Consider the following 72,089-nt stretch of genomic DNA (forward strand, 5'->3'; position numbering starts at 1 on the left):
AATGTTCACTACAAGGTGGGGTAACAGTAGGTTTGCATTTGTGAGTATACAAAACACAGAAGCTATCCTTATATTATTATTGATTATTGTATTATTTTCCACATGAACAACTTTATACCTACTTTGGCCCCACCCTATATATGTTAATTGGTAGACACTATAAAAAGATAGAGTTTGTGACATTACTGACATAAAGTAAGGGAACAGAGCTGCAATAAATTAGTTTTTCTGTGCAGTTGAAATTAGCAGCATAAAGAGATTATTACAAGAGCATATCTGTGTGTGTGTGTGTGTGTGTGTGTGTGTGTTTATATGTTATAACTATAGTATGTCATATAATCTCCACAAAGAAAATATCCATAGTATATAAATAAAAGGAAATTAGAAGGGGTTTAAAATCTGTCACTACAAAAATTTAACTAAGTCCACAGGAAGCCAGTTCTGGGCGAAATAAGAAACAAAATCATTGTAAGACATAGAGAAATCAAGTTTAAAAGGCAATAATTATTTCTTTACTATTAGGAATTACTTTAAACGTTAACAGATTAAACACCCCAATCAAAAATAAAGATTGGCGGAATTCAATAACAGAAAAAGGATACAACCATATTCCATCTTTAAGGGACTAACTGTAAATCCAAGAAGAGAGAAGTGATTGATTTGGATTATTTGGATATGGTTTCTTGGCTATTACACCAAAAGCACAACATAAAAAAGTAAAAAATAATTTTTTGTATCAAAGGATCAACATTAAAAAATTAAAAATTATAGCAACAACATAAAAAAATAAAAAAATAAATTTTTGTATCAAAGGATCAACTAAAACACTGAAAAGGAAACCAATAGAATGAAAGAAAATAATAGAATATAATATCTGATAAGGGATTAACATCTAGAATTTACAAAGGACTATAACTCATCTGAAAACTTGAATAAAAATGGGCAAAATGTTCTAATAGATGTTTCTCCAAAGGAGATACACACATTACCAACAAGCTTATGAAAAGATGTTCAACATCACTAAGTATTGGGAAAAAGCAAAAACACAAATTTGTAAATACATGTATATACATACACATATATTTCATGCTCATTAAGATTACTGCTATTAAAAATAATAATAAGTGTAAGGAAGAAAGTGGAGAAATTGTGGATTGTTAGTAGGGTGAAAACTGGTATGACCAGTACTGAATACAATCATCAAAAATTTAAAATTGAATTATTGGCAATTTCATTTCTAGGAATATTTCCAAAAGTTTAAGTGGGGATGTTGAGGAGATATTATACACCTATAAATGCAGGAGTCCCAGAGTAACCAAAATAATCTTTTTTAAAAAATTTTGTTTTATTGCTTATGGTATTACAAAGAGTATTATATATGTCTCCTTTTTTTTTCTTTTTCCCCTTGACCTTCCCCCGGCCTCTCATACCCCACAGTGTCTTGTGTCCATTAGTTATGCTTATATGCATGCATACAAGTCATTTGGTTGATCTCTTAACACCCCCCCCACCCCCACGCCCCAACCCTCCCCGGCCTTCCCGCTGTAACTTGACAGTCTGTTCGATGCTTCTCTGCCTCTGTAGCTATTTTTGTTCATCAGTTTATAATGGTCTTTATTATCCATAAATGAGTGAGATCATGTAATTTTCTTTCATTGACTGGCTTATTTCACTTAGCATAATGCTCTCCATTTCCATCCATGCTGTTGCAAATGGTAAGAATTCCTTCTTTTTTACAGCAGCATAGTATTCCGTTGTGTAGATGTATCACAGTTTTTTAATCCATTCATCTGCTGATGGGCACTTAGGCTGTTTCCAAATCTTAGCTATGGTGAATTGTGCTGCTATGAACATAGGGGTGCATATATCCTTTGTAATTGGTGTTTCTAGTTTCTTGGGATATATTCCTAGAAGTGGAATTACTGGGTCAAATGGGAGTTCCATTTTTAGTTTTTTGAGAAAACTCCATACTGTTCTCCACAGTGGGTATACCAGTCTGCATTCCCACCAGCAGTCAATTGATTTTTAAGGCTTAATTTGTAGAGAAGTTTTAGGATTACCACAAAATTGAGAAAGAAAGAAGTACAGAGATTTTCCTGCCCCATGCATGTACAGGTTTCTTCATTATCAACATCACTCACAGAATACTACTTCATTTTTTTACCAAGGATAAACCTACATTGACACATCATAGGCAGCCAAGCTTATGGTTTACCTTAAAGTTCACTCTTGGTATTGTACATACTGTGAGTGATGTTGGTGGTTATGGGCAAAAGTTTAATGAACTCTATCAATCATTATAAATATACTAGTGTCCCGGTGCACAAAATTCATGCATGGGGTTGGGGTTGGGCGTCCCTCAGCCCAGCCTGCACCCTCTCCAATCTCATACCCTTCGGAGGATGTCTGATTGCCAGTATAGGCTGATCCCACAGGGGACATCCCTCTCACAATCCAGGACCGCTGGCTCCTAACCACTCGCCTACCTGCCTGCCTGATTGCTCCTAACTGCTTCTGCCTGCCAGCTTGATTGACCCATAACTGCTCCGCTGCTGGCCTGATTGATGCCTAACTGCTCCCCTGCCGGCCCAGTTTGCACCAGGAGCTTCGCCAAACTGCCACAGTGGGGTACCCAGCAGTGCAGTGCCCCTCAACCACCGCCTCAGGGTGTCCTTTCACTCTGGCACTCATTGCCTCTTGTTTCCCGCCAGGCCGACCCACGTCTTGGGGCCACTGCAAAACCTCGCTCTCTGTGAGTGAGGCAGATCCCCACCCTCCGGCCCCCTGCCCCAGGCTGAGCCCCCTCCAGTGCACCCCGCCTCGGCGCCACTCTGCACCCCTTGGGCCGCCTGCCTTCTGGCCAGCCACTTTGCCGAAGCTTCCTCTTCCTTCAGGCACTCTCCTCAGACCCCCGGGAGCTTGGCTTCTGCAGCCCTGCCCCTCCATGGCTCCCTGAAGCCCCCACATTACTTGGCTCTCCCTGGCTGCCCGCCTGTCAGGATGATGCCGGGGCACCCTGCTGTGGGCAGCGTGGTCCTGGGGCAGGGGGTGGGGGTGTGGGGAGCAGCTCCAGTAAAGTTTAGTGAACCCCAGGATGGTGTTGGGATTTGGCTGTGGGCTGTGGGGGAGTTTGCCTGGGTGGGACAGATCACACTTAGACCCGAAGTGCTGCCCCACAGCCCCATCCACCCTGTGAATGGTCGTGGTGTGATGGTGTCCCGGACAAATTTGCATATTCCTCCATTTCATATATATGTATATATAGATAGAGCATTTTCACTGCCCTAAAAGTATTTCCACTGTGCCTATTCATGTCTCTCCACCCTCATCCTGGAAACCACTGATATTTTTATCATCTTTATAGTTTTATCTTTAATAGAATGTCATATAGTTAGAATGATGCAGTGTATAATCTTTTCAAATTGGCTTTTTTTTCACTTAGTAATATGCATTTAAGTTTTCTCCATATCATTTCCTGGCTTCATAACTCAATACTTTTTTTTATAACTGAACTAGAGGCTCAGTGCATGAAATTTGTGCATGGGGGGGTGAGTCCCTTCCCTGCCAGCCTGGTCACCCCTAACTGCCCTCCCTTACCAGCCTGGTCGACCCTAACTGCTCCCCTGCTGGCCTGGTTGCCCCCAACTGACCTCCCCTGTAGGCCTGATTACCCACAACTGCCCTCCTCTGCAGGCCATCTTGTGTCCACATGGGGGAAGCCATCTTTGACCACATAGGGGCAGCCATCTTGTGTGTTTGATTGATGGTCAATTTGCATATTACCTCGTTATTATATAGGATAATATTCCAATGTCCAAATGGACCAAAGTTTATTTATGCATTCATGTATTGAAGGATATCTTTGTTTCCAAGTTTTGGCAATTATCATAAAGCTATTACATTAATAATAGCTTTATGTTTACATAACTTTTCAACACTTTTGGATAAAGTACTGAGGAGCATCATTGCTCAATTGTATGTTAAGAGTATGCTCAAGAGAAACCAAGATGGCGGCATAAGTAAACACTGGAAATTGCTGCCTCCCATAACAACTTCAAGAATAAAATGAAAAGACAAAATAGACCTCATTCAGAACTACAGGAAGGCTGGCTGAGTGGAAATTCTACAACTAGAAGGAAAGAGAAAAGCACACTGAGACTCAGAGGAGCTGCAGAAGTAAAGTGCAGAGGTATAGAGGCTCGAGAGCATGTGGAAAGGGGCTGGCACCTGAGGACGTGGCTGTCTTTTTTAATCAGGAGGGAGTCACAAGCTCCTGACTGCTCTGAACTCCAGTTCTGGGAAGTCTCTGGGGACCCAGGACTCATACGGGGAGAAACTGGACTATCTGGCAGCAGGCGGAACTTGGAACTTGAGGGCGGCTTTCCTTCAGAGGTGCTTGGACACTGAGACGCGGGGCCCCTTAGAGCAGGGCTGAGGATCAGCCATAGCTGCTTGCTCCGCCCTTTGATTCCCTGAGACCCCCGGCCCACCCAGGCTGTGGCAGAGGCTTTTGCATATGAATTCCCTGACCCTTTGCAATCTGAAAATTACCTAACAAATTGCAGCTGGGCCAGACAGACCCAGAACTTCCAAGAGAAGGCCCAAGGCCCCACAGCAGCTTGCATTGCTTCACAGCTGGGCCTCATCTAGGCACCTCCAAACCCCAAAAAAGGAAGGGGATTCTGCATATCTCTTCATAGCTCCTGCTGGGTAGCCTCAGGCAGAGGCTAAATTAGCACCTCCTTAGATCCAAGAGCCAGTGTACCCAGTGGTCAGAGTGGGACCATCCAGATTATAACTCCTCAGATCCATAAGGGACACACTCAGGGGGCAGACTCAGTGAGCACCAAAGTCCCACTGAAGCAAGTCTTTTCCCATAAGGGTGTCTTCAGCACAGAAGTTCTCCCATTGCAGACACAGCTGATTCTCACAGCCAATGGGCCTGGAGGTTAATTCCTCCCAGTGATAACTATAACAATCAAGGCTTAACTACAACAAAACTGTTCACAAAGGCCACAAAGGGGTGCACCAAGATTGTCCACCTCAGGTAATTGGGGAGGCTGAGCCACTGGGCCCTATAGGACACCTAGCACACAAAGCCACTCTACCAACACAGGGAAGCAGCCAAAATGCGGAGACAAAGAAACAGGTCACAAATGACGGAAATGGAGGAAAGCAAACGACTGGATATAGAGTTCAAAACCACAGTTATAAGGTTTTTCAAGAGTTCTCTGGAAACACCGTTAAATTTAGTGAGACCCTGGAGGATATGAAAAAAGACCAACTAGAAATTAAGCATACACTGACTGAAATAAAGAATATTATACAGAGATACAACAGCAGACAAGAGGATCCCAAGAATCAAGTCAAAGATTTGAAATACGAAGAAACAAAAAATACCCAACTGGAAAAGAAAAAAGAATCCAAAAATATGAAGATAGTGTAAGGAGCCTCTGGGACAACTTCAAGTGTACCAACATCCGAATTATAGGGGTGCCAGAAGAAGAGAGAGGGCAAGATATTGAAAACCTATTTGAAGAAATAATGACAGAAAACTTCCCCTACCTGGTGAAAGAAATAGACTTACAAGTCCAGGAAGCACAGAGAACCCCAAACAAAAGGAATCCAAAGAGGACCACACCAAGACTGATCATAATTAAAATGCCAAGAGCAAAAGACAAAGAGAAAACCTTAAAAGCAGCAAGAGAAAAGAAGTCAGTTACCTACAAGGGAATACCCATATGACTGTCAGCTGATTTCTCAACAGAAACTATGCAGGCCAAAAGAGAGTGGCAAGAAATATTCAAAGTGATGAATACCAAGAACCTACAACCAATATTACTTTATCCAGCAAAGCTATCATTCAGAATTGAAGGTCAGATAAAGAGCTTCACAGATAAGAAAAAGCTAAAGGAGTTCATCACCACCAAACCAGCATTATATGAAATGCTGAAAGGTATTCTTTAAGAAGAGGAAGAAGAAAAAGGTAAAGATAAAAATTATGAACAGCAACTACATATCTATCAACAAGTGAATCTAAAAATCAAGTGAGTAAAAAATCTGATGAACAGAGTAAACTGGTGAATAAAATAGAACCAGGGGCATGGAAAGGGAGTAGACTGACAATTCTTGGGGGGAAAGGGGTGTGGGGGTGCAGGAATAGACTGGACAAAAATCGTACACCAATGGATGAGGACAGTGGGAGGGGTAAGGGCAGAGGGTGGGATGGGAACTGCATGGAGGAGAGTCTTGGGGGGAAAAAAAAAGAAATTAAAAAAAAAGAGTATGCTCAATTGGGGAGTGGGTGTAGGAACTGGGTGGAGAAGGATAAAGGAGGAGGGAAGGGGGACATCTATAATACTGTCATTCATATATATATATATATATATATATGTATATGTATATATATATATTTGAAAAATGAAACTATAAAAGAGAAATTGTCAAATTGTCTTCCAAAGTGGTTGTACCATTTCAGATTCCCATCAGTAGTGTATGAGTTCTCGAGCATCTTTGCCATTATTTGGTATTGTTAGTGTTCCAGATCTTACCCAGTGCATTAGTTATGTAGTGGCATCTCTTGTTTTTATTTAAATTTTCTGATGACAAATAATGTAGAGCATATTTGATAAGCTTATTGGCTATCTGAGTATATTCTATGAGGTATCTGTTAAAGTCTTTGGCCCATATTTTTAAAAAATCAGGTTACTTTTTTCTTAGTTTTGAATTTTAAAAGTTCCTTATGCATATTGTGTAACAGTACTTAATCAGATGTGTTTTTTGAATAGTCCACACCTTGTTTTCTCATTCTCTTGATATTATCTTCCACAGAAAAGAAGTTTTAAAAAATGAATTAAAGTTATCAATTATTTCTTTTGTGGTCCACGCCTTTAGTGTTGTGTTTAAAAACCCATCACCATACCCAACATCAGCCAGGTTTTCTCCTATATTCTCTTGTAGGAGTTTTATAGTTTTGCATTTTATATTTTGCTGTATTTATATGGTCCTATTTTTAGACTCTTCATTTTGTTCCACTCACCCATTTGTCTATTCTCTCACCAATATTACACTGTCTTGATTAATCAATTGATGTTTTTGACAAGAGTTCTAAGGAAATTAAATGGCCAAAGAACAGTCTTTTCAACAAATGATGCTATGACAACTGGATAGCCACATGCAAAAAGTATAAATTACCACATGCAAAAATTAACTCAAAATGTCTCAAAGATCTAAATGCAAGTTTACTAGTGCCATGAAACTCTTAAGAGGAAACCAAGGTGCAATTTCTTTTACTACACAACAAAGGTGCAAGCAACAAAGGAAAAAATAGATAAGTTGGAATTCATTAGATATGTCAAAATTGCAGTAAAGGGCACATCAATAAATTAAAAAAGACAACCTGAGAATCAGGGGGAATATTTGCAAGTCATATATCTAGTAACTGCTAGTATTTAGATGATATCAAGTACACTAACAACCTTTACCTTGACTGATTTGTGAGCGACTAAAAAATAATTTAATTTTTCCCCAAGCCTAAAATAAAATCACATAATAGCTTTGAATAGACCTTAGAGTTCATTCAATTACAGACATAACCTATGTTTTATAATACAAATCCATATTGCCTACTCTTTATGATTGTAAGATTGACCCTGGTTACTGGTTAGAACTCAGCTCCTGGATCCCTCTTCTAGAGGTTTTGATTATTTCAGGTAAAAAGTGCCCAAGTGTCTGTACTTTTAAAGAACACTCAAGTAATGTATTATTTTTTCACCTTTGAAAGTATTTACTTGTAGTTACCAAAAGTGGTCAATTAAAAATGGGTTATCTACACTAATAAAAGAAAAAGATGCAAATTGACCATACCTTCATGACACCCACCAGCCCATCAGGAGTGAGTATGCAAATTAACTTAACAAAGATGGCAGGTTAATTTGCATACTCAGGCACTGAGTGGGTCTCTGGGCAGCATGGGAAGGTGGAAAGCTCTGGCCGGAGAAAAGGAAGGCCCATTCTTGCACAAATCTTCATGCATCAGGCCTTCAGTTTTTTAATAAAGGTAATATTATTTAACATTGTGTTGATTGAAATATTTATGATTGTAAATTGCATTGGGTTTCATATTATCAAACACACAATTAAGATAGTTTTTCAACTGCTATTTAATGATTGAACAGAGAGGGAAAATCGATCAAAAGTCTTAGAGTTGGGAAACAATTTTCAACACCCTATAATCCATCTTGTATACCATAGAAGGCTCTGTCTGGTCACCTAGAAGATTAAAACCCTGATTGAAAAGACTCTGTAGAATTGGCTGTAGAATCCACTGCAAAATAGGATTGCCATAAAAGCCTTAAGAGTGTGTAGCTCAGGCAGAATCAGCATTTACCATAGTGCTTAAATGTAAATGCTCTATTAGTGTCTCTGTAAAGAAAAAGAGAAAGAAAAATTATTATAGACAGTATTTAAAATGGCCTGGGTATTGCACTAAGTGCTTCTAAATGAGCAGCACAGTGTGGAGAAGCTGTGCTCCCTCCACAACCCGCTGGGACCCATGTGCTCCCCAGCCCTTCACACATCCCTCCCTCAACTGGGGCTTCTTGGCTCTTCCTAAATGGTCAGTCCTGGCTCATTCATGGAACCCACTCAGACTGGAGGAGGAGAATTAGAGATTGTTTTGTTGGTTCTCTATAAGTAGAAACCAAATTGGGAAATAAATAGAAGGAACAAATTTGAGAGGAAATGAGGATGGAGCTAGAAAGGCTCACTGAACCTTTAGACTGCAAACTCTTTTGGAATGAAGCATATAGGAAAGGAGGTTGGGTGGAAGTGTCCTGGAATTCCTTGCTCTCTAAGAAAGGTTTGCAGTCTATCATGGGTCAATCATGGAGACCACATTGACCCTCAGAGGAGTCCTTTCCTAGGCCCATTGTGATGGATTTCAATTTTCTGTAGTCAAGTAGGGTTTCTTGCCCAATTATGCTCCCTGCAACTTAAAGCTATATCATAGAGATTATCAGTTATCAGTTATATTGAAATAGAATTCAATATATTGGTCATAGACTGCCATTAGTAAGTCATAATGGTTAAATTAAATGATCTGTACATTTGCAAAATATCCAGAGTTATATTGAGAGGTCAAATACAAAACTGCTTTTGCAAATGAGAACTCCTGGGAAAGCTATCAGTGTGATTTTGTGACTTTTACTAATATATTAAAATTTTTTTCCAGATATACTGTGCTTGGCCTATAAGAAACTTTGGTTTATCTATCATTTTGTGATGGTTTCTTTATTATTTTGTGAGAGCCAATATTTAGTCTTGTGTTCTTACAGCATTACACTGCAGTAAGAGCATCTATTGTAGTAAGTAAAACCATTGGATGCGCAGATTGGTTCCATTTGGTTGTTGCAATCATGTAATCGCTGCTTATATATCGTACAGTCTGGCTGTTAAACATAAAGAAGAACATAAAATTTGTCAGATGATGATCATTTTAATAAAATATGCTTTAACTTTAGTACAAGATTCCATGCATCAGAATGAAATGAAAATATTCTATATTGAGGTTTGGACATAAATAATCCACATAGTCATAAAATATTATTGATATCTTTTTACAAATTCAATACCATTTTTAAAAAAACAGACAAATTGCTGAATGTATTTTTATAATGTAGCCATTCTGAACTCACTTCTCCTACTTGCGTTAGGTTTCCCCCATTATTTAATAACACAAGGAACCATAAAATGGAATTTTAATAATTTCCCTATCTTTTTCAATGGTTCCACTACTAGAGAATCAGATACATTCAGATTATCACTATATATGTGTAAATTCATATATATTAATATTTGCATATCCTATATAATAAAGTCCAGCGATCATAACAGTGTAATAACCAGAACAGCCACTCGACCAATCACTATGAGGTGCATTGACCACCTTTCGATCCCTCCCCCTCTCCAGCCCACAGGCTCTGATCGCAGGATGGTGAACGGGGAACCACGGGGAACCGGGGTGGGTGGCAGCAGGATGGGACTGGGGACTGGCGAGCGGGCAGAAGATGGCCCTAATTACAGGCTAGGCCTAGGGACCCTACCCATGTACAATTTCATGCATTGGACCTCTAGTATATATATAAATTGTTAAGAATGGCATGTTGTTAATTTACACAAATAAACAATATGGTGGCCAAAACCGGTTTGGCTCAGTGGATAGAGCGTCGGCCTGGGGAATGAAGGGTCCCAGGTTCGATTCCGGTCAAGGGCATGTACCTGGGTTGCGGGCACATCCCCAGTAGGAGATGTGCAGGAGGCAGCTGATCAATGTTTCTCTCTCATCGATGTTTCTGACTCTCTATCTCTCTCCCTTCCTCTCTGTAAAAAAATCAATAAAATATATTTTAAAAAAACCAACAACAAACAAAAAAAAACCAATATGGTGTGTATTCTCACATGACCAGATTTTAAAAAATATATATTTTAATTTATTTCAGAGAGAGAGAGGGAGATAGAAAAAAAAAATCAGTGAAGAGAAAGGATCATTGATTGGATGTCTGCCTCCTGCATGCACCATACTGAGGATCCAGCCCGCAACGCGGGCTTGTGCCTTGAGCATGAATTGAACCGTTACCTCCTGGTTCATAGGTCAAAGCTCAGCCATTGAGCCACGCCAGCAACAGCATGACTAACTTTTAAAATGTCTTTTTAACCTTTAATCATTTAGATATTTCTTCACCTCTATATAATATTCTGCTCTCTGAAGATATAATTATTATTTTATCCTTTAAGTGGATAATTTTGTAATCTTGTCTTCATAGGATAAACAATTCTACTTTAAATACACTGTACCCTTGCTCAACAAGCATGGCTCACCATATGAGCATCGACCTATGAACCAGGAGGTAACAGTTCAATTCCTGCTCAGGGCACAAGCCCAGGTTGCAGGCTCGATCCCTAGTGTGGGACATGAAGGAGGCAGCTTATCAATGGTTCTCTCTCATCATTGATGTTTCTATCTCTCTTTGTCTCTCCCTTCCTCTCTAAAATGAATAAAAATATATTTAAAAATAAAATAAATAAATTCTATATAATAAAAGCCTAAAATGCAAATTGACCAAATGGCAGAACCAGCAGAATGACAGGTCACTATGATGCGCACTGACCACCAAGGGGCAGACGCTCAACGCAGGAGCTGCCCCCAGCCCACAGGCCCTGACCGGTGGTGGCAGGGGTCAGAGATGGTGAGAAGGCGGCGCTAGGCCAGCCAAGGTGGGTGCCAGTGGGGGCCCCCCGATTGCCCCAATGGTCACCCACAGATCGGCCCTGATCACTGGCCAGGCCTGAGGACCCTACCCATGTATGAATTTCATGCACCAGGCCTCTAGTAAATAAATAAATAAAAATAAATACACTGTAACTTTTATCAGATGCTTACAGATAACAAGGATAACCAATAAAGGAATCTTTGAAATAATGGGATATTTTTATCTTGTCCAAAATACTAAATGGTTTTATAGGGATGCTATATTTTATTTATTGAATTTAGCATAATAATAGCACGGTATAAAAAATATTTTGAAGGATCATTCTGTCGCACATTTTGTTGGGTGAATTTCATTTTTTAAATAGAAGTAGAGAGAAGGACTAGAAAGATAGAAACTTCAATGAGAGAGAGACATCAGTGGGCTGCCTCCTATACACCCCTACTGGAGATTTAGCACATACCCAGGCATTTTCCTTGACTGGTATTTGAAAAAGGAACCTCTGGGTTTATAGGTCAGTGCTTAACCACTGAGTATCACCTGTGGTACTGTTTGATGAAATTTGCTGTTAAAACTTATAATATAAAAGAATTGAAAATTTACCTTTTCAGTTTCAAAATTAATAAGTAATAACTTACCTCTTTGCCACTGCGAGCTGGAGATGCAAGAGAATTTTCTGCAATGAGCACACAAAAGGAAAATATAAAAATAATAAGAGGGGAAATCAATCAGATTCCCTGGTTGATCAAAATACTACACAAACTGCCTACTCAGGACCCGAAAGTTCAGAGATGAGCCTTTTGTGGTAGTATCAAAACACAGAGTTCACAAAACAGTTCCAAATTTGAAATTTAATATCAAATTATTCTCACTGTAAAAAATAATTTTCTGTTGTGCAGTTATCACCAAACTCTCCTATGAAGATACCATAGTTCTTTTTATTTATTTTTAAATAAATAGGACATGCTAGTCAGAGAAGAATATGCCTAGTTTAATGCCACTTAATATGCCTGTATAAAGTCGCCTAACATGAAGAAATTAATTACTACTTAATGAAATACTACTCATTCTAATATCAGGGGTCTATTCAATATCTCAAAGCTACTTTACTCAAATTCATCAGTCTCCTTGCACTAATGGAAGATAAATTTCCAGGAGAAGGTCTCACCTCACACAAAGCTTTTACTTTAGTGGACTCAGAACTGGAAAACAACAAATCAAATTGTCAAAGAATGTCAGATATATGAGACATCATTACTCCCTACACTATGTGTTTGCAAACATTAAATCTGACCTCCCAAGAAAATATTAATTAGGGTAATATCTTTAGTCAGAAGTAAACAAAAAGCTAAGTTCCACTGCTCATTCTAACCCATATCTCTGCCTCTATCTCTGTAAGGTGGGAAATGAGAAAAAGCAAACCACTGATGTCATTTTTAAAAAGGGGTTTGTAACATGCCTCTTTTCATTTTGCCAGTTTAAGTATTAGAAACCTAACGAAAGAAGCTGCTCCATTTCTATATAATTGAAGTTGTCTCCTGCATTTTCTAAGATGTATGAATTGCTTCATCCAGAATTGAAAAAGTACTCACCAAAATAAAGAGGAAATGCCAAGGCAGTGATGAAAATAACTTTGATCCATGATGAGAAGAAAGACATTTTTATCAAGTCTGAAGAAGAAACCCAAAAGGAATGTTTACAACACATGGCACAGAGACAGATTTCCTCTTTTTTTATGAAAGTTTCTAACAGGCACAGGACCTGCTATACCCCTAGAAACCTTATTATAAATGGAATGCACCACACACCTATTAGAATGCACAAATTCCAGACCATTGACAATACCACATACTTGCAAGGATGTGGAGCAACAAAAACTCTCTTTCACTGTTGGTGGAAATGCATAATAGAACAACCACATTATGAAAGAGTTTGGTAGGTTATTACAAAACTAAAGTTATTTACCATGCAATCCAGCAATAATGCTCTTTGATATTTACCTAAAGGACTTGAAATCTTATGCCCACCAAAAAAACAAAACTACAAACAAAAAACAAAAAAAAAAGCCCTGCACACTGATGGTTACAGCAGCTTTATTCATAATTGGCCAAAATAGAAGCAATAAAAATGTCCATCAGTAGGTGAATGGATAAATAAACCGAGGTACATCCAGCCAGTGGACTGTTATTCAGACCTAAAAGGAAACAAGCTATCCAGCCATGAAATAGCTGGAGAAACTTGAATGTTTGTTACTGAATGAAGGCAGTCTGAAAAGGCTTCATACTGTATAATTCCAACTTATATGATAAGTTGGAATAATATATGATATTTTGGAAAAGGGAAAACTATGGAGACAGTAAAAAGGTCCGTGGTTGCCAAAACCAGTTTGGCTCAGTGGATAGAGCGTCGGCCTGTGGACTGAGAGGTCCCAGGTTGATTCCGGTCAAGGGCATGTACCTGGGTTGCGGGCATATCCCCAGTGGGAGATGTGCAGGAGGCAGCTGATTGATGATTCTCTCTCATCGATGTTTCTAACTCTCTATCTCTCTCCCTTCCTCTCTGTAAAAAAATCAGTAAAATATATATTAAAAAAAAAAAAAAAAAAAGGTCCGTGGTTGTCAGGCGTAGGGAGGTGGAGTGATGAATAGGTGGAGCAAAGAGGAATTTTAGGGCAGTAAAAATACGCAATACCATAATTATTAATGTATCTCATTACATATTTGTTCAAACTCATAGAGTATACAACACCAAGAATAAACTGTAATATAAACTACACACTTTGTGTGAATATTAAGTGTTAATGTGTTTGCATCATTCTGAACAAGTGTACCACTCTGTTGTCCATGGTGATAATGGTCGAAGCTATGCGTGTGTAGGGACAGGAGAGATAGGGATATAGGATATCTCTGTACTTTCTCTCAATTTTGCTGTGAACCAAAAATTCCTCATCAAAAAATTCTTAATAAGATACATATGCACAAGGTTATTTATTTTGTGATGCATAATCTATAATTACAAAAGTTGGAAACATGTATGTGCTTTTTTATATGTAATATAAAAGATTGAATTATGTTCTGTACTTACACACAGTAGAATACTATACAGATCATTAAAAGGAGTAATATAGGCATAAATATGTATGCTACTGGTTTGCTGGAATTTCTGTATTTTCTCTGGAGAGGGTAACAACTTAGGTTTTTACTTTGTAACATACCAATTTTACTATAAGAATTTTACCATATAACAATTCATTATATAATAATGTACAAAACTGAAATGTTTTCCATTTCCTAATAAGTGAGAGGTGATTTGCCTGCATCATAAAATCAGAGATTTTGGCCAATTTAGCTCCTGCACAAATAAAATACATTCAATTACTTGGTATCTCCAGTGATATTTCCACATCTGTTGTGAGAAGACATGGATGCAGTTCTTATAATGAGGACACAACATGGCATGAGTGAACCTTCTCTGGCATTGACTGTTGATAGGAAAGTCAAATTGCCAAATCTCTAAACAGTGCTACTTTCTACAGTAGATCTGACTCTATCTGACGCACATCTATGCAAGAGAGACACATTTATTGGTTGCCTCCTGTAGCTGCCCAGACCAGGGCCCCCATAGAACCTGCAACCAAGGTACTTGCCCTTGTCCAGGAATGAAAGCCTAGAGATTCAGGGTGAGGGCTGGGGACTAACACTCTAACCACTGAGTCATGCTAAACCCCCTTTATTTTCATTAGGGAAGACTGTTCCCTTTTTTCCTCCTGCACCCAAATCAATTAAAAGTAAACATGTTAAACAATACATATGGAATAAAGCTCAAGAGATCTGTAGCATTTAAGAATACATGCCGATTTGAATGCTCATTTTATTCTTCAGAGAACCAAGAACAATTAATCTTAGAAGGAGCAGAGCTGGAACAGTTATGACAGCCATACTGTACAAAAGAAAACAGAACAATGTATGCCCAATGTTACCCACCTCAAGAAGACACAATACAAAGGCAGACTGTGGATGTCTTGTTTACTTGCGCAGCCTCAGCCAGCTCCTCTATGTTGAGGAGTGTATTTTATATACTGCCATGTAGGAAAGCAAATGTCAGGAGAGATAAGACACAGAGGGATCATAAGCCCTGGCAGTGACTGGGAAATGGCCACACACAGAGGTCCTCAAAGCTATCCCACAGCAGAAAGTTTAGAGGACAATTTTATCTGATGGGCACAATGAATGGGGAGGGGAGAAAATGATAAATATGTCTGTAGATCCTAACATAGACAGAACATGAAGTCTTTCTAAGCAAGGGAGCTGTGTCGGATCAGGAGATAAGGCAGGATAAGAATATCAGAAAGTACAATTTGCAAATATGTCTGGAAACTCCCTAGTTTTAAAACATAGATAGCTATGAGAAGCACAGGGAGAACTTTGAAAAATACCAGTGCCCATGTTCCTTCCCCAAGGTTGCAATTCAATTTTTTAGATGAGATCCTAGTAACCAGTATTTTTAAAAAGTTTCTAAGATGGTAATAACATGCAGCTATATTGGAGAGTGACGGCTAGAACCACAGAACAATCTTAGGAGTCACTATTATATCATTCGTCCTATTTCCCTACACCAGAGCTTTCATAGTTAGTTGAAGTATATACAAACCAGTCTGTGGCTAGTTTTATTCACACACTTAAATTGCACTTATGTTGGAAATTCAGCTTGTTTCAGATTTCTGTGATCCAGTCTCAAAAGAAGGAAAGTGAACTCTAAAATGATAATGACAGCTTAGTCTTACTAGTAAGATTCCAGAGCCAAGCTTGTCCGGTTTCTCTCAGTGGTTAATGCATCAGGCCATGCACTCAAGTGTTTAGGTTTGATCCTGCATCCAGCTCACACATCTGGCTTTCAAATTTGACCCCAGCCCCTAGCAGGGCATCTTATAAAGGCAACTAATACATGTGTCTCTCTCACATCTATGTTTCTCTCTTTTTCTCCAAACCCCTCCTACTCTCTCAAAAAATCTCTGGAAGAAATATTATCCAGTGATGATTAATAATAACAACAAAAGCATCTACTAATAGAGGTCTTAGCTCTGTGGCTTAGTATGTGAGAGACCTTAAAAAATTGCATATATTATCTGATTATAAGTTAGCTAATTTGTAAAAAAAAAAAAAAAAAAGATATCGTTCCAATTTTAGTATATGTGCTGAAAAAAGAAAAAGAAAGACCAAAAAAGTGAATTAAAATAAAATTGCTGGTTGCAATTGTTAAAAAATTTGTTATATACAAATGCCTATAAGTGCCCTTACCAGATTAGGATAGAATAAAGACAGAAGCATTTTCAAATAGTTAATGAAAATCTGTTATATAAAAGGGCTGTGTCATTCATTGACCAAATATCAGAGAAATGAATACAGCAATATTTTTTTAAGGATTTGTGTTAAGTAGGATTTTCCAGAACTCAAGGCTGATTCAGCATTTGAGAGCTAAGAAATGTAATTCACTACATTAACAGATCAAAGAAAAAATCATATGACCAGCTCAATAGACAGGTATTCATGATAAAACAACAACAACAAAAACTTTGATGACTAAAATGTAAGTAGACAGTGTGAGGAAGGGCATCACAGTAGCCTGCATAATTTATGCTGTGGTTTTGATTGCTTTCCCATAATAAGAGGAGGTCTGAGACAGTGCGGTAAAGAACAGAGCAAGAAAAAGCAGAAGGGTAGGGGAGTGTAAGATGTAAAAAGAGAAGTAAAAGAGAAATAACGTTGTTTCTATTAGCAAATGTTTTCTGCAGAATAGCCTAAGAAGTGTATATTTTAAAAGGCAATTACTAATATAAATAAGGAATCACCATAATCACAGAATATAAGGTTAATATATACTATCAAAAATAACAAAAATTAAATTTACAATTTTTTCCCAACAGCTTTGCTGAGATATAATTCATATACAATAAATATCACATACTAAACTGTGCAGTCTGATAGATTTAACATTTGTATGCACCCCTGGAATGATCTTCACAATCAAGATAGTGAACATATTCATCACCCACCAAAGTTTCCACCTGTTCCTTCCTTCCCCTCACCCCAGGCATCTGATGATCTGTTATAACTTTAGATGAGTTTGCTTTTTCTATAATTTTTCATAGATGGACTGGTTTCTCTGTAATTCAGCAAAATTATTTTGATAAGCATTCGTGTTATTGGGTGTATCAGTATTTCCTTACTTTTTATTGCTGACTAATATCCATTGTATGGATAGGCCATAATTTGTTATTCATTTACCTGTCCTTGAACATTTACATTATTTCCAGTTTGCAGATATACAAAATAAAGCTGCCACAAATATTCATATACATGTCATTCTTAAGTATAGTCCTACATTTCACTTGGGTGAATGCCTAGCAGTGGAAGGTTTGGAACACAGGGTAGTTCATAAGGGTACAAAGTTTTTGATTTTTAAAGAGACTGCCAAATTTTTTGCCAAAATATTGTCCTGCTTTACATTCCCACCAGTGGTGCCTGGGAGTTCCAGTTGCTCCACACCCTCACCAACATTTGGTGTGTGTGATTAGTCTTGATGATGTTAGCCACTTGGTTAGGTATAGAGTAGTATCTCATTGTGGTTTTAATTTACATTTCCTTAACAACTTTGGCCTTTGGAGGGGGTTATTTTTAGTGAAATACAATTAATATAAACATTGTGTGGTTTTAAGTTGTACAACATGTCAATTGTATACATTTACATACTACAATAAGATTAACACCATAGCACTAGATAAACCCCTACCACATCACATAATGAATACTTTTTTGTGGTGAGAACATTTAAGATCTTGTCTCTTAGCAACTTTGAAGAATTGTTGACTGTAATCACAGTGCTCTACAGATCTGCAGAACTTATTCATCTTTTAATTCTAAGTTTGTACCCTGTGATCAACATATCCTTTTTTCCCCAAATCCCAAGGCTCTCATAATCACCATTCTACTCTCTGTGTCTACGAATTAAGGTTTTTAAGATTCCATGTATGTTATATTATTATACAGTATTTATTGTTGTCCGTCTGATGCCTCTCACTTGACATGATGCTTTCAAGAACCATGTATGTTTTCACAAATGGAAGAATTTTCTCCTTCTCATGGTTGATTAACATGTGATTGTTTATATATAAAATTATCTTTATCCACTCATGTGTTGAAGGACATAAGTTATTTTTTTGTCGTGGCTATTATGAAAAATGCTGTAATGGTCATGGAGTATAGATATCTTTTCCATATTCTATTTTCACTTCCTTTGAATATATACTAAGAAGTGGTATTTTTCTGTATTAGATGGCAGCTCTATTTTTAAAGAATTTCCATTCTGTTCTCCGTCATGGCTATACCAACTTATAATCCCACCCATGTTGTACAAGGATTTCCTTTGCGTCACACTTGGTACTCTTCTTGATGATAGCCTTTCTAACAGGTGTGTGGTGATATCTCACTGTGGCTCTGTATGACTTTCCCCTGAACATTTTCCACTACATTTTCATGTAATTGTTGGCTGTTTGTATGTCTTCTTCAGCAAAAATGTTTGTAGAAATCCCCTGCCAATTTTTTCTATTAATTTCAGGGAAAGGGAGAGAGACAGAAACATCAATGATGAGAGTCATCTATTTCCCTGCCTCCTGCTTGCCCCCTATTGGGGATCAAACCCACAAACTGGTCATTAGTCCTGACTTGGAATCAAACCTGCCAATTTTTTAAAAATATATTTCTATTGAATTCAGAGAAGAGGGGAGAGAAAGCAAGAGATAGAAACATCAATGATGTGAAACAAAAATTGATTGGCTGCCTCCTGCACACCCCACACTGGTGCTCAATCCTGTAACCCAGACATTTGTCCTGACTGGAATTGAACCATGACCTCCTGGTTCATAGGTCGATACTCAATCACTGAGCCAAACGGTGGGGTCAATTTTTAATTTCCTTTATTATGATTATTGAGTTGTGTTTGTTATGTATATATTTCACATATTAACCTCTTAGGAGATATTTAGTTTACAAAATTTGCTCCCATGTTGTAGGTTTTTTTTTTCATTTCATTTTGTTAGTTGTTTCTTTTGCTGTGCAGACTTTTAACTTGATGCAGCCTCTCATAAGCATAAGAACAATTCAGTAAATTTAAGCCAGTGATGATATTTTAAAGCTGTTTATAGCTAATTGGTACTGAGTTATAAAAGTGAGTGCATAAAAACGCTTTGTGGGGGTTTTATCCACCACATTAAACTTTTACAAGTAGTGTAATGCCAAACTTAAACAAATAAAATGTTGTGTTCTATTAAAGAGTGTTCTTAAAGTAATGGAAAATACCTTACTGTGAGTCAGACAGCAAGGCAGTGTATGAGAATAGCAGTGAGTTTATTAGAATACTCCCTTTTACTTGATTTCTGTATCAATATCTAGAAATACTGGGAATTCATGAAAGAATTTGTGCAATGACAGAATTGAGGTGGGATGAGACTGTCCTAGTTGATTTAGACCAATGCCACCTATCCAGATGTTGGCTTACTGTAACCAGAAAAAACGATTAGTAATCAGACCTAACTGACTGCTAAATACCTCTTGCATCCAGAAAAATAAGAGAGGCAGAGGAGGGAGCAGATATTTGATAAAATTCCCTTGTTCTCTTGTTAGCCATACTGGATCAGAAGCTAAACTGGACAATCCAGGGTTCAGAATTCTTAGTGAGACCTCTTGTGATTCTTAAGTAAATTAAGAAAATGCTGTTTTCCAAGGTCTTCTAAATGAAAGGCAATATCAAAGGTTTGTGCCTTCAGAGTTAGAGTATTCTACTTATAGGTGAAATAAGGCTATGCTAAAGTGGTTGCATTTTTCAATAACCCAAGTATTTTATGAAGAATTGTAGATTCCTTGCTTTGGGAAAGATTAATAATTCTAGGAATAAATTGAATAGCACAAAGTAATGTTATATCTGGGCCTTAAGACATATGTGCCACAGTTTTAGATTTACAGAATCGGTTCCATAACTATACAGCTACATTACTCCTTGTCTCTGGGTGGCTCTGCAAATATTCACGGAGTCCAGCATTCACAGCTATGGTCATTAGTCTTGCAGGACATTTGGTCCTATCTAAACAGACCATTAAAACATTTGATCCATGCTAAAAGGTCTTTGATATTTTGTTCTGACCTAAACATCCAAGGAGACATTTGCTACATAGTAAATATAATTCATACTCTTCTGCAAGATCTGAGCCCTGACCAATCCACCTACCCCATGTGTCATTGCTAACCAGGCTACCAAGGTAAGAAATTATTATTGGCAATACAGCCACAACACAAACATTGGACGAATACAACATGATAGCATTTTTATGTTTTAATCTTGTAATGCAGAAGTATAAACAAACATTATGGGCCATTTGAATGCAAGGATAATTTCTTAGATCCTTAGGTTTAATATATATATATATATATTTAAATAGAAAGGAACTTGAAGGAGGGAGACAGATACAGGGAAGGAAAGAGAGAGGGAAAGAAACAGTAACCGGTAACCTGGGTATGTGTCCTGAATAGGAATCAAACCAGTGATCTTTCAGTGCATGGAATTGTGCTCACAATCAACTGAGCTACACTGGCTACGGGAAGTGTGTATATTTTGACAGGATCAAATTTAAAATATATTTTTATGTGACCAAATGTCTCCATGGACATTTTCGACAGGACCAAATGACTGGGAACCATAATTAGGGATAAGAATTATTAAGTGTTATGTTTATAGCTGCTTAACGACTTGGCTCCAACACACAAAATATTCTAGTCATCACTAACAGGTTCCATGTCATTTACTTTAAAAAAAAATCACTTTGTAGTTTGACTAAATATCATAAGCCATTTGCAAAAAGCTGGGCTCAGTTTGTCACTCCCATGCATGCTACAAAGGGCATCTCCTGTGAGGGAGTGAGGGCCTTTTGTGATGCTCACGGTCTCAGTTTCCTTCATCTAAAATAATGAATCCACTTTCTAAGGAAGTTCGGAAATGGAGAGGTATGTACTAATTTACCCTTCCTCAACCCTGCCAGTTAGGATCTGAGAGAATAAAAAAATTGTTCCTTACATGTTAATTTTGAGATATATCAATATTATCTCAATATCCTGAAATATCTATCTTTGTCTGAGTTCCCCCATAAGTAGACTTTGTGGTAAAGATTAGAAAACGAATGTGTTGATTCAGGAGACAAAACAGGACACATCAGTAGGATATTGGGAATAGGAGACAGGAAAATGAATGGAGTAAATGAAGAGTATGTTTTCTAGCAGGTTAGTTACCACTGTGGTTAAGTGGAGTTCACTCCTTAGACTCTGAAGGTAGTGTGCAACATAAATGTCAGATTTATCCTACTCTAAATGCAGGGAACTGGCATAATTTTATACCAACCCTCATAAGTCAATGAGTGAGAGGTGACCACAAGATGTGTTGACTTTCTGGTGCTCTGACACTCTGTATATGTGGGCACAGTATTCAGAGAAAGTCCTTTAGCAAACAGTTACAGATACTGGCATTTGGAAGTTGATCCCAATGAACTCAGAGGTAGAGCCAAAAAGGATTTGAGCAGCACATGAAAGTCCCGTGTGGGAGTGGGGATATATCAAGAATCTGGAATTCAGAAACAAGGAATAGAGATACAAATTTGTAGTCATTGATCTAGAATGGAATTAAAATTCATGAGAATGGATAAGATCACTGAGAGAAATAGAAAAGGGAAGAGGACTGTACATTTAGTACCAGCACCAAAGTAACAAATAAAATTAATAAAGCAGACCCATAAGGAACAAGAAATGATAAAGGAGAAAGGACAAAAGAGCGTGATATCATTGGAGCCAAGTTTTTAAAAGCGCATCAAGAAAGAAAGGAGTACTTATGAAGCATTCAGTGAGTATTAGCTGCTACTATTACTCCTTCCTTCATTCCTTAATTCATTGCATTGATTATATTCTGATTCTGAAAAAAAAAAAGATATAAAAGAAAGGAGTAATAAACCATACTAAATGCTGCTGACATGGGAATAAAAAACGAGATGTGAGTTTCCACTCATATTTTGAAAAGAAAACCCAATTGGCAGTCCTTAGAGGCAGGTATTGCAATAACTACCTCTGGTGTATATTCTGAAACCAGCTACCTAGTAATGAATTCTAGGAGTCTGAAAAAAAAAGCAATTGATAGTCCAAGAGGGCTGTAACTCTTGTAGGGAATTAAAAGAAAAGCCTATGGAGATAACATTGGAAAATACGTTCTCCCATGCAGTGGCCTTCTTATTGTTTTGTTGATGGTTTCTTTTGCAGTGCAGAAGCTTTTTATTTTGACGTAGTCCCTTTGGTTTATTTTCTCAGGGCTGACCCACCTGCTGGCTTAGGCGCGTTTACCAGGGGATTGGGCCTAAGCTGGCAATCAGACATCCCTCTGGCAGCCCGAGAGCCCTCGGGGGATGTCCACCTGCCAGTGGGGAGCAGGCCTTAGCTGCAGTTGGACATCCTTAGTGCTGCTGAGAATGCGGGAGAGGCTCCCACCACCACTGCTGTACTGGCAGCCATCAGCCTGGCTTGTGGCTGAGCAGAGCTCCCCCTGTGGGAGCATACTGAACACTAGGGGGCAGCGTCTGCATTGAGCATCTGCCTCCTGGTGGTCAGTGTGTGTCATAGTGACCAGTCATTCCCAGTCTTCCTGCTGTTAGAGTCTGTTTGCTTATTACCCTTTTATTATATAGGATAGAAGCCTGGTGCATGGGTGGGAGCTGGCTGGTTTGCCCTCAAGGGTGGGGGTCCCCACTGGGGTGCCACTGGGGTGGCTGGCCAGCCTGGGTGAGGGGCTGAGGGCCTTTTTCAGGCTGACCAAGCCTCCCCAGTGACAGAAGCTCCCAGCCTCTCCTTTTGTTCTTTTTTTTCTGGGATTTATTTACCTTCTATAATTGAAACTTTGTAGCCTGGAGTGGAACTCAGAGCTGGCCAGGGCTTGGTTTCCTCCATCGCCAGGGGCAACTCAAGGCTCCAGCTCTGTGGCCATGGCCGGCTGAAAGCAGGTATCTGGGGTTTATTTATCTTCTATAATTGAAACTTTGTTACTTTGAGTGGAGCTTAGAGCCAGCTGCTGCAGGCAGGAAGTTGGCTTCCTTCATCATTGTGGCAACCAGGCCTCCTGTTTGCTCCAGCTCCGTGGTTGCCTGCCGCTATCTTGGTTGGGTTAATTTGCATATAGTCACTCTGATTGGCTGGTGGGCGTGGCTTAAGGCATAGCAAAAGTATGGTCAATTTGCATGTTTGTCTTTTATTAGTGTAGATAGGTAGGCAATATAAAAAGATAGAGTTTCTGACATTATTAACATAAACTAAGGGAGGAGAGCTGCAATCAATTTGTTTTTATATGCAGTTGAAATTAGCAGCTTGTAAGAGATTATAACAAGAGTGAGTATGTTAGTATGTGTATCCTATATAATAAAACCCTAATATGCAAATTGACCAAAGCATGGAAGAAACAATCACGATGATGTGCACTGACCACCAGGGGGCAGATAGATGGGCTCAAGGCTGGCAAGCATGGAGATCATAAGCAGGCAGGCAGACATCCCCTGAAGGGTCCTATACTGTGAGAGGGCCCAGGCTGGGCTGAGAGACACCACCCCCAGTGCACAATTGTCATGCACCCGGCCTCTAGAGTGTGTGTGTGTGTCTGTGTGTGTAATGAGGATTAATATTACTACTATTTTAAAAAAACACACAAAATAATAAGTGTAAGGAAGTGGAGCAATTGGAACCCTTGAGGACTGTTTGTAGGAGTGCTAACTAGTACAGAATGCAGTAATAAAAAATTTAAAATGGAATTATCAGCATTTCATTTCTAGGTATATTTCCAAAAGTTGAAATGGAGATATTACACATCTGTAAATGCAAGGAACCCAGTGGAGGCAAAATAATCTAAAAAAAAAAAAAGAGAGAGAGAGCAAATTTGAAATATACCATATTCAGATTTTAACACAGACGACAAAGCTATACTGATAAAAAATAGTATGTTATTGGCATAAAGATAGACATATATAACAATGGAATAAAATATAGACAAAATAAATTCATACAAATATGCTCAATTGACTTTTAAGACTTAATTTTTAGAGCAGTTTTAGATTTACCACAAAAGTAAGAAAGAAATGCAGAGATTTTCCTGCTCAGTGCATTTACTGTTTTTCTCATTATAAACATCACTCACCAGAATGGTACATTATTTTCTTACCAAGGAAACAGCAAAGTCAGCCATAGTTTATGGTTTACCTTACGACTCACTCTTGGTGTTGTACATTCCATGGGTATGGACAAACGTTTAATGAACTCCATCAATCATTATAAATATCTGATAGAATGTATTCATTTACTCTCCTAAAATTAGTATTGTACTGTGCCTATTCATGTCTCTCCCCATTCCTCTTAGAAACCACTGATATTTTTATCTCCATAGTTTTACCTGTCATAGAATGTCATACAGTTGGAACCATACAGTGTATAATGTTTTCAAATTGGCTTTTTTTTTCACTTAGTAATATGCATTTAGGATCTCTCCATATCTTTTCATTGGTTCATAGCTTATTACTTTTTACCACTAAATAATATCCTATTATCCAAATTTATTCAGATTTGTTTATGCATTCATGTACTAAAGGTTATCTTTGTTTCCAATTTTTGGCAATTGGGAATAAAACTACTACATTAATAAAGATTTTTTGTGTGTACATAAATTCTCAACTCTTTGGGTAAAATATCAAGGAACATGATCGCTCAATTGTATGTTAAGAGTATACTGAGTTGTGGGGTAGAGACTAGGTAGAGGGGGTAAAGGAGGGTAAAGGGGGGTCTCAGTAATACTATCCACAATATATCCTATCTAATAAAAGACAAACATGGTAATTGCCGTACGACCGCTACCCTTGCCATTGGCTAATCTGCGAGATATTCAAATTAACTGCCAGCCAAGATGGCGGCCGGCAGCCAGGCAGCTTGAAACTAACATGAGGCTTGCTTGCTTCAGTGATGGAGGACTCCAACGTTCCCCGCCTGCCTTGCCGGCCTCTGAGCCTGCAGTTTAAGAAACATTGTAACAAATATAGATGCTAAACAAAACCCCAGAAACCTGCTTTCAGCGAGCCGGAGATCTCAGAGCTGGAGTTGATACAGAGTTTCGATCATAGAACCGAAACAAACCAGATACCTGCTTTCAGGAGTGGAGGCCTAAGAGCTGGAGCCTCAGAGCTAAAGCTGGCCCAGAATTGAAAAGAAAAAGAAAAAAAGGAGTGGTTGGGAGCTTCCGTCACCCGCCAGACTGAAAACAGCCCTCAGCCCCTCACCCAGACTGGCCAGGCACCCCAGTGGGGACCCCCACCCCGAAGGATGTGTGACCAGCTGCAAACAGCCATCATCCCCTCACCCAGGCTGGCCAGGCACCCCAGTGGGGACCCCCCACCCTGAAGGGTGTGTGAACAGCTGCAAACCAGCTAGCCCCACCCATGCACCAGGCCTCTATCCTATATAGTAAAAGGGTAATATGCCTCCCAGCACCGGGATCAGCGTGACAGGGGGCAGCGCCCAAACTCCCTGATCACCCTGCAGCTCTGTGTGTGACAGGGGGTGGGGCCACAACCTCCCTATCGGCCCTGCTCTGTTCATGACAGGGGAAGGCGCCCCAACCTCTTGATCAGCCCTGCTCTGTGCCTGATAAGGGGGAGCTCCCCAACCCGCTGATCGCCCTGCAGCTCTGTGTGTGACAGAGTGCAGCGCCCTAATCCCCCCCCTCACACACACACACAGGCCCTGCTCTGTGTGTGACGGGGTAGAGCCATAACCTCCCCATCGGCCCTGCCTTGAGTGTGACAGTGGCGGCACCCCAACCCCCTGATCGGCCCTGCTCTGTGGGTGACAGGGGGCGGTGCCCCAACTCCCCTCTCACCCCTACTCTGTGAGTGACGGGGGAGCTCCTCAAACCCCTGATGGGCCCTGCTCTGTGCGTGACAGGGGGGAGCTCCCCAACCCCCTGATCTACCCTGCTCTGTGCTTGACTGGGGGTAGCTCCCCAACCCCCTGATGGGCCCTGCTCTGTGCCTGACAGGCAGGGGCCCCCAACCCCATGATCTACCCTGCTCTGTGCGTGACAGGATACAGAGCCCCAAACCCCCTGATGGGCCCTGTTCTGTGCGTGACAGGGGGTGGCGCCACAACCTCCCTATTGACCCTGCCTTTAGTGTGACAGGGGGTGGTGCCCCAACCCCCCAATCGGCCCTACCCTGAGCATGACTGAGGGTGGCATAGCATCCTCCCATTTCGCCCTGCTCTGTGCATGACAGGGGGCGGCGCCCCAACTCCCCAATGGCCCTGCTCTGAGCCCGACTAGGGGCTGCACCTAGGGATTGGGCCAGCCCTCTGCCACCCGTGAGCAGGCCTAAGCCAGCAGGTCATTATCTCCCAAGGGGTCCCAGACTGCGAGAGGGCACAGGCCGGGCTGAGGGACCCCCCTTGCTCCCCCGAGTGCACAAATTTTTGTGCACCGGGCCTCTAGTATATATATATATATATATATATATTTGAAAAATAAAACTACCAAAAAAGAGAAACTGCCAAATTGCCTTCCAAAGTGGCTGAACCATTTCAGATTCCCAACAGCAATGTATGAGTTCTTGTTTCTCTACATCCTCGTCAGCATTTGGTGTTGTCAGTGTTCCGGGATTTACCCAGTGCATTGTTGTAGTAGCATCTTATTTTTTAAAATTTAATTTCTCTAATGACATATATGTGGAGCATCTTTGCATATGCTCATTTGCCATCTATGCATATTTGATGAGTTGTCTGTTAAGGTCTTCGACCCATTTTTTTAAATCAGGTTACGTGTTTTCTTATTTTTGAGTTTTAAGAGTTCTTTGTACATAATGGATAACAGTCCTTAATCAGATGTGGGGTTTTTTGAAACATTTCTCCTAGTTCATGCTTTCTTTTTTCATTCTCTTGATTTTGTCTTTCACAGAAAAGAAGTTTAAATGTTAATGAATTCCAGTTTATCAATTATTTCTTTTGTGGACCAAGCCTTTAGTTTTGTATCGAAAAAGCCATTACCACCCAAGGTCAGCCAGGTTTTCTCCTATATTCTCTTGTAGGAGTTTTATAGTTTTGCACTTTACATTTTGGTCTACAATCTTTTTTGAGTTCTTTTGTGAAGGGTGTAGGGTCTGTGTCCAGGTGTTCTGCATGCAGATGTCCAGTAATTCCAACTCCATTTGTTGAGAAAACTATCCTTGCTCCATTATATTGCCCTTCCTCTTTCCTCAAAGATCAGTTTGCTGTATTTATATGAATCTATTTCTAGATTCTTCCTTCTGTTCCACACATCATGTGTCTATTCTCTCACCAATATACACTGTCGTAATGTATCAATTGATTTTTGACAAGAGTTCTAAGAAAATTAAATGGTAAATTAATGGGTAAAAAATAGTCTTCTCAACAAATGATGGTATGACAACTGGATAGCCACCTGCAAAATATATAACTTTGTAGCCATAATTCTCACCACATGCAAAAATTAACTCAAAGTCTATCAAAGATCTAAAGGCCAGTACTAATGTTATGAAACTCTTAGAGGAAAACCTTGGTGCAGATCTTTATCAGTTTGAATTACACAGCAATTTCTTTTACTGAACAAAAGTACATGCAACAAAGGAAAAATATAGATATGTTAGAATTCATTAAATTTGTAAAAATTTCAGCAAAGGGCACATCAATAAAGTAAAAAAAAAAAAAAATCTGAAAATCAGGGAAAACTTTTACAAGTCATATCTGTATTTCTAAAAGCCTAAGCAACCAAATGACCAAACAGCTGAACAACCAGTTGACTATTCCCAATGATGCGCACTGACCAGCAGGGTGCAGACGCTCAATGCAGGAGCTGCCCCCTGGTGGTCAGTGTGCTCCCACAGTGGGAGTGCCACTCAGCTGACTGACAGGTGCCAGACACCTGTCCCATGGGTGGCAAGTGCAGCTGTGGTAGCTGGAGCCTCTCCTGCCTCTGCAGTAGCACTACTGAGAGTGAGGGAGGTAGGTGCAGCAGAACTAGAATGAGCAGGAGCAGCATGGTGCCTGGCCTGGGCTCAGGTTCCTTACTGGCCGCCTGCCGCTTTGCACACTACGACATTCCTCAAGAGATGTCGGACTGTCGACATCCCCGGAGGGGTCCTCGATTGCAGGAGGGCAAAGGCCAGGTCGAGGGACCCCAATGGTGAATGAATCCGTGCACTGTGCCTTTAGTATCTAATAAGGTCCTTAGATCTAGATTATATCAAGTAAACTAACAACCTTAGTCTTGATTGATTTGTGAGTGACAAAGAAAATTATGTAATTTTCCCCCAGACCTCAGAAATCATACAATATCTTCGAATAGATTTTGCAGTTCATTCAATTTTAGATAAGGCCTATGTTTTAGAATACAAATCCATGTGGCCTAATATTCGTGATTGTAAGATTGACCCTGGGTACTTGTTAGAATTCAAGTCCTAGATCCCTCTCCTAGAGGCTTTGACTCTTTCTGATAAAGAGGATCCTAAGTGTAATTTTAATGAACACCCAGGTAATGATTTATTTTTTTACCTTTGAAAGTAGTTACCAAAATTAATCATGTGCTTTAATCCATTAATCAACAAAAGATTGTATTTTTAATAAAGATAATATTATTTAACATTGTATTGATTGAAATATTATTGTAAATTTCATTAGGTTTTATATTATCAAACACACGATTAATGTACTTTTTCATCTGCTATTTAATAATTGAACAGAGAATGAAAATCAATTAAAAGTTCTTAGAATTGAGAGACAATTTTCAACACTCTATATTCCTTCTTGTATGGAATACAAGGCTTTGTCCAGTCACCTAGTAACTTAACGCCCTGATGGAAAAGACTCTGATTGGCTGTAGAATTCACTGGAAAATAGGATTGCCATAAAACCATAGGCATGTGTAGCTCAGTCAGTTGCATTCCCCATAATGCTTAAATCGAAATGATCTATCACTTAATCTGTAAAGAAAAAGAGAAAGAAGTAGACATTATTATAAACAGCATTTAAAATTACCTGGATATTGCAGTAAGTGCTTCTAAATGAGCAGCATGATGTGGAGAAGCTGTGCTCCACCTGCACACCCAGCTGGGACCCACATGCTCCCCAGAACCTTCACACATCCTTCCCTCATCTGGGGCTACTTGGCTCTTCCTACAATGGTCAGTCCTGATTCAGTCGTGGAAACCACCCAGACTGGAGAGATGAGAGGAATGGAGATTGTTTTGATGGTTCTCTGGAAGTAGAAGCCGCTTTGGGGATTAAATAAGAGGAAATAATTATGAGAGACAATGAAGAGGAAAGTAGGAAGGCTGGCTGAACCTTTAGACTGCAGACTCCTTTGGAGTGAAGCACATAGGAAAGGAGGCTGGATGGAAGTGTGCTGGAATGCCCTGCTCTCTAAGGAATGTTCACAGTCTGTCATGGAGTTCAGAGACAAGGTTGACCCTCAGAGGAGTCCCTTCCTAGTATGAATAGGCCCATTGTGATGGATTTCAAATTTCTGTAGTCAAGTAGTGTTTGTTGCTCAGTTATGGTCCCTGTAGCTTGGTTGCTACATCCCAAAGATGATCAGTTATCATATGGACTTCAGAAGTCAATATATTGGGCATAGACTCATTCGTAAGTCCTAGTGGTTAAATTAATTGATTTGTACATTTCCAGAATATCCAGCAGATATATTTAGAGATCAAATACAAATCTGCTTTTGGAAATGAGAACTCCCGGGAAAGGTACCAGTGTGATTCTGTGGCATTTCCTGCGATAGTACAATTTTTCCCTATATATACTAGTACTGCGTATACGCTTTCAAAAGAAAATTGGTTTTCCTATCATTTTCTGATGATTTCCTCATTATTTTGGAAGAGCCAATATTTAGCCTTATATTCTTACAACATATCATTGCAGAAAACGCATTCATTGGAGTAAGTTTTCTTATTCGTTGCGCAGACTGGATCTATTTTTCTGGTGCATATATATACTCGATCATTATACAGATTACAGCCTGGCTGTCAAACATAAAGAACAACATAAAATTTGTCAGATAATGAACTTTTTAAAAAGAAATGTCTTTAACCTTAGTGCAAGATACCATGCATCCAAAGGGAATGAAAATATTCTATATTGTTGTTTAGAAATACACAATCTACTTAGCCATAAAATTTTATTGATACATTTTTACAAACCCAATATCATTTTTAAAAAGCAGACTAATGGTTGAATGTATTTTTAGAATGTAACCACTCTCATCTCACTTCTCCTCATACCTGTATCGGATTTTCCCCATTGTTGTATATCAAAAAAATAGTAAAAAGGAATCTTAATAATTTCCCTTTCTTTTTCATTGATTTAACTACTAGAGAATCAGATACAGTCAGATTATCACCACATATGTGTATATTCATGTATGTTAGTATTTTCAAATATATGTAAAATTTGTTTAGTAATGTCACTATTGGTAATTTACATAAATGAACAATGCTGTGTGTATTGTTACATGACTGCCCTTTGAAATGTCTATGTAATCTTACATAGGTGCTTATCTATGTATAATATTCTTTATGAATATATGAACATTATTATTTTATTCACCTTTTAGTGGATAGGTTTTGCAATCCTCTTTTTTTGGTAGAGAAATAATTCTACTTTAAATAGACTGTAACCGTTATCAGGTTTTTATAGATAACAAAGATACCCAATAATGTAATCTTTGAAATAATGGGATATTTTATCTTGTCCAAAATACCAAATATTTTTATATGGCTGGGTAGATTTTATTTATTGAACTTGGCATAATAATGGCACAGTTTAAATAAAATTTTTTGAAGGATCATCCTGTTGCACATTTTGTTTGGTGAATTTTTTTTATAAAAGAGCAAGTGAGTGGGACTAGAGAGATAGAAACACCAATGAAAAGAGAGATATCAAAAAGTTGTCTCCTGCAGACCCTCTACTGGGAATAAAGCCCACAACCTGGGAATATGCCCTGACCAGGAACTGAATCAGAGGCCTCTTGTTTTATGGGTCAACGTTTAACCACAGCACAACACTGGCAGGACTGGCAGGTGAAATTTGCTGTTAAAACTTAAAATATAAAATACGTATAAGTTGCCCAACCAGTGTAGCTCAGTGATTGAGCATCAATCAGGGAACCAAGAGATCAAGGCTCCAATCCTAATCAGGGCACATGCCTAGGTTCTAGGGTGCATCCCTATTATGGGGCATGCACGGCAGACTATTAATGATTCTCTCTCATCATTAATGTTTCTGTATCATTCTCCCTATCCCTTCCTCTCTGAGATAAATTTTTAAAAATCTTAAAAGTATTAAAAGCTTTTTTAATTTCCAAATTAATCAGTATTAACTTACCTCCCTGCGACTGCGTTTTAGTGGTACAAAAATAGTTTCTGCAACAACCACACAAAAGAAAAGGTAAAAATAAGAAGGGCAAGAAATAAGAGTCTCTGGTGGAAGAAACTATACTTCTTAGCAGCAAAATTCTATACAAATTGTATATTCAGGACCCCCAAGTTCTGAAGTGAGCCTTTTGTTGTAATATCAAAATATTAATTCACAAAACACATCCAAATCTGGAAATATAATTCCAAATTATTATCATCTGTGAAAAATAATTTGAAGTGTTGTGGTGCCATAATCATCAAACTCTCCTATGAAGATACCATAGTTCTTTTTATTCATTTTTTAATAAATAAGACATCCTATTAAGAGAAGACAATGCCTTGTTTAATTCCACTTAATATGCCTTGCATAATGTCACCTAACATGAAGAAATTATTACTTTATGAAATAGTATTCAGTTCTAATATCAGGGGCCAATTCAATACCTCACAGCTCCTTTACTCAAATTCATCATCATTCTTGCAGAAAAGGAAGATAATACATTTTGAATGAATTCTCACCTTATACAAAATTTTGACTTTAGTGGCCTCAGAACTGACAAACAACAAATCAGATTGCTAAGGATTATCTGATCTAGGAGACATCATTCACTCCCTACAATCTGCATTTAGCAAACATGGACTCTTACCTCCAAAATAATAATTAAATAAATATCTTTAATGATAAATGAACAAAAACCTAAGTTCTGCTGCCCATTCTAAACCAGCTCTCTGCCTCCATCTCTCTAAGGTGGAAATGAGAAAAAATAACCCACAGATATTTTAAAAGAGGGTTTGTTATATGCCTGCTTTCATTTTGCCAGTTTAAGTATTACAAACTCAATGAAAGAATCTGCTCCATTTTTAGAGAATAGATATTGTCTCCAGCATTTTCTAAGATGTGTGAATTGCTTCATCAAGAATAGAAAATGTACTCACCAGAATAAAGAGGAAATACTGAGGCAGTGATGAAAATAATTTTGAGCAATGATGAGAAAAAGGACATTTTATCAAATCTGTAGAAGAAACCCAAAAGGAATGTTTACAACACATGATGCAGAGACAAATTTTCTATTTGCAATTGAAAGTTTCTTACAGGCGAAGGACCTGCTACTCCCCTATATACCTTAATATGTTGGATTTTTTCTTTTTTTCTTGCCCAAACCCACAGGATCAAGGGACATACATGGGAACAGAAGGTCTTGTAGAGACTTGAGAGACACATCCTTGAGCAGGACACATCCTCAGCACACTTAAGAAGGAGCTGTTCATTCCCAAACCTTGGCTCAGCCCACAGAAGCCTGACACCACTTAAGGAAATATGGGCATTGGAATCTCCCTTTTTCCTCAGAATATAGAAACATTTCAGGAAGGACTGACCTGGAGCAGGCCTCACAGCAATGCTGCACACCATGGCCAGCCCATAGATTCCCCCCCACCCAACCTCCCTGAAACAAGATATAGTGGAGCCTGAGGCCTACAGCTCTGGAGACAGTGCCTATTTTGTTCCCCTTTCTTTGTCAACCACCTTCACCCAGCTGTGGAGTCTCTTTTATTGGCTTTCTGCTGTTGAGGAGCTTGATGAGGTTAAAATAGATGGCTCATAATACCATAAGGCAGAGGTATTCTGTGTTCTGCCTAGAGGCTGTAAAACAGATTGTGAGAGATGCCACTCAAATAATTCTCAATAGTTCTTCCCTCAGAAGGAAGTTTGGGATGATTTTATGATATTCTCAGAACTGAAGGATGGAGGTAAAGTAATAAACAGGGCTTCAAAATCCTAAAATAGACAAGAGATGTGAAAGCTTTTCCAGCTAATGAGTTGTAGAGAAGGGAGAATCAAAGCAAGAAATACAACAATAAATCGGGGAAACTGTAATTAGATCCATACGTAGACATTTAGTATTTTGAAATACTAGGGGAACATTAGACTCAATTGAAGCTTTGGTATATTAAACTTTTCATTTTGAGATGAATGAATTGTCTCATAATGCTGTAAGTAATAGTATTGAGAGACATCATGTTCCTTTTAACCAGTTTACCCAAATGGGGACATCTCATAAAGCTATAGTATAATTTTACCACCAGGAATATTTAAAAAGCTCCAGACGAATATTAGGCAGCCAGCTTTGAACCTGGGCTTGAATACAACATGCAAATATTAAGACCAGGAGAGAGAGAAGGCTCAGGAGTGAAATTGAGACTATGAGCCACAATGCCCTAAATTTTATATTGAATCATTTGATCTGAGGATTAAGTGAAGAAAATGAGATCAAGTCAGTATAGCCCAGCTGACTTAAAATAAACTCTGTGTAGTCAGGCTGACAAAATTAGTTCAAACCAAATGTGCTGAAGCATGAGGAATGGATTTTACTTTAACTAGCCTGAGGACTCATAAATGGAGGGATATTTCATGTTTATGAATGGGGAGGGTCCTTACTGTCAAGATGTCAGTTACTTCCAAGTTGACCTATAGATTCAATACAGTCCCAATCAAAATCCCAGCAAGTTATTGTGTGGCTGCTATTAAACCAATTCTAAAGTTAAAGGCAAAAGACCAGAATAGCCAATAGAATATTGAAGGAGAAGAGCAAAGTTGGAGGATTGATGCTACTCAACTTCAATAAAAAAGACAGTTTATAACTAACCCAATAATCAAGACGGTTTATTATTAGCAAAAGAAGAGACAACGTGATTAATGGGACAGAATAGAGATCCCAGAAACAAACCCCCATAAATGTAGCCAAATGTTTTCTGACAAATGAGCAAGGGTAATATAATGAGGCAAAGATAGTTTCTCAAAATTAGTGCCGGGACCACTGGATATCCACATTCTATAAAATAAATGTAAACTTAGACCTTATACCCATCTTAGAAAGTAACTCAAAATGAATCACAGACCTAAATGTAAAATGCAAACTATAAAACTTCTAGGAGATAAGAGAAACCAAGATGACTTTGTGAATAGTGAATACTGTTAAAATACAATGCCAAAGACATGATCCATGGAAGAAATAACTGATGAGCCTGACTTTGTTAAAATTAAAACTACTGTTGTGTGAGGGACAATAATCAGAGGATGAGAAGACAAGCCAGAGACTGGGAGAAAATATTTTCAAAAGACACTTGTTTTAAAGGACTATTATCCAACGAAATCTTAAAATTCAGAAATACATAAACAAAGAACTTTGTTTAAAAATGGCCCAAAGACTTTAACCTGCACCTCCCAAAAAAAGTTATAAAGATTTCAAATAAGCATGTGAAATATTCTCCACTGATACATCCACAAATAAATGAAAATTTAAAGTGAAATGAGCCGAACACCTATTAGAATGCCAGGACATTGACAATTCCAAATGCTTGCAAAGATATGGAGCAACAGAAGTTCTCTTTCACTATTGGTAGAAATGCATAATAGTACAACCACTTTAGATAAAAATATGGTAGGTTATTACAAAACTAAACTTATTTACCATGCAATCCAGTAATCATGCTCTTTGATATTTACCTAAAGGAGGTGAAATCCTATGAACACAAAAACAAACCAACTAACAAACAAAACCTGCACACTGATGTTTAGAACAGCTTATTCATAATTGCCAAAACATGGGAGCGATCAGGATGTCCATCAGTAGGACAATGGGATAAATAAACTGTGGTACATCCAGCTGATGGACTGTTATTTAGTCCTAAAAAGAAATGAGCTATCAATCATGAAATGACATGGAAGAACTTTAATGTATGTTACTAAATGAAGGAAGCTAATTTGAAAAGGCTACATACTGTAAAATTCCAACTATATGATATTCTAGAGAAGGGAAAACTATGGAGACCATAAAAATCAGTGATTGTCAGGCATAGGAAGATGGAGTGAGTGATGATTAAGTGGAGCACAGAGGAACCTAGGGCAGTATAAATATATAATACCATAATGATGAATATACACCATTATATGTTTGTTCGAACCCATAGCATATACTACACCAAGAGTAAACTGTAATGTAAACTATATACTTTGTGTGAATATGAAGTGTCAATGTGTTTGCATCATTCTTAACAAATGTACCACTCTGTTGTCGGTGTTGATAATGGACGAGGCTATGCATGTGTAGGGATAGTGGGAAATAGGGTATATAGGAAATACCTGTACTTTACTCTAAATTTTGCTGTGAACCAAAAATTGCTCTTCAAAGTAAATTCTTAATAAAGTACTTAATATGCACAAGGTTATTTATTTTCTGATGCATAATCTATAATTGCAAAAGTTGGAAATATTTATAAACTGGAATATAAAAGATTGAATTATCTCTTGTACTTCACAAAGTAGAACACTATACAGCTCGTTCAGAAGGAATAATATAGGCATGAATATGTATGCTCCCGAATTGCTGGAATTTCTATATTTTCTCTGGAGAATGTAATAACTTAGGATTTTACTTTGTAACATACTATTATTAATACATGAGTTTTTCCATATAACAATTTATTTTATAATAATTTACAAAACTGAAATATTTTCCATTCCTAATAAGTGAGAGATAATCTACCCACATCATAAAAATCAAATATTTTACCCAATTTAGTTCCTGCATAAATAAAAGACTTTAAATAACTTGGTATCCCCAATGATATTTCCATGTCTGTTGTGAGAAGACATGGATGCAGTTCTTTTAATGAGGACACAACAGTGAGTGAGACTTCTTTGGCATTGACTGTGGATAGGAAAGTCCATTTGTCAAAACTGTGTACAATGCTCAGTTTCACAGGAGATATAACTTTGTTTCAATAAACATTGTATTATTTAAACCCAACAACACCTTCATTTGAAGATAGCATTTTTAGATGAAGAAACTGAAGAGCAAGAAAGATAATAACTTGCTAACATCATTCTAATATAAAGGGAATTAATTGAGACTGATTATTTCAATGCTGTTTCTAATGTCCAAGCAATTGCCTCACAATAAACAACTCTCAATTACATGGGAGATGAATGGCCCCTAGAGAGATCAAAGAGGGTTTGCCTAATGTAAGTGTTTGATGTTAGAACTGATAACTAAAAAATACCTGACCTGAAGGAGAGTATTCCAACAAATACCATTAGAAAATATGACCTAGAAAACAGATAAGGATTGTTCAAGTACTTCAGCTCTGTAGGTTGGAAACAGGATGAATTTCCCTGCCGCAGTATCCAGTGGCCATTCAAAGCCACTATATAGTCTCTTATCTTTTACAGTATGGGATTTTTTAAAATCACTCAATGTAATCTTAAAGAGGCATGTGCACTGTTCTCTATCTGGTTTACCTATTCAAGGATTCTAAACCAAATGGAACAACCAATTTTCTTCCTAGATAACACCAAATCTTGCCTGCATTTTCTAGGATTTGAGAAATACTCTATCCTGGCACAAGAACAGACATATAGATCAATGGAATAGAATAGAGAACCCAGAAATTGACCCAGACCACTATGCTCAATTAATATTCGACAAAGGAGGCATGAACATACAATGGAGTTAAGATAGTCTCTTCAATAAATGCTGTTGGGAAAATTGGACAGATACATGCAAAAAAAAAGAAAGAAAGAAAGAAAGAAAGAAAGAAAGAAAGAAAGAAAGAAAGAAAGAAACTAGACCACTAACTTGCACCAGTCATAAAAATAAACTCAAAATGGATAAAGGACTTAAACTTAAAATGGAAAACCATAAAAATACTAGAGGAATCCATAGGCAGCAAAATCTCAACATATGCCAAAGCAATTTCTTTATTGATACTGCTCCTAGGGCAATGGAAACTAAAGAGAAAATAAACTAATGGGACTACATCAAAATAAGCTTCTGCTTAGCAAAATAAACCATCAACAAAACAACAAGAAGGCTACTGCATGGGAGAACATATTTGCCAATGTTATCACCAATAAGTGTTTAATCTCCAACATTTACAGGGAACTCACACAATTTAACAAAAGGAAGATAAACAACCCAATCAAAAATGGGCAATGGACCTAAATAGATACTTTTCAAAACAAGACAGAAGGAAGGCCAAGAGACATATGAAAACATGCTCAAAGTCACTAATTATCTGAGAGATGCAAATCAAAACGACAATGGGGTACCATCTCACACCTGTCAGAATGGCTATCATCAACAAATCAACAAATGACAAGTGCTGGCAAGGATGTGAAGAAAAAGAAACCTTCATGCACTGCTGGTGGGAATGCAGACTGGTGCAGCCACTGTGGAGAACAGTATAGAGTTTCCTCAAAAAACTAAAAATGGAACTCCCATTTGACCCAGTGACCCCACTTCAAGGAATATATCCCAAAAAACCAGAAACACCAATCAGAAAGAATATATGCACTCCTATGTTCATAGCAGCACAATTCACCATAGCTATGATTTGGAAACAGCCTAAGTGTTCATCAGGAGAGAATGGAATAAAAAACTGTGGTACATCTACACAATGGAATACTACACTGCTGTAACAAAGAAAGAACTCTTACCATTTGTAACAGCATGGATGGACCTGGAGACCATTATGCTAAGTGAAATAAGCCAGTCAGAGAAAGATAAATATCACATGATCTCATTCATTTGTAGAATATAATGAACAACATAAACTGATGAACAAAAACAGATATAGAGACAGAGAAATATCAGTCAGACCATCAAACCTCAGAGGGAAGGTAGGGGAGGGTGGAGGTAAGGGGGAGAAATCAACTGAAGGACTTGTATGCATGCATATAAGCCTAATCAATGGACATAGACAAGAGGGAGGTGAGGGCATGAGTGGGGTCCAGAGGGTAATGGGGGCATAAGGACACATATGTAATACTTTAATCAATAAATAAATTGTAAAAAATAAAATAAAATTTTAAAAAGATATACATAGCATGTGTTTAAACATGCCTTTTTAAATTTGGAAATTTACTTAAAATTCATCCTCAGTTCAAAAGAGCTCATTCAATAAAGTAAAGAAAAAAAATACTCTATCCAGGATTGAAAATGTACTCACCAGGAGAAAATGGAAATGCCAACATGATGATAAAAAAGCTGGCATTAATATTCAATGAGAAGTTAGCTATTCGAACTCCTTAGAAAGTTGTAAAGAAAGCAGAAGGTTATGACAAAGTCCCATAAATAGTTCAGTGAACAGAACCACAGAGGCCACTTCCTGAATCCTCCAACTTGAGAAGGAAGAGCCTCAACTCCTGAGTTGTTAAAATCCTTTACTATTTTCCTTTTTAATTTTCACCCAAGAATATTTTTCCCATTTATTTTTGGTGAGAGTGAAAGCGGGGGAGGGAGGGAGAAAGGAAGGAAAGGAAAGGAGAGGAAAGGAGAGGAGAGGAGGGGAGGGGAGGGGAGGGGAAAGGAAGGGAAGAGAAGGGAAGGGAGGGAAGGGAGGGAAGGGGAGGAGAGGAGAGGAGGAAAGAAAGAAGAGAGAGAGAGAGAGAGAGAGAGAGAGAGAGAGAGAGAGAGAGAGAGAGAAAGAGAGAGAGAAGAAGAAGAAGAAGAAGAAGAAGAAGAAGAAGAAGAAGAAGAAGAAGAAGAAGAAGGAGAAAAAGAAAGAAGAAAAGAAAAGAAAGATCTTTGCAAGAGAGACACATTTCTTGGTTTTATCTTGTAGGTGCCCAGACTAGACCCACCATAGAACCAGCAACCAAGGTACTTGTCCTTGAACAGGAAAGGAAGCCAAAAGACTCTTCTCAAGTTACCCACCTCAAGAAGACACAATACAAAGGCAGACTGTGGATGTCTTGTTTACTTGTGCAGCCTCAGCCAGCTCCTCTGTGTTGAGCAGTGTATTTTAAATACTGCTATGTAGGAAACCAAGTGTCAGGAGAGATAAGACACACAGGGTCCTATGTCCAGGCAGTGACTGGGAGGTTACCACACGAAGAGGTGATCAAAGCTATTCCTACAGCAGGAAGTTTAGAGGACAATTTTATCTGATGGGCATAATGAATGGGGAGGGGAGAAAATAAGTATGTTTATAGATCCTAAAATAGATAAGACATGAAGACTTGATAAGCAAGGGAGCTGTGTAAGATCAGGAGATAAGGCAGGAAAAGAATTTCAGAAAATAAAACTTGAATATATATCTGGAACTGCTTAGTTTGAAAACATAGATAGCTATGAGAGGCACATGGACAACTTTGTACAATTACCTGTGGCATGTTCCTTTCCCAAGGTTGCGATTCAGATTTCTATATGAGATCCTAGTAACAGGTATTTTTTTTTAAGTTTCTAAGAGGCAATAACATGCAGAGTCCCTGAGCTAGAGCCACAGAGCAATCTCTGGGGCACTATTATATCATTCTTCCTACTTCCCTACACCAGAGCTTTCACAGTTAGTTGAAGTATATACAATCCTGTCTGTGGCTTGTTATGCCCAGATTTCAAGATCCCCAAAAGACCACCAGGGAGCCAGCCGAGTCCAATACAAAAGCAAAGAGTCTTTATTCGAGCTAGCTCGGCTCCCTGACCACACTCACCGACACAGCGGCATGCAGCAGAGAGAGAGACAGCTCTGTGGGGAGAGGGGTTTTATAGGGCGGTTGGAGTAAGGGGAGGAGAGAGGACTGTGGGCCCTGCTGATTGACCAGGCACAAGTCGGTGTCTTGTTACACAGGATGTGGTCGTATCTATGGTGCACACTTCCCTTGATTATCATTGGTTAGTTTAAAGAAATCCTAGGCGTGGCTAGCAGAGGCTTGGGCTTCCGGGAAGAAGCTCCTTGCCGAGCACATGGCTGCCCAAAAATGGAGGATCTGGGCTAAGATGGAGGGCATAGCCCTCGCCCTGGGACAAGATGGAGGGCGTAGCCCTCGCCCTTTCATGGCTAGCTTTATTCACACACTTAAATTGTGCTTATTTTGGAAATTCAGCATGTTTCAAATTTCTGTGATCCAGTCTCAAAAGAAAGAACATAAATTCTAAAATGATAATAATAACTTAGTCTTAAGAAACTAGAGCTAGCCTTATCCATTTTTTCTCAGTGGTAGACCGTCAGCCCATGCACTCCAGTGTTTAGGTTTGAACTCCCATCCAGCCCACACACTTGGTTTTCAGATTCCATTCCCAGCCCCTAGCAGGGCATTCTGAGGGAGGCAACCAATCCATGTGTGTCTCTCTCATCTATGTTTCTCTCTCTCTTCCAAACCCCTTCCACTGTCTCAAAAAATCTTTGGAAGAAATATCATTGAGTGAGTATTAATAACAACAACAAAAGAATCTAGAGCCAGACAACTGTGCTTCTGGTCTTAGCACTATGGCTTAGTATGTGAGGTGCCTTTAAAAATTGCACATATTGTTCTATATAATAAAAGCCTAATATGCTAGGTTCTGGTCAGCGGTTCAAAGAATCAAAGCATAATCTCTATATATAAAAGCCTAAGTGACTAGTTGACCAGTCGCTATGATTCACACTGACTACCAGGGGGCAGATGCTCAGTGCAGGCTCTGCCCCCTGGTAGTCAGTGCACTCCCACAACCAACCTCCCGTGGTCCCTCACCCAGCCAGCCAGCCCCAATTGGGACTGGCTGAGACAGTCCCCATCGTTCCTGATAGCTGGCTAGGTTGAGGGACCCCACGGGTGCACGAATTTGTGCACCAGGCCTCTAATCTGATTATAAGTTAGCACATTTGTAAAAAATAAATAAATAAAATAGCTGCTTGCAATTGTTAAGTAATTTATTACATACAAAATGCCTACAAGTGCCTGTACCAGATTAGCATAGAATAAAGACAGAAGCATTTTCAAATAGTTAATGAAAACCTATTATATATAGGGCTGTATCATTTATTGACCAAATATTAGTGAATTGAATACAGCAGTATTTTTCAAGATTAGTATTAAGTAGGATTTTCCAGCACTCAAGGTTGATTCAGCATTTGAAAACTAAGAAATATAATTCACTACATTAACAGATAAAAGAAAAAATCATATGACCAGTTCAATAGACAGCTACTAATGATAAAAAAACAACAAAAAAAAAACTTTGATGATTAAATGTAAGTAGGCAGTTTGATGAAGGGCATCAGAGAAGATTGCATAGTTTATGCTGTGATTTTGATTGCCTTCCCACAATAATAAGAGGTCTCAGTGCAATAAAGAACAGAAAAAGAAAAATCAGAAGGGCAGGGGAGTTTAAGATTGAAACAGAGAGGTAAAATTGTCTCTAATAATATTAGCAAATTTTTTGCCCAAGAAGTATATATTTTAAAAGGCAGTTACAAAAATTAATCAATTATGCATTATAATCATAGGATACAAGGTCAATATATACTAGCAAAAATAACAAAAACTGAAATTTACAATTTTTCCCAACAGCTGTGCTGAGGTATAATTCACATACAATGAGCTTCACATACTTAACTGTCCAGCCTGATAAATTTGACATTTGTATGCACCAATGAAAGGATCTTCACACTCATGATAGTGAACATATCCATCACCCCTCAAAGTTTCCTTCTATCCCTCCCTACTCTCTCCCCAGGCAGCTGATGATCTATTATCACTTTAGATTAGTTTTATTTTTCTAGACTTTTACATAGATTGACTGTGACATTTGTACCCTAGTTTGCCTTTCATTCAGCATAATTATTTTGAGAACCATCTGTGTATCAGTACTTGCTTGCTTTTTATTGCTGAGTAATATCCATTGTATGGATAGGCCATAATTTGTTTATTCATTTGCCTGTTCATGATCACTTATAGTGTTTCTAGTTTGCAGATATACAAAATAAAGCTGCCACAAATATCCATGTTTTCTTAAGCATATGCATACATTTCACTTAGGTAAATAGCTCTCAGTGGAAGGACTGAAACACAGGGTAGTTCATAAGGATAAAAGTTTCTTAATTTTTAAAGAGTCTGCCAAATTCTTTGCCAAAGTATTGTACTGCTTTACATTCCCATCATTGGTGCCTGAGGGTTCCAGTTGCTCCACCCCCTCACCAGCACTTGGTGCGATCAGTCTTTATAATGTCAGCCACTCTGTTCGGTACAGAGTAGTATCTCATTGTGGTTAATTTACTTTTCCTTAACAATTTTTGGCCTTTGGAGCAGGTTATTTTTAGTGAAATACAATTGACATAAACATTGTGTGATATTAAGGTTTACATGTTAATTGGATACATTTGTATACTACATAAGATTAACACCATAGCGCTAGATAAACCCCTACCATGTCACATAATCATTTCTTTTTTCTGGTGAGAACACTTAAGATCTAGTGTCTTAGCAACTTTATGTATTGTTGACTATAATCACAGTGCTCTACAGATCTGCAGAACTTACTCATCTTTTAACTCCAACTTTGTACCCTTTGATCAACATATCCTTATTTTCCTGAGTCACCAGGCTCTCATAACCACCATTCTACTCTCTGTTTATATGTATTGTTAGGAATGATCTTAACAGAGTTACAGGAATGAGACAAATACTCAAAACTGAATCTGCAAGGCATATTTACTCCTGCACAGAAGGGTGCTGTTGCTAGCTGGAAATCATGGGCAAAGCACACCAAACAGGAAGTCCATTTGGGTTTTATTTTCTGATGCAGGTGGGTCCTGCCCCTCACTCTGAACTCTGACTTGATTGGTCAGGGCTGAGAGCTAGGATTCCCATTATTGCATGATTGGCTATTGCAGAGGAAGGGTAGGGGTAGGATAGTAGCCCCCTGAGAGTCTGGATGTCATGTCAAAAATGGCTCGACCTGTGATGGCTGTAAGCTCCTTTCTTTGACAGGAAAGGTAGCTGGTTCACTCTCCCCCCTCCTCTCCCCCCCTCCTTTTTTATTTGACTCTTCTCTTTAAATTCAGCTAGCAGTCTTTGACTTTCATGTTCTACAGTATCTAGGAAAAGGTGATTATTCTGCTGATATGTTACTGGGGTCTGTTTGGTTAATGCAGTGTCAATTAACCTTTGGATAAGGCCTCTCATACATGGAATAATGCAACATCCTATTACTGTCATAACACTAACACAATAATTAAAGATGTGAATATAGATGTCATCACTCCCTTCCATTTCCTGAACCATTGCTCTAGTAGACCCGAGAAAGGTTTCTCAGTTCCAGAATTCTCAGCTAACTCTTTAGCCAAAGTTTCCAATCCTTGTAAGGCCTTAGTGATGGTCCCATCTGGAGCTGTGTTGTTAGGGATAAATGTATAGGATTAGCCTCCTATCATTACACATATTCCCCTCTTTTTCTGCTTGAACCATACCTAAAGCTGGCCAGTTCTCCCAATCAGTGGTTGGCAAACTGCGGCCCCTTGAGTGAGGCTCTTCAACAAAATACCACGTGCGGGCGCGCAGGTAGAGTGTGATTGAAACTTCGTGGCCACACTCAAGGGGCCAAAGAGCCGCATGTGGCTCGTGAGTCGCAGTTTGCCGACCACTGTCCCAGGTCATTCGGTTGGTTGCATCTAATTGCTCAGCTATTCCCTTGATAGCATCTCTAGTGTAATTCAGAAACCTCTGCTGATTACTAGTATAATATATATATAGTTTATACAGTCTACATTGTTATTAAGAGTTGACCACCAGAAGACTACAGACCCACCTCCTGCTGCTATCTGATTCCTAGCTTTAAATTCAATAGGGACTCCTCCTGGAACCAATGGGCTCTGTGTATATATGGGTATCAGAGGAGCCCCTTGGACTCTCTCTCTTCTTCCTAGTCTGTCTGTTCATTGAAAAAGGCTTATAATATGCCAAAGTGAAAGGGACAGCCAATTGTATCACCACAAGTTCTCCATTTGCTGGGCAAGGCCATAAGTAATGGTCCCCTGCAACATCACCCAACATCAGCACGTAGTATTGACAGTGCAGCTTCTGAGGATTCTCGGCCATTTACGCATCTGGATAAATTTCCTATAAATTCCCCCTCTACCTTGAGAGGCAGGAGGTATATTTTACATAGGAAAATGGGGATGGATTGTTTTGGGAATCCTCGCTCTTTACTTCTGTTGGATGGGAACAACAGGGAGACACAGTCTTACAGGACGCATTTCCCCCGCGGTTTCCTCCTGGCACAGGACAAGCACACATTCCATCCCGTTACTTTCTAAAGTCCATCTGAATAGAAATGGGACCACTTGGGCCTCTAGCCTACCTGCCACACAAGCCTAACAGTTGCTTTTATTTAGAGCACGTACAGAATAGTTAATGCATTCCACCCAGGCATTTGCCCCCTATAAACTGCTTCTATTTGCATGCTAGCGGTGTGGCCTAGGGCCATGGTCAGCAAACTGCGGCTCGCGAGCCACATGCGGCTCTTTGGCCCCTTGAGTGTGGCTCTTCCTAAGTCTTAGGAGTACCCTAATTAAGTTAATAACAATGTACCTACCTATATAGTTTAAGTTTAAAAAATTTGACTCTCAAAAGAAATTTCTATTGTTGTACTGTTGATATTTGGCTCTGTTGACTAATGAGTATGCCGACCACTGGCCTAGGGGATCTTCTCCGCTGACATATACTTTTAAATCTAGTCCTAGCCAAACTTTTGGCCTAAAGCAGGGGTTTTCAACCTGTGGGTCGCGACCCCTTTGGGGGTCAAACGACCTTGTCACAGGGGTCGCCTAAGACCAGGGGTGGGCAAACTTTTTGACTCAAGGGCCACAAGGGGTTCTTAAACTGGACTGGAGGGCCGAAACAAAAGCATGGATGGAGTGTTTGTGTGAACTAATATAAATTCAAAGTAAACATCTAATCTAATAAAAGAGAAGCATGGTAATTGGCGTACGACCGCTACCCTTCCCATTGGCTAATCAGGGAGATATGCAAATTAACTGTCAGCCAAGATGGCGGCCGGCAGCCAGGCAGCTTGAAACTAACATGAGGCTTGCTTGCTTCAGTGACGGAGGACTCCAACGTTCCCCACCTGCCGCTGCAGGCCTCTGAGCCTGCAGTTTAAAAAACATTGTAACGAATATAGAAGGTAAACAAAACCCCAGAAACCTGCTTTCAGGGAGCTGGGATCTCAGAGCTGGAGTTATACATTGTTTCGATTACCTACTTTCAGCAGCGGAGGCCTAAGAGCTGGAGCCTCAGAGCTAAAGCTGGCCCAGAATTAAAAAAAAAAAGAAAAAGAAAAAAAGGAGCAGTTGGGAGCTTCCATCACCCACCAGCCTGAAAACAGCCCTCAGCCCCTCACCCAGACTGGCCAGGCACCCCAGTGGGGACCCCCACCCTGAAGGGTGTGTGACCAGCTGCAAACAGCCCTCAGCCCCTCACCCAGGCTGGCCAGGCACCCCAGTGGGGACCCCCACCCTGAAGGGTGTGTGACCAGCTGCAAAAAGCCCTCAGCCCCTCACCCAGGCTGGCCAGGCACCCAAGTGGGGACCCCAACCCTGAAGGGTGTGTGACCAGTTGCAAACAGCCCTCAGCCCCTCACCCAGGCTGGCCAGGCACCCCAGTGGGGACCCCCACCCTGATCCAGAACACACTTCAGGGCAAACCAGCCAGCCCCACCCATGCACCAGGCCTCTATCTTATATAGTAAAAGGGTAATATGCCTCCCAGCACTGGGATCAGCATGACGGGGCAGCGCCCAAACCCCCTGATCGCCCTGAGGCTCTGTGTGTGACAGGGGAAGGCGCCCCAACCTCCTGATCAGCCCTGCTCTGTGCCTGATACAGGGGAGCTCGCCAACCCACTGATCGCCCTGCAGCTCTGTGTGTGACAGGGTGCGGCGCCCCAACCACCTGATTGGCCCTGCTCTGTGTGTGACAGGGTGCGGTGCCCCAACCACCCCCTCCCACGTGCCCTGCTCTGTGTGTGACAGGGTAGAGCCATAACCTCCCCATCGGCCCTGCCCTGAGTGTGAGAGTGGTGGCATCCCAACCCCCTGATCGGCCCTGCTCTGTGGGTGATAGAGGGCAGCGGCCCAACCCCCTGACCCGCCCTGCTCTGTGTGTGACAGGGGGCGGTGCCCCAACTCCCCTATTGGCCCTACTCTCTGAGTGACAGGGGGGAGCTCCTCAACCCCCTGATGGGCCCTGCTCTGTGCATCACAGGGGGCAGTGCCCCAACACCCGGATTGGCCCTGCTCTGTGCGTGACAGGGGGTGGCACCGCAACCTCCCCATTGACCCTGCCTTGAGTGTGACAGGGGGCGGTGCCCCAACCCCCCAATCGGCCCTACCCTGAGTGTGACTGGGGGTGGCATCGCAACCTCCTGATCCGCCCTGCTCTGTGCATGACAGGGGAAGGTGCCCCAACTCCCCAATCGGCCCTGCTCTGGAGGGACTGCACCTAGGGATTACCTCTATCACTCAGATGCATGCTACAGAGGCATCTCCTGTGAGGGAGTGAGGGCCTTTTGTGATGTTCAAGGACCGAGTTTCCTTCATCTAAAATAATGTGTCCACCTTCTAAGGAACTTCTGAAATGAAGATGTGTGTACCTCTTTATCCCGTTCCTCCACCCTGCTAGCTGGGTCTGGGAGAATAAAAAACTTTGTTCTTTACATGTTAATTTTGAGATATCTCAATATCTTGAAATATCTCAAATATTTATCTTTTACAGGGTTTCCCCCAAAGTAGATTTTGTGGTAAAGATATATGAATAAATTCATTTATTTGGGAGACAAATTCAGGACACTTCAGTACGATGATATTGGGGACATGAGGCAGGAAAATGCAGGGAATAAATGAACAGTATGTTTTTGACTGTTTAGTTAGCATTATGGGTAAATAGAGTACATTCCTTAGTGAGACTCTGAAGGTAGAGTGCAACATAAAGGTCAGATTTATCCTTCTCTAAATGCAAAGTAGCTGACTTATTTATATATCAGCCCTCATCAGTCTGTGATCGAGAGATGACCACAAGATGTGTTGACTTTCTGGTGCTTCTGACACTCTGTGTATATGGGCACAGTATTCAGAGAAAGTCCTTTAGCAAAGGGATGCAGATACTGGCAGTTGGAAGTTGAGCCCCATTAACTGATAGGTAGAGCCCAAATGATCTGAGCGGGACATGAAAGTACTACATGGGAGTGGAGATATATCAAGAACTGGAATTCAGAAATAAGGATTGGAGATACAAATTTGTAGTCATTGATGTAAAATGGAATTAAAATTCATGAGAATGGACAAGATCACTTAGGGAAATAGAAAAGAGGACTGTACATTTAGTACCAGCACTGAAATAACAAATGAGATCAGTAAAAGAAACCCATAAGGAACAAGAAATGATAAAGGAGAAAAACAAAAAACATTGGAGCCAAGTATTAAAAAGTGCATCAAGAAAGAAAGGAGTAATAGATGATGCTAAATGGTACTGACATGGAAATAAAAAAATGAAATGTGAGAATCCACTCTTATAGTTTGAAAAGAAACCCAATTGGCAGTCCTAAATGGCTCTCACCTTTGCTTGCAGGTATTGCAGTATCTCCCTCTGGTGTATATTCTGAAAACAGCTCCCTAGTAATGAATTCTAGGAGTGAAAACCCAATTGAGAGTCCTAGAGGGCTGAGACCCTTGCAGGGAGTTAAAAGAACAGCCTATGGGGAGACCTAGAGGGCTCTCACCATGAGGGAGGTGTGGCAATAGTGCCTCTTGTGGACACTCTGAGATTAGCACCCTAGTAAGGGAGGTGTTGCCATAGTGCCCTTTTTTTTTTAATCTTATCATTGAAAGTATTACATATGTCCCACTTCCTCCCCCATGGACCCACTCCAGTCTCACAGCCCCCCATGTATAGGCCTTAGCCACCCTATTGTCTATGTCCTTGGGTTATGCATTTATGTATTAAAGTTCTTTGGTTGATCTCCACTCACCCACCCCTCCTCAAACTCCTTCCCTCTGAAATTCTGGATTCTGTTTTATGCATTCATGTCTTCAGATCCACTCCATTTGTCAGTTTATTTTGTTAATTACATTCCATAAATAAGTGAGAGCATGCAATAATTGGATTTCTCAGATTGGCTTATTTCCCTTAGCATAATATTTTCCAGATCCATCCATGCTGTCCCAAAGGGTAAGTGATCCCTCTTTTTTTTATAGCTGCATAGTATCCCATTGTGTAAATGTTCCACAGTTTTTTTATCCATTACTCTACTAATGGGCACTTGGACTGTTTCCAAATCTTAGTTATTGTAATTAAAAAAAACTACAAACATATTAGACTTTAAACTTTCAATGCCTATGAAGGTACTGTCTTACATTCAAAATTGTGAATTAATTATTAGTAGATGATGAGGCCTGGGCATTGGAACATTGTAAAAGTAGCCAGATGAGCCTCATATGCAGCCAGTTTGGGGGAAGCTTGTCTAGAGAACAGGATGTGGATTTTTAAATGGGATATAATTGACATGGAACATTGTGTAAGATTAGGATGTACAACATCTTAATTTGCTGTGTTTCTACATTGCAATATGACTATCACTGAAGTGTTAGCTCATACCTCAATCACATCACTTAAATTTGTTGTTGTGTGAACAACTAAGATCTAGTCCAGCCGTGGGCAAACTACGGCCCGCGGGCCGGATCCGGCCCGTTTGAAATGAATAAAACTATTGAAAAAAAAGACCGTACCCTTTTATGTAATGATGTTTACTTTGAATTTATATTAGTTCACACAAACACTCCATCCATGCTTTTGTTCCGGCCCTCCGGTCCAGTTTAAGAACCCACTGTGGCCCTCGAGTCAAAAAGTTTGCCCACCCCTGATCTAGTCTCTTAGAAGCTTTAATGTTTCTTATATAATATTGTTGGCTATAATCACTACCCTGTCCATAAGATCTCCAGAATTATTTTTTGGAGCAGGAGAAGCCGAAAGCTGGGGAATCAAGTTGAAACCAGATGGGACAATCAGTGCCTTAAATCATATGGTACAAAATGACCTTCAAAAAGGAGGGAGGCCGAAACCGGTTTGGCTCAGTGGATAGAGCGTCGGCCTGCGGACTGAAAGGTCCCAGGTTCGATTCCGGTCAAGGGCATGTACCTGGGTTGCGGGCACATCCCCAGTAGGAGATGTGCAGGAGGCAGCTGATCGATGTTTCTCTCTCATCGATGTTTCTAACTCTCTGTTCTCTCTCCCTTCCTCTCTGTAAAAAATCAGTAAAATATATTTTTTAAAAAAAAAAAAAAGGAGGGAGAAGTTAAGACATTTACAGATAAACTAAAGCTGAGGCTATTCATTATCATTTGACCTACCCTACAAGCAATGATAAAGGAATCCTTCAATTTGAAGTAAAAAGGATAATAGAAAACAAATCAAAGTGATATGAAAATATAAAATTCTCCACTAAAGGTAAATACATGGACAATTATAAAATCCTATTTTATTGTAATCTTCAAAAATGCACTTTTTATTCCTTTATAGGAGTTCAAAGACCAGAGCATAAAACCTAATGTTCAGACAGGGTGGGGCAAAATAGGTTTTCAGTGGTGAGTATGAAAACACAGAAATTATCACCTAATTTTGCCCCTCCAAGTATATGATAATTGGTAGGCAGTATAAAAACATAGAACTTGTGACATCAGTAACATAATGTAAGGAAGCTGACTGCAATGAATTTGTTTTTGTGTGCAGTTGAAATTAGCAGCTTAGAAGAAATTATAACAAGAGTATCTATGTATCTATATCCTATATAATAAAAGAGAAACATGTAAATTGACTGTCCCTCCTGTACACTCATCAGCCAATCAGGAGTGAGTATGCAAATTAACCTGACAAAGCTGGTGGGTTAATTTGCATGGACAGGTGCCCGGCGGAGAGCAGAGCAGGAGAGCCGGATGCATGGGGGAGATGTGCAGCTTCCGAGGGAGCCATGTCCCCCCCAAGCCACTGGGTAGAGAGCAGAGCGGTAGAGCCGGCAGAGAGTGGAGCAGCTCTGGGAACTTGGCTCCCCAAGCCACCAAATGGAGAGCAAAGGGGCAGAGCTGGAAGCTTGGAGGACTTGGCAGAGTGGGAGGCTGTGGGACAGAGAGAGAGCAAAAAGGGAAAACCAAGAGTGTGGGGAGCACCAAGAATTCTGAGAATAGTAGTTCTGGTGGCAGCCCCAGGCCCTGAAGTGGAAGCCCAGAACGCAGGGAGTGCCAGGAATGCTGGGAATCATAGTTCTAGTGCCCAGCAGATCTCCTATACACTAGAGCAAAGTGAGCCGGGAGCAAGTTACTGTTGCAGTGGGGTGGAGGGAAAGCAAAGGTGAGAGACATAAGTAAAATCAGAGTGTCTAGGAAAAATTAAAGGGAAGGTTTATTATCAAACCTTCCAGGAAATCTCCACCAATGAAGCAAAGAAAAAAAAAATGCCTCTATTATTCAGTGAGCAACAAACCAAACTGGGTTGGGGGTCTCAGACAATTCGCTCATATGATTGCAAAGACAAACAGAAACTCCAAGATTGGAGAGGGTTCCCCTGAGGCCTCCCAGATTGGAGAGGGTGCAGGTTGGGCTGAGGGACCCACCCCCAGTGCATGAATCTTTGTGCACCGGGCCCCTAGTATATATATAAGGCTAATATGCAAAGTGTCCCCTCGGGACTTAACCCAGGAGAGCAGGAGTTTGATCATTCAATATCACATGCATTAACCATGAGGGGGCAGCGTGGAACATGATGGACAACCAGGAGCAGCGGTGGCAGGGGGAATGAGAGAGCGAGGGAAGTAGGAACCAGAGAGACAGGGAGATGGGGGTGGGGCGGGGGGGACCATGTTGGTGGTGCATGGGCAAGCTGTGAGCGTAGGAGGAGGTAGGGAGGTGGGGCAGTGGGAACCTGATTGAACCTGATCACCAGTCAGGCCTAGGGACCCTACCCATACACAAATTTCATGCACTGGGTCTCTAATACATATATATATATATATATATATATATATATTATATATATATATATTATATATATATATATATATACATATATATATATATATATATATATATATATATATATATATATATATATATACTAGAGGCCCGGTGCACAAAAATTTGTGCACTCTGGGGGAAGGGGGGTCCCTCAGCGCAGCCTGTGCGCTCTAGCAGTCGGGGACCCCTCGGGAGATAACGACCTGCTGGCTTAGGCCTGCTCCCGGGTGGCAGAGGGCAGGCCCAATCCCTAGGTGCAGCCCCTGGTCGGGCTCAGAGCAGGGCCTATTGGGGGGTTGGGGCACCACCCCCTGTCACACTCAAGGCAGGGTCGTTGGGGAGGTTGCGGCGCGACCCCCTGTCACGCACAGAGCAGGGCCCATCAGGGGTGTTGGGGCTCCGTACCCTGTCATGCACAGAGCAGGGCCCATCAGGGTGTTGAGGAGCTCCCCCCTGTCACTCACAGAGTAGGTCCGATAGGGGAGTTGGGGCACCGTCCCCTGTCACACCTAGAACAGGGTGGATCAGTGGGTTGGGGCGCCGCCACTGTCACACTCAGGCCAGGGCTGATCGGGAGGTTATGGCTCTACCCCGTCACACACAGAGCAGGGCCCGTGGCGGGGGGCGGGGGAGGTTGGCGCGCCATCCTCTATCACCCACAGAACAGGGCCGATCAGGTGGTTGGTGCGCCGCCACTCTCACACTCAGGGCAGGGCCGATGGGGAGGTTATGGCTCTACCCCGTCACACACAGAGCAGGGCCCGGTGGGGGGGGGGGGGTTGGGGTGCCGCACCCTGTCACACACAGAGCAGGGCCGATCAGGGTGTTTGGGCGCTGCCCCCTGTCATGCTGATCCTGGTGCCGGGAGGCCTCTCGGCTCCGCTGATCCCGGTGCTGGGAGGCATATTACCCTTTTACTATATAGGATAGAGGCCTGGTGCATGGGTGGGGCTGGCTGGTTTGCCCTGAAGTGTGTTCTGGATCAGGGTGGGGGTCCCCACTGGGGTGCCTGGCCAGCCTGGGTGAGGGGCTGAGGGCTGTTTGCAACTGGTCACACACCCTTCAGGGTTGGGGTCCCCACTTGGGTGCCTGGCCAGCCTGGGTGAGGGGCTGAGGGCTGTTTTCAGGCTGGGGGTGACTGAACTCCCAAACGCTCCTTTTTTCCTTTTTTTTTTTTTATTCTGGGCTAGCTTTAGCTTGAGGCTTGGCTCCAGCTCTTAGGCCTCCGCTCCTGAAAGTAGGTTTCTGGCCTTTGCATACAATGTTGCGAATCTGCTGGCTGATGTCCGGTGGTATTTGTTACAATGTTTGAAACTGCAGGCTCAGAGGCCTGCAGCCGCAGGCGGGGAACATTGGAGTCCTCCGTCACGTCACTGAGGCAAGCAAGCCTCATGTTAGTTTCGAGCTGCCTGGCTGCCGGCCGCCATCTTGGCTGACAGTTAATTTGCATATCTCGCTGATTAGCCAATGAAAAGGGTAGCGGTCGTACGCCAATTACCATGTTTCTCTTTTATTAGTGTAGATATATAGATACACACACACACACACACACACACACACACACTTTTATAGAAACCCTGGTTGGTGTTCATCATGTTTAGAACCCCCGTGACCAAGCGTAAGGAAGTCAGTCCTTCAGGGGTTGTCTTGGCAACGGCTGCACCCTCTCCCGAGCTGTTTCCCAGGAGCTTCTTCCTGTAAGAGCGGGGTTTGAGGCAGGATCCCACCCTGGGAGTGTGGAAGCATTATCTTTCTAATGTGCTCCGCACCAGTACAGCCAAGAGTGAACCTGAGTGGGGGCAGCTGAAAGGCTTAGAAAGACAGACAAGAGAATGAAATCTGGGTCTCAGTGGGACGCTGCTTCTCTGAGAGACAGTGACCACCCACAGCCATGCCTTTATTTTATAGCAGATGCTACAAGGCAAAGTAAGGGTGTGACCAAGACGTTTACAACATTCTCCTGGTTTTCAATCCTACTTAACTACATGCACCTGAACTCTATCAAGCCTACATCACTCAGGCACTTGGGGCCGCATGTTCAGACCATAGGTTCAAGCTTACAGCTACAGCTGTTGGCTGTAATTGTGCTGGGAGGGTCCTGCCCTCCAAGCTAGGACTTGCACATGGCAATGAGAGGACTGTGCCCTCTCATCAGTCCAAGGCTTGAACCTGTCCAAAACACTATAGCGGCTCCCCACAATAAAGTTTTAATTCTGTTTCTTTGTTGCTAATGTTGTGGTCCCACCCCATAACAAAGAAACATTTTCCAGAGGACGAGGCCCAGGAATCAGGATTTTAAAAAGATTCCCAGGTGATTCTAATATGCAGCCAACGTTTAGAACCACTGCTATAGATAATATTAAACATATACCTACATGTTCAATTCTTTGTCCAAAAAATGAGCATGTTCAAAAATTAAATGAAGAAAATTTGGATATACTTGATGGAGATTTTCACACATATTTGAGTGATGATTTCATTCATTCCACAGATGATGCTGGAAAGGAAAACCTTACCATCGAATTTCTTAGTAGTATTACTCCTTTGGAAATGCCGTGTCATAAATTAAAATTGAAAGTGGGTGCAATCATCATGCTATTGAGAAATCTCAATAGTAAATGCGGTCTTTGTAATGGTACCAGATTTATTATCAAAAGATTACGACCTAGCCGTAACAGGTTTGGCTCAGTGGATAGAGCATCGGCCTGCGGACTGGGGGGTCCCAGGTTCGATTCCGGTCAAGGGCGTATGCCTCGGTTGCGGGCACATCCCCAATGGGAGATGTGCAGGAGGCGGCTGATCGATGTTTCTCTCTCATTGATGTTTCTAGCTCTCTCTATTTCTCTCCCTTCCTCTCTGTGGAGGATCAATAAAATATATTTTTTTTTTAAAAAAAGATTACAACCTAACAATGTCAAAGCTGAAGTATTAACAGGATCTGCAGAAGGAGAGGCTGTTCTGATTCCAAGAATTAATTTGTCCCCATCTGACACTGGCCTCCCATTTAAATTAATTCAACAACAGTTTCCCGTGATGCCAGCATTTGTGATGACTATTAATAAATCACAAGGACAAACTCTAGACAAAGTAGGCGTATTCCTACCAGAACCTGTTTTTGCACATGGTTAGTTATATGTTGCTTTCTCTAGAGTTTGAAGAGCATGTGATGTTACAGTTAAAGTTCTAAGTACTTCATCACACAGGAAATTAGTCAAGCGCTCTGAAAGTGTTTTCACTCTTAATGAGTTGTACAGGGAGATATTAGAATAAGTTTAATCACTTTATCCATCATTGTTTACATCACTGTTGTTTTTATATCATGTTTTTGTAGTTTTCATATAATGTTTTTTGTCGTTTTTACATTGTGCCTCTGTTATTCTTATATCCTTTTGTTACCATTTATTTATGAATAAATTTACAAATTATTTTCATATATATTTTTACTAATTTCCTTTGATCTCTCACACTTCTATTATACAGAAAGAGCAAATAGCAATATTAAAATATCTCTGCTAATTAATTCCCTTTTTAAAAAAATATATTTTATTGATTTTTTACAGAGAAGAAGGGAGAGGGATAGAGAGTTAGAAAGATCGATGAGAGAGAAACATTGATCAGCTGCCTCCTTCACACTCCCCACTGGGGATGTGCCGCAAACAAGGTACATGCCCTTGACCGGAATCGAATCTGGGACCCTTGAGCCCGCAGGCCCATACTCTATCCACTGAGCCAAACTGGTTAAAGCAATTAATTCCCTTTTAATGTGCACGAATTTCATGCACCAGGCTATTGTATAATCTAATAGAGAGAAACATGCAAATTGATTGCACCTGCGCTATGCACCAAGCCATGCCCACAAGCCAATCAGAGTGACTATATAAAAATCAACCCAACCAAGATGGCGGCTGGCAGCCATGGAGCTGGAGCAAGCAGGAGGCTTGGTTTTCCTGTCGATGGAGGAAGCCAAGCTTACTGCCTGCACTCGTTGTCTGTGGCCTCCCCTCAAGGCAACAAGTTTCAATTATAGAAGATAAATATATCCCAGATACCTGCTTTCTGCCAGCCTCCACTGGGAGCTTGGGTGGCTGGAGTCCGTGAACAGCCTGCAAACAGCCATCAGCCCCTCACCCATGCTGCCCACACCCTCATGGGATGAGGGTCCCCACTGGGGGGCTTGGCCAGCCTGCAAACAGCCATCAGCCACTCACCCAGGCTGGCCAGGCACCCCAGCAGGACCCGGCTCCCTGAAGGGGGTGTGGCCAGTCTAAAAACGGCCCTCAGCCCCTTACCCAGGCTGGCCAGGCATCCCGGTGGGACCCCCATCCTGATCCGGGACACCCTTCAGGGCAAACCAGCTGGCCCCCACCCATGCACCAGGCCTCTATCCTATATAATAAAAGGGTAATATGCAAACTGACCCTAGAATGACTGGGAATGACTGGTCACTATGACACACACTGACCACCAGGGGGCAGACGCTCAATGTAAGAGATGCCCCCTGGTGGTCAAGTACCCCCACAGGGGGAGCTATGATCAGCCACAAGCCAGGTTGACAGCTGCTAGTACAGCGGTTGTTGTGGGAGCCTCTCCAGCCTCCTCAGCAGCGCTAAGGATGTCTGACTACAGCCTAGGCCTGCTCCCCTCTGGCAAGTGGACATCCCCCGAGGGCTTCCGGGCTGCCAGAGGGATGTCTGACTGCCAGCTTGGGCCCGATCCTCCAGGGAACGGGCCTAACCCAGCAAGTGGTCATCCCCCAAGGGGTCCCAGACTGCGAGAGGGCACAGAACGGTCTGAGGGACCCCATCCCCGAGTGCACAAATTTTTGTGCACCGGGCCTCCAGGAGATATATATATATATATATATATATATATATATATATATATATATACACACACACACACACACACACACATAAACACATACACACACACACACTTGTGTGTGTGTATATTTCATGTCCATTAAGATTATTACTAGTATTACTATTTAAAAAACAGAAAATAATAAGTGTAAGGAAGTATAGAAATTGCTGTATTTATATGAATCTATTTCTAGAATCTTCCTTCTGTTCCAGACATCATTTGTCTATTCTCTCACCAATATACACTGTCGTAATGTATCAATTGAGTTTTTCAAGAGTTCTGAGAAAATGAAATAGCTAAAGAATAGTCTTCTCAACAAATGATGGTATAACTACTGGATAGCCACCTGCAAAATATATAACTTTGTAGCCATAATTCTCACCACATGCAAAAGTTAACTCAAAATCTATCAAAGCTCTAAATGCCAGTACTAATGTTATAAAACTCTTAGAGGAAAACCTTGGTGCAGATCTTTTTCAGTTTTGATTACACAGGAATTTTTTTTAACTGAAAAACAAAGGTACATGCAACAAAGGAAAAATATAGATAAGTTGGAATTCGTTAAATTTGTAAAAATTTCAGCAAAGGGCACATCAATAAAGTAAAAAAAAAAAAATCTGAAAATCAGGGAAAACTTTTGCAAGCCATATTTATATATATGAAAGCCTAAACAACCGAATTACCAAACAGCTGAACAACCGGTTGCCTGGTCACAATGACACGCACTGATTACCAACATGCAGACGCTCAATGCAGGAGCTGCCCCCTGGTGGTCAGTATGCTCCCACAGTGGGAGTGCCACTCAGCTGACTGACAGACACCAGACACCTGACTCATGGCTGGCAAGTGCAGCAGTGGTGGTGAGAGTCTGTCCTGCCTCTGCAGTAGCACTACTGAGAGTGAGGGAGGCAGGTGCAGCAGAGCTAAAATGAGCAGGAGGGGCATGGTGCCTGGCCTGGGCTCAGGTTCCTCACTGGCCTCCTGACACTTTGCGCACTACTACATTCCTCGGGTGATGTCTGACTGCCAACTTCCCCCGAGGGGTCCTGGATTGCAAGAGGGCACACGCCAGGCTGAGGGACCCCACCAGTGCACGAACCTCTAGTATCTAATAATGACCTGGATCTAGATTATATTAAGTACACTAACAACCTTTGTCTTGACGGATTTGTGAGCAACCAAGAAAATAATGTAATTTTCTCCCAAGCCTCAGAAATCATACAATATCTTTGAATAGATTTTGTGGTTCATTCAATTGTAGATAAAGTCTATGTTTTATAACACAATTCTATATGGCCTAATATTTGTGATTGTAATATTGACCCTGTGCACTTGTTAGTATTCAAGTCCTAGATCTCTCTTCTAGAGGCTTTGACTCTTTCTGATAAAGAGGATCCTATGTGTCTGTAATTTTAATGAACACCAAGGTAATGATTTATTTTTTTACCTTTGAAAGTAGTTACTTTCAGTTACCAAAGTAATCATGTGCTTCAACACATTAATCAAAAAAGGTTGTAATTTTAATAAAGATAATATTATTTAACATTGTATTGACTGAAATATTTATGATTATAAATTGCATTTGGTTTTATATTATCAAACACACGATTAAGGTAGTTTTTAAAATACTATTTAATAATTTAACAGAGAATGAAAATTAATCAAAAGTTCTTAGAGTTGAGAGACAATTACCAACATTCTATATTCCACCTTGTATAGCATACAAGGCTTTGACCGGTCACCTAGGAATTTTACACCCTGATTAAAAAGACTCTGATTGGCTGTAGAATTCACTGGAAAATAGGATTGCCATAAAAGCCATAAGAGTGTGTAGCTCAGTCAGTTGCATTCCCCATATTGCTTAAATCCAAAAGATCTCTTACTTTCTCTGTAAAGAAAAAGAGAAAGAGACATTATAAACAGCATTTAAAATTCCCTGGATAATTTTCACTAAGTGCTTCTAAATCAGCAGCATGATGTGGAGAAGCTGTGCTCCACCTCCACAACCAACTAGGACCCACATGCTCCCCAGAACTTTCACACATCCTTCCCTGAACTGGGGCTCTTTGGCTCTTTCTACAAGGTCAGTCCTGGTTCAGTCCTGGAAACCACCCAGACTGGAGAGATGAGAGGAATGGAGATTGTTTTGATGGTTCTCTGGAAGTAGAAGCCACTTTGGGGGGATCAAATAAGAGGAAATAATTTTGAGAGAAAATGAAGAGGAAAACAGGAAGGCTGGCTGAACCTTTAGACCGCAGACTCCTTTGGAGAGAAGCACATAGGAAAGGAGGCTGGGTGAAAGGGTGCTTGAATGCCCTGCTGTCTAAGGAAGGTTCCCAGTCTGTCATGGAGTTCAGAGACAAGGTTGACCCTCAGAAGAGTCCCTTCCCAGCATGAATAGGCCCATTGTGGTGGATTTAAATTTCTGTAGTCAAGTAGTGATTGTTGCTCAGTTATGGTCCCTGTAGCTTGGTTGCTACATCACAAAGATGATCAGTTATCATATGGACTTCAGAAGTCAATATATTGGGCATAGACTCTGGTTAAATTAATTGATTTGTACATTTCCAAAGTATCCAGCAGATATATTGAGAGGTCAAATACAAATCTGCTTTTGCAAATGAGAACTCCTGGGAAAGGTACCAGTGTGATCCTGTGGCATTTACTGAGATAGTACAGTTTTTTCCCATATATACTAATGCTGTGCATAGGCTTTCAAAAACATGGGTTTTCCTATCATTTTGTGATATTTTCCTCATTATTTTGGAAGGGCCAATATTTAGCCTTATATTCTTACAACATTTCACTGCAGAAAACGCATTTATTGGAGTAAGTTTTCTTATTTGTTGCGCAGACTGGATCCATATCTTTGGTGCACATCTGTAATCGATCTTTATACATATTACAGTCGGGCTGTCAAACATGAAGAACAACAAAAAATTTGTCAGATAATGAACTTTTTGAAAAAAAAAATGTCTTTAACCTTAGTACAAGATACCATGCATCCAAATGGAATGAAAATATTCTATATTGTGGTTTGGAAATACACAGTCTACTTAATCATAAAATTTTATTGCTATATTTTTACAAAGCGAATATAATTTTTAAAAAGCAGACAAATGGTTGAATGTATTTTTATAATGTAACCACTCTCCTCTCACTTCTACTCATACCTCCATTGGATTTTCCCCATTGTTTCATACCGAAAAAAAAAATAGTAAAAAAGAATTTTAATAATTTCCCTATCTTTTTCAGTGATTTAACTACTACAGAATCTGATACATTCAGATTATCACCACATATGTATATATTCATATATGTTAGTATTTGCATTCATATCTATGTAAAATTTGGTTAGTAATGTCTCTATTCGTAGTTTTACTTAAATAAACAATATGTTGTTCATTCTTACATGACTGCCTTTGAAATGTCTTTGTAATCTTTATCTATTTAAGTGTTTCTCCCCTCTATAATATTCTCCTCTATGAATACATGAAAATTATTTTTTATCCACCTCTCAGTGGATAATTTTTGCTATTCTCTTGTTTTGCTAGAGTAATAATTCTACTTTAAATAGACTGTAACCTTTATTAGGTACTTGCACATAACATGGGTACCCAAAAATGTAATCTTTGAAATAATGGGCCATTTTATCTTGTCCAAAATACCAAATATTTTTATATGGCTGGCTAGATTTTATTTATTGAACTTAGCATAATAATGGCACAGTTTAAATAAAAAAATTTGAAGGATCATTCTGTTGCACAGGTTTTTTTTGGTGAATTTTTTTTTTTTAAAGAAGAACAAGTGAGAAGGACTAGAGAGATAGATACACCAATGATAAGAGAGACATCAAAAACTTGTCTCCTGCAGACCCGGTACCGGGGATTAAGCCTACAACCTAGGATTGTGCCCTGACCAGGAATTGAACCAGGGGCCTCTTGGTTTATGGGTCAACGTTTAACCACTGAACAACACCGGCAGGGCTGTCTGGTGAAATTTGCTGTTAAAACTTACAATATAAAATACAGTGGGACCTTGACTTATGAGTTTAATTCATTCTGAGACCAAGCTCCTTAAGGATCTTGTTAAGGAGTTCATTAACTCAAATTACTCTAACATCTCAATCCAAAAAAACAGACAAGAGACAGCTGGTATCTCAAAAAACTCTTTAGTCGGAACACTCGTAAGTCAAGGCCCCACTGTAATTAAAAGTTGCCCCACCAGTGTCGCTCAGTGATTGAGCAGCGATCTATGAACCAAGAGATCAAGGTTCCAATCCTAGTAAGGTCACATGCCCAGGTTGTAGGGTGCATCCCTATGTGGGACATGCAAGAGGCAGCCTATCAATGATTCATTCTCGTCATTGATGTTTGTATATCTCTCTCCCTCTCCCTTCCTCTCTGAGATAAATAAAAAATATCTTTAAAATATTTAAAACTTTTTTTTAATTTCCAAATTAATCATTATTAACTTACCTCTTTGCGAAAGAGTCTTATTGATATAATAAAGGTTTCTGCAACAAGCACACAAAAGAAAATGTAAAAATAAGAAGGGAAAAAAATCAGAGTCTCTGGTGGGAAGAACCTATACTTTTTAGTAGCAAAATTCTATATAAATTGCCTACTCTGGACCCCAAAGTTATGAGGTGAGACTTTTGTGGTAACATCAAAATAGTATTTCACAAAATACATCCAAATCTGGAAATATAATTCCAAATTATTCTCATCTGTGAAAAAATAATTTGAAGTGTTTTTGCAGTAATCATCAAACTCTCCTGTGAAGACACCATAGTTCTTTATATTAATTTTTTAAATAAATGAGACATCCTATTCAGAGAAGACAATGCCTTAATGCCACTTAATATGTCTTGCATAAGGTCACCTAACATAAAGAAATTATTACTTCATGAAATAGTACTCAGTTCTAATATCAGGGGCCAGTTCAGCACCTCACAGCTCCTTTATTCAAATTCACCATTCTTTTTGCACTAAAGGAAGATAATAAATTTTGAATGAATTCTCACCTTATACAAAGTTGTGACTTTAGTGGCTTCAGAACTGGCAAACAACAAATCAGATTGCCAAAGATTATTTGATCTAGGAGACATCATTAGCCTCTACAATCTGCATATAGCAAACATGGAATCTGACCTCTAAAATAATAATTAGGTAAATATCTTTAGTCATAAATGAACAAAAAACTTAGTTTTCCTGCTCATTCTAACCCACCTCTCTTTCTCCATGTCTCTAAAGTGAAAATGAGAAGAACCCACAGATAAAATTTTAAAAGGGGATTTGTAACATGCCTGCTTTCATTTTGCCAGTTTAAGTATTACAAATCCAATGAAAGAAGCTGCTACATTTCTAGATAATAGATGCAATCTCCTGCATTTTCTAAGATGTGTGAATTGCTTCATCCAGAATTGAAAATGTACTCACCAGAATAAAGAGGAAATACTGAGGCAGTGATGAAAATAATTTTGAGCAATGATGACAAAAAGGACATTTTATCAAATCTGTAGAAGAACCTAAAAGGAATGTTTACAACACATGACACAGAGACAAATTTCCTATTTGCAATTGAAAGTTCCTTACAGGCGAAGGACCTGCTACTCCCCTAGAAACCTTATTGTGTTGGACTTTCCCTTTCTTCTTTGCCCAAACTCACAGGATCAAGGAGACATACAAGGGAACAGATGGCATCATAGAGACTTGAGAGAAACAGCAGGACACATTCTCAGCACACTTAAGAAGGAGCTGTTCATTCCCAAAATTGACTCAGCCCAGAAAAGCCTGACACCACTTAAGGAAATATCGGCACTGGAATCTCCCTTTTTCCTCAGAATATAGAAACATTTCAGGAAGGACTGACCTGGAGCAGGCCTCACAGAAATGCTGCACACCATGGCCAGCCCATAGATTCCCCACCCAACCTCCCTGAAACAGGAGACAGTGGAGCCTGAGGCCTACAGCTCTGGAGATGGTGCCTATTTTGTTCCCCTTTCTTTGTCAACCACCTTCACCCAGCTGAGGAGTCTCCTTTACTGGCTTGCTGTTGAGGAGCTTGATGGGGTTAAAATACATGCCTCATAATAACATAAGGCAGAGGTATTTTGTGTAAAACAGCTTGTGAGAGATGCCACTCAGATATTTCCCAATAGGTCTACCCTCAGTAGCAGGTTTGGACGATATTATGATATTCTCAAAAATATGAGGTGGGGATAAAGTAATAAGCAGTGCTTTAAAATCCTAAAATAGAGACGAGATGTGAAAGCTTTTCAAGTTACTGAATTGGAAAGAAAGGAGAATCAAAGCAAGAAAGAGATCAATAAATTTTGGAAACTGTAATTATATCCATATATAGGCCTTTAATATTTTGAAACACTAGGGGCACATTCAAGTCAGTTGGAGACATGGTTTCTTAAACTTTTTATTTTGAGAAAAATGGAGAGTCTCATAAAGCTGTAAGTAACAGTATAGAGAATTACCATGTTTCTTTTGCCGATTTCCCCAAATGGAATTCCCCAATTTCACCGCCAGGAATATTAAAAAAGCACCCAGATGAATATTAGGCAGCCAGCTTTGAACCTGGGCTTGAATACAATATGCAGATATTAAGACCAGGGGAGAGAGAAGGCTCAGCAGTGAAATTGAGACTATGAGCCACAATGCCCTGAATTTTATATTGAATCATTTGATCTGAGGAATAAGTGAAGAAAATGAGATCACGTCAGTATAACCCAGCTGACTTAAAATAGAGTCTGTATAGTCAGGCTGACAAAATTAGTTCAAACCAAATGTGCTAAAGCATGAGGAATGGATTTTATGTTAACTAGCCTGTGGACTCATAAATGGAGGGATATTTCATGTTTATGAATAGGGAGACTCCTTAATGTCAAAATGTCAGTTACTTCCAAGTTGACCTATAGATTCAATACAATCCCAATGAAAATCCCAGCAAGTTATTGTATGGCTGCTATTAAACCAATTCTAAAGTTTTTTCTGGAAAGGGAAAAAACAAAAATCAAAAACAGAATAGCAAAAGAGTATTGAAGGAGAAGAACAGAGTTGGAGAATTGATGCTACTCACCTTCAAGACTTACTGTAACTAACTCAATAATCAAGACAGTGTGTTAATGGGCAAAAGATGAGACAACTTGATGAATGGAGCAGAGCAGAGATTCCAGAAACTGACCCTAATATATGTAGCCAAATGTTTTTTGACAAATGAGCAAGGGTAATACAATGAGGCAAAGATAGTTTCTCAGAATTAATGCCTGAACTACTGGATATCCATATTCAATAAATAAATGTAAGCATAGACCTTATACCCATCACAGAAAGTAACTGAAAATGCATCAGAGACCTAAATGTAAAATGCATACTATAGAACTCCTAGGAAATAAGATAGGAGAAACCTAAATGACTTTAGGAATAGTGAATACTGTTAAAATACAATGCCAAAAGCATGATCCATGGAAAAAATAACTGACAAGTCAGACTTAATTAAAAACTCCTGTAGTGTGAAAGATGGTAATCAGAGGGTGAGAAGACAAGCCACAATCTGGGAGTAAATATTTTCAAAAGACACATTGGTGAAAGGACTGTTATCCAAAATATACAAGGAAATCTTAAAATTCAGAAAAACAGAAACAAATACTTGGTTTAAAAATGGGCCAAAGACTTTAACAGGTACCTCCCAGAAAGAGTTATAAAGATGTCAAATAAGCAAATATACTCCACTGATACATCCACAAGGAAATTAAATTATAAAATGAAATGCACCACACACCTATTCGAATGCACAAATTCCAGAACATTGACAAAACCAAATGCTTGCACGGATGTAGAGCAACAGAAACTCTCTTTCACTGTTGGTTGAAATGCATAATAGAACAACCATTTATAAAAGAGTTTCATAAGTTATTAAAAACTAAACTTATTTACCATGCAATCCAGAAATAATGCTCTTTGATATTTGTCTAGAGGACTTGATATCTTATGCCCTCCAAAAAACAAAAAATACAAAGAAAAGAAAGCCCTGCACACTGATGGTTGGAGCAGCTTTATTCATAATTGCCCAAAATGGAAGCAGTAAAAATGTCCATCAGTAGGTGAATGGATAAATAAACCGTGGTACATCCAGCCAGTGGATTGTTATTTAGACCTAAAAAGAAATGAGCTATCAAGCCATGAGAATAGCTGGAGAAACTTTAATGCATGTTACTAAATAAATGAAGGCAATCTGAAAAGGCTTCATACTGTATAATTCCAACTATATGATATTCTGGAAAAGGGAAAACTATGGAGACAGTAAAAAGATCAGTGGTTTTCAGGTGTAGGGAGGTGGAGTGATGAATAGGTGGAGCACAAAGGAATTTTAGGGCAGTAAAAATATGCAATACCATAATGATTAATGTATGTCATTATATATTTGTTCAAACTCATAGACTATACAACACCAAGAGTAAACTGTAATATAAACTACACACTTTGTGTGAATATTAAGTGTTAATGTGTTTGCATAATATTTCCATTTATTTTCAATGAGAGTGAAAGGGAGAAAGCGAGGGGGGTAAGAAGGGAGAGAAGGGGAGAGAGAGAGAGAGAGAGAGAGAGAGAGAGAGAGAGAGAGAGAGAGAGAGAGAGAGAGAGAGAACGCACATCTATGCAACGAGACACATTTATTGGTTGCCCCCTGTAGCAGCCCAGACCAGGGCCCCCATAGAACCTGCAACCAAGGTACTTGCCCTTGTCCAGGAATGGAAGCCTACAGATTAAGGATGAGGGCCGGGGGGCTAACACTCCAACCACTGAGTCTTGCTAAACCCCCTTTCTTTTCGTTAGGGAAGACGGTTCCTCTTTTTCCTCCTGCACCCAAATCAATTAAAAGTAAACATGTTAAACAATACATATGGAATAAAGCTCAAGAGATCTGTAGCATTTAAGAATATATGCCGTTTTGAATGCTCATTTTATCCTTCAGGGAACCAGGAACAATTAATCTTAGAAGGAGCAGAGCTGGAACAGTTATGACAGCCATACTGTACAGAAGAAAACAGAACAATGTATGCCCCATGTTACCCACCTCAAGAAGACACAATACAAAGGCAGACTGTGGATGTCTTGTTTACTTGTGCTGCCTTAACCAGCTCCTCTATGTTGAGGAGTGTATTTTATATACTGCCATGTAGGAAAGCAAATGTCAGGAGAGATAAGACACAGAGGGATCATATCCCCTGGCAGTGACTGGGAAATGGCCACACACAGAGGTCATCAAAGCTATCCTACAGCAGAAAGTTCAGAGTACAATTTTATCTGATGGGCACAATGAATGGGGAGAAATTGATAAATATGTCTATAGATCCTAACATAGACAGAACATGAAGTCTTTCTAAGCAAGGGAGCTGTGTAGGATCAGGAGATAAGGCAGGATAAGAATATCAGAAAGTACAATTTGCAAATATGTCTGGAAACTCCCTAGTTTTACAATAAAGATAGCTATGAGAAGCACATGGAGAATTTTGTAAAATACCTGTGCCCATGTTCCTTCCCCAAGGTTGCAATTCAATTTTTTAGATGAGATCCTAGTAACCAGTATTTTTAAAAAGTTTCTAAGATGGTAATAACATGCAGCTATATTGGAGAGTGTCAGCTAGAACCACAGAACAATCTCAGGGTCACTATTATATCATTCGTCCTATTTCCCTACACCAGAGCTTTCATAGTTAGTTGAAGTATATACAAACCAGTCTGTGGCTAGTTTTATTCACACAGTTAAATTGCACTTATGTTGGAAATTCAGCTTGTTTCAGATTTCTGTGATCCAGTCTCAAAAGAAGGAAAGTAAACTCTAAAATGATAATGACAGCTTAGTCTTACTAGTAAGATTCCAGAGCCAAGCTTGTCCGGTTTTTCTCAGTGGTTAATGCATCAGCCCATGCACTCAAGTGTTTAGGTTTGATCCTGCATCCAGCTCACACACTTGGCTTGCAGATTTGATCCCCAGCCCCTAGTAGGGCATCTGGGGAAGGCAACCAATCCATGTGTCTCTCTCGCATCTATGTTTCTCTCTTTATCTCCAAACTCCTCCTACTCTCTCAAAAAATCTATGGAAGAAATATTATCCAGCGAAGATTAATAATAACAACAGAAGCATCTATTAATAGAGCCAGACAGCTGTGCTTCAGGTCTTAGCTCTGTGGCTTAGTATGTGAGGGACCTTAAAAAATTGCATATTTTATCCAATTATAAGTTAGCTAATTTGTAAAAAAAAAACAAAAAAGAAAGAAAAAAGGAAAGAAAGACAAAAAAAGGGAATTAAAATAAAATTGCTGCTTACAGTTAAATACAGTGGTGCCTTGACTTATGAGTGTCCTGACTAACGAGTTTTTTCAAGATATGAACGGTCTCTCCGCTGATTTTTTGCTTTGAGCTGACAGAGTAATTTGAGTTAACGAGCTCCTTAACGAGCTCCGTCTCTGAATGAATTGAACTCGTAAGTCAAGGCCCCATTGTAATTTGTTATATACAAATGCTTACAAGTACCTGTACCAGGTAAGCATAGAATAAAGACAGAAGCATTTTCAAATAGTTAATGAAAATCTGTTACGTAAAAGGGCTGTATCATTCATTGATCAAATATCAGAGATTTGAATACAGCAGTATTTTTTAAAGATTTGTATGAAATAGGATTTTCCAGAACTCAAGGCTGATTCAGCATTTGAAAACTAAGAAATGTAATTCACTACATTAACAGATTAAAAGGAAAAATCATATGACCAGCTCAATAGACAGGTATTCGTGATAAAAAAAAAATCTTTGATGACTAAAATGCAAGTAGACAGTGTGAGGAAGGGCATCACAGTAGCCTGCATAATTTATGCTGTGGTTTTGATTGCTTTCCCATAATAAGAGGAGGTCTGAGACAGTGCTGTGAAGAACAGAACAAGAAAAAGCAGAAGGGCAGGGGAGTGTAAGATGTAAAAAGAGAAGTAAAAGAGAAATATTGTTTCTATTAGCAAATGTTTTCTGCAGAATAGCCTAAGAAGTATATATTTTAAAAGGCAATTACTAAAATGAATAAGGAATGCATCATAATCACAGAATATAAGGTCAATATATACTAGCAAAAATAACAACTAAAATTTACAATTTTTTCCCAACAGCTTTGCTGAGGTATAATTCACATACAATAAATTTCACATACTAAACTGTGCAGTCTGACAGATTTAACATATGTGTTTTTGTTTTTGTTTTCACCGAAAGAACATTATTTCCAAAATTAAGGCTACAGGTGTAGAAGCTCCCCTTCCGTAGTCTCTGTCCACTCCCACCAGACACTAAGGTACCTTTTTGGCCATAAACACCTTCTGTAGAATTACCCCTAAGCTCCCCCAGATCCTAGAGGCTGGATGGGCCTCCCCTTCACAGCTCAATGTACTCCGTTTGGGGTGACGTCCTGGCTGTGTCCTTGGCAAGGAGCTCGGTGAAAAACACCACTTCCTCATCTTTCAGCTTCTGGGCTGCCTGGGTGGGTACGCCAATCTGCAGGTACCCTTCCTTCTGGTCATACACGGGCCAATGGGGCAGCCCCTCCCCGTTGGGGTTCCCATTCCAAGCGAAGTTGGCCCAAATTTTCATCATCATCTTGCTGAGTTTGATCTCCTCTTCGGAGGCACCGTCTTTTAAAAATGGAGCCCCGAAGACTGAGAAGATTTCATCCCCGTGGTCCCCTATCACCGTCTTGGGCCTCGTGACTGCCGAGAAGCTTGGGCGCTACCGAAACTCATACATGTAGGTGGGGGCTCCGGCATCTCTGTGGCCACTCGACAGTCACAGCTGGGACACCAAATGCCACATCTCCCAGCAAATCCAAGAACCGGTCTTTCTTTTTGACAGGGTCATCTGTCCCTCCTAAATGCTTCTCAGTGACCACTGGGATCAGTGCCTCAGGGATGTTAGTGAAGGAGTAGGACTGCCATAGAGTGATGAGGCCATCTTCTGGTCCAATTTGCCTTCAGAGGTTGGGTAACCCATTGTCATTGGAAGAATCCATCCAAACTCTTGCTGGTTGATTCCGACGATGTACGGAACAGAGTTGAGCTGCTTTTCAGCTAGAAGCTCCTCCGGCTTCTTCAGCAGCAGCACTCCATCAACCACAGAGGACTGGAAGGCCTGGCTCTCTCGGCGGTCTCCATGTAAATCAAGATGGAAAAAAATTCATCTTCAGCGATGTCTCCAGGAGCTCATCCTCCGACTTCTGGCGCAGGCAGTGCACCATGACCGCTTAGGTGGTGCTTTGACAGCCGGCAAAGGTAGCGATTTGCAGAGCTGTGGGCTTGATGTCTTTCTTGCCCAGGCCAGAGGTGAGGGACACACCACTCTGGGAGATGGCCAGGTGGAAGAGATTCTTGGCCAGGGGAAATAACACAAGAACAGAGACACTTTCACCTCCCGCAGACTCTCCGAAGATGGTCACGGAACCTGGGTCCCCTCCAAAATTGGCAATGTTCTCTTGGACCCAGCGCAGCGCAGCCAGCTGGTCTAAGTGACCCCAGTTGCCCCGGCTGTGTTCATCCCCTGTGCTGAAGAATCCCCAGATGCCCAGGCGGTACCGAATGATCACCACCACCACGTTTTCATGGGCAGAGAGGGACAGCCCATCATAGGTTAATGCCCCGCCTACCACCAGAGTACCCCCGTGGATCCACACCATCACCAGCAGCCTGCTCTTCCTCCTCAAGTCAGCGGGAGTGTAGATGTTTAGGTAAAGGCAGTCTTCGGAGAACCTGAGAGGAATGTTCTCCTTTCTGATTGAAAAGAGCTCCCAGAGCACCGGGGCTGACAGGGCATCTTCGGAGCACATAGGAGGGTAGGAGGTGGCATTCTTCAGGAAGGTCCATGGCTCTGCAGGCTGCGGACGAGCAAACCTCAGGGGTCCGAGCGGCGGCTTGGCAAAGGGGACTTACAGGAAAACGGCCGTGCCGGGAGCCGGTCCATCCTTGCTGTTTCAAGGGACCTGGCATATATGGCATACTGTTCTTAATGTGTTTGCTCACCTTCTTGGCGCTGTGTTTTAACCAAGGTCACCTCTCCGAGAAAGGTTGTTTCCCCAGGTAGGGATTTTCCGCTGAAGTTAGGGAGGGAATAAAACCTCTTAACTAAGTGCCAGGTGGGTAATTAATCACTTTAACTACGAACAATCATGCTTAAGCTACATAAACTTTACTCCCTGGAATGGAGATAAGAAACGCCCTAACCTTTGGAATAGAGATTGATAGGATTGCAATCAACTGGTATAAATACAGATGCAACAAGACAGCAAAAGACAGAACTAAGAAGACAGAACTTAGAAGACAGAACCTACACAGAACCTAGAGACAGAAGAACTTCGCTGGAGAGAACATGGCAAAAGATCCTGGACTGAACCTGACTACAGAAATTGGCAAGAGAACCTGACTAGAACCTGGTGACTGAACCTGGCTGGAGAATCTGGACAGAACCTGCCTGGAGAACCTAGCAAGAGAACATGGACACAGAACCTGGCTGGAGATCCTAACCAGAACTTCGCTGGATATCCAGACCAGAACTTGGCTGGAGATCCTGGCTAGAGATCCTGGCTAGGCTGCTGATCAACTGAATGCTGTCTCCATGTCATTCCTTCTTCGCCGACTCCGTCCACACCTTTGGGGACCCCTGGACCTTCTTGGGCAGGAACCCAGCACGGCCGCAGGCTGTGCCAAGCCTTCTAGGCTGACATACTCCCCAGGACCCGGCCCTGCACAGTGTCTACCGCAGGGGATGACGGTGGGTGCCCTCATGGTTTCTCATGTTTCCTCTCTGCTCTTTCAAACCTTGTCAACCCTGAAATGATCTTCACAATCAAAATAGTGAACATCCATCACCCCCCAAAGTTTCCACCTGTTCCTCCCTTCCCCTCTCCCCAGGCATCTGATGATCTGTTATCACTGTAGATTAGTTTGCTTTTTCTAGAATTTTTCATAGATGGACTGTGCCATATGTACCCTGGTTTCTCTGTAATTCAGCAAAATTATTTTGACAAACATTCGTGTTGTCGTGTGTATCAGTCCTTCCTTTCTTTTTATTGCTGACTAATATCCATTGTATGGATAGGCCATAATTTGTTATTCATTTGCCTGTTCTTGAACATTTACATTATTTCCAGTTTGCAGATATACAAAATAAAGCTGCCACAAATATTCATATACATGTCATTCTTAAGCATATGCATACATTTCACTTGGGTGAATGCCTAGCAATGGAAGGTTTGGAACACAAGGTAGTTCATAAGGTTACAAGGTTTTTGATTTTTAAAGAGACTGCCAAATTCTTTGCCAAAATATTGTCCTGCTTTACATTCCCAACAGTGGTGCCTGGGAGTTCCAGTTGCTCCACACCCTCACCAACATTTGGTGTGTGTGATTAGTTTGATGATGTTAGCCACTTGGTTAGGTATAGAGTAGTATCTCATTGTGGTTTTAATTTACATTTCCTTAACAACTTTGCCTTTGGAGGGGGTTATTTTAGTGAAATACAATTTACATACATAATTGTGTAGTTTTAAGGTGTACAACATGTTAATTGTATACATTTACAAACTACAATAAGATTAACACCATAACACTAGATAAACTCCTACCATGTCACATAATGATTACTTTTTTGTGGTGAGAACATTTAAGATATTGTCTCTTATCAACTTTGAAGTATTGTTGACTGTAATCATGGTAATGTCCAGATCTGCAGAATTATTCATCTTTTAACTCCAAGTTTGTATCCTGTGATCAACATATCCTTATTTTCCAAAATCCTAAGGCTCTTATTTCACCATTCTACTCTCTGTGTCTATGAATTAAGCTTTCTAAGATTCCATGTATGTTATATTATTATCCAGTATTTATTGTTGTCTGTCTGATGACTCCCACTTGACATGATGCTTTCAAGAACCATGTATGTTTTCACAAATGGAAGAATTTTCTTCTTTCTTGTGGTTGAATAACGTATGATTGTGTATATAAAATCATCTTTATCCATTCATGTGTTGAAGGACATAAGTTATTTTTGTGTCTTGGCTATTATGAAAAATGCTGCAATGGTCATGGGAGTGTAGATATCTTTTCCATATTCTATTTTCACTTCCTTTGAATATATACCAAGAAGTGGTATTTTTTTCTGTATTAGATGGCAGTTATATTTTTAAAGAATATAACTGTTCTCCATCTTGGCTATACCAACTTATAATCCTACCCATGTTGTACAAGGATTTCCTTTGCTTCACACTTGGTACTCTTCTTGATGATAGCCATTCTAACAGGTGTGTGGTGATAACTCATTGTGAATCTGATTGGGTTTTCCCTGAAGATTTTCCACTACATTTTCATGTACTTGTTGGCCATTTGTATGTCTTCTTCAGCAAAAATGTTTGTAGAAATCCCCTGCCATTTTTTTCTATTAATTTCAGAGAAAGGGAGGGAGACAGAAACATCAATGATGAGATTCATCTATTTCCCTGCCTCCTGCTTGCCCTCTATTGGGGATCAAACCCACAAACCTGTCATTTGTCCTGACCTGGAATCAA

The 72,089-nt window shown here is 40.2% G+C and overlaps 1 protein-coding gene and 1 pseudogene across 2 annotated transcripts; both read right to left on the bottom strand.

Annotated features, from left to right (window-relative positions):
- Positions 1–8,140: 8,140 nt before the first annotated feature.
- LOC308520775 (sperm-associated acrosin inhibitor-like) lies at positions 8,141–39,625 on the bottom strand. The gene is made up of 7 exons (XM_081093497.1): positions 39,522–39,625; positions 32,743–32,819; positions 29,423–29,602; positions 12,860–12,937; positions 11,906–11,943; positions 9,334–9,449; positions 8,141–8,424 (listed from the first exon to the last, which is right to left on the bottom strand). Exons 4-7 carry the CDS (start codon positions 12,924–12,926, stop codon positions 8,379–8,381), a joined length of 267 nt encoding a protein of 88 aa, XP_080949623.1. The 5' UTR covers positions 12,927–12,937; positions 29,423–29,602; positions 32,743–32,819; positions 39,522–39,625; the 3' UTR covers positions 8,141–8,378.
- Positions 39,626–67,915: 28,290 nt separating this feature from the next.
- LOC308520301 (liver carboxylesterase 1-like) lies at positions 67,916–71,762 on the bottom strand (annotated as a pseudogene). Its single transcript has 3 exons — positions 71,759–71,762; positions 70,209–70,306; positions 67,916–69,454 (listed from the first exon to the last, which is right to left on the bottom strand). The product of its transcript is annotated as a liver carboxylesterase 1-like (transcript).
- Between the last annotated feature and the right edge of the window lie 327 nt (positions 71,763–72,089).

Source organism: Myotis nattereri (assembly GCF_964212035.1).
Source record: "Myotis nattereri genome assembly, chromosome: 5".
NCBI lineage: Eukaryota > Metazoa > Chordata > Mammalia > Chiroptera > Vespertilionidae > Myotis > Myotis nattereri.

Coding starts and splice junctions, on each gene's coding strand:
- LOC308520775 (XM_081093497.1), bottom strand. CDS start 12,926: ATGTCTTTCTTCTCATCATGGATCAAAGTTATTTTCATCACTGCCTTG. Junction 9,450..11,905: donor CAGCTCGCAGTGGCAAAGAG/GTAAGTTATTAC, acceptor TATGTTTAACAG/CCAGACTGTACGATATATAA. Junction 8,425..9,333: donor TCTTACTGCAGTGTAATGCT/GTAAGAACACAA, acceptor TTTTCTTTACAG/AGACACTAATAGAGCATTTA.